This window comes from Asterias amurensis, chromosome 10, assembly GCF_032118995.1.
Source record: "Asterias amurensis chromosome 10, ASM3211899v1".
In the NCBI taxonomy this organism is placed as follows: Eukaryota; Metazoa; Echinodermata; class Asteroidea; order Forcipulatida; family Asteriidae; genus Asterias; species Asterias amurensis.
The window spans coordinates 16,191,847-16,263,935 of NC_092657.1; the positions used below are offsets into that span (position 1 = coordinate 16,191,847).

Below are 72,089 nucleotides of genomic sequence, written 5' to 3' on the forward strand. Positions count from 1 at the left end.
GTATTATGTAAAGTATACAAACTGACTTATTTGTAACCTAACAACTGTACACAAATAGTCATAAAAGTGTACATTTTGGAGAGTTGATTCATAAGCGGTTAAAGCAAGACTGCATAAGTTATAAAGGTAAACAGCTTCTCCATCTCAGCTTTGATGGACTCTCTAACGGGGATCATTAATAATCAACTGTTTCTTAGTGGATTCTGATAGAGGAAGACATGCTCTAGCAAGTGATTTTTATTTCGTTGATTTTTGGAATGATACATTATTAAAAACTGACCTACATTTCAGCAAATTTATTTTTGACGAAAGAACTGATTTGACCATGCAATTCTTATCATGTTGATACCAAATTTGCATATTATGTCTAGAGAATTGACCTGGTTATGACATATTTATACCAAAAAGATGGTATTTTACCCTAAGATTGTCAGATTTTAGTGGTTTCTGCCCTGACGACATGGTAAGTCCGATCGGGCTAAAAACTGGTGTGCATTCATTGCTCATGAGGACCTTTAATCACAGCAAAGCTCCATGGAAACCCCCATAGCGGCACACATTTTAATGGTTTTGTTTTTGTTCTTTTTTGTTTAAAAAAATAAAAAATATAAGGTAAGATGCAAGCCTCTCCTTATACATTATTCTTGGGACTGGTGTCCGTTCACTCTTAATTAAATACATTGCACAATGTTGACGTTATTACCACTCGCGCTACGCCTGTCCTTCAAACATGCCATGCCTTTTGTACACTACTCTGTCAACATCAACAGGTTCTCACTCCCTTTTACCGGGCTATCCATTCAACCAGCGGAAGCAGCAAGCGATCTTGAACTGAAATTTTTTATATCGTCAGAAGTCTATATGGTAGCGCTGATGAAATTTCCCAAAAGAATTGTTGATGTTTTGTTAAAAATTGACCCGGCAGTGCAAATAACTCACTGTTCCAATCCTTTGAGTTATTATGATAGCTCCAATTTTTCTCAGAGGTTGCCGCAGTTTGTGCATTTGGTTCGAAGGCGGGCTAATACATTTTTTCACTATCAAGCCCCTTAGCACTATAGGTATTTTCTGGGAAATTCCCAGGAACTTTTGGCCCATCTTTTCACTCCCCGAGAGTTGCCCGGATAATAGCTTTTTCTTGGGGACAAAATTAACCCTGCTCACGGGTAGGCAGTTAACCCCGGGCTGAAACGTTTTTCATGAAACGACCGTGCATATTCCCGGGAAAAGGTACTCCAACGAGTATTTGAATCCACAAACAGGACCCATGCATGGTAGGCTTCGCGTTGATTAGCTATTTTGTTAACTTTTTTCAATTTTCTTATTAATTTTGTGTTATTTAGTCAAGCATTTTACACAGGATTACACACTAGACTTTTCAAGGGATTGACGTAAAACAATTGATGGGTTACCAATCTTGTTTAGGCACCTTTATGTAAAAATACACTCATAACCTCCTCCTACGCCTTTCACGTCTTACTTCACCTTTAATAAAGACGTTCATAACCACAACACTAGATGTAGTAACAATTATGCATGTCCCTTTCGCACGCACATGATACACATCCATTACTCTCCGTGACTACGGTTCTCGTCTTTGGAATTCGGTTGACCAGACTATCAAAGCCTCATCCTCTGTGGCTAGGTTCAAAATACCTTATAAAAAGTATAGTATTTCATCGGATGTTCGAGGAGCGAAAGCACACCAACAGATTCTTTGCATTGAAAGCCTTAGTCTCAGTAAAAAGGGCATTTTCAAGGCATGATCTTTGAAAAAAAATAAATAAAAATAGACTTGTTGTGTATTCAAAGCAATTTGCCCAATGTGGCATAAATACAAACTAATTTGGACTATACCATGTTCAGATAGCAATTGATGTGTTACAGGCGCAAAAATGGAGAAAAAAAAAGATCTTTCAAAATCATGTGATGACGTCATCATGACGTCATTTTACAATTCACGAGAACTTGCCAATATCTAACAATCTACGAAGTTTCAACGTAATCGGGTCATTACTTCGAGTTATACGACTTTTTTGGCTGATTTGATATAGATTTTCAAAAATGTAACATAAAACACCTTTAAGATGACTTCACGTGACCGGAGATGACGTCATTATGACATCATTGTCTTAGGATCATTGTTGTACCATAACCTTCGACCCCTGAAACATTGCAATTGCTCTTCTTTGGGAACTATGCAAAAAATCGCGAGTTCATTATCGGGAAATAGGTCCCTCTTCTGGTCAGTCAAAGTCCCTCGGAGGAATAGATGTACACTAGTTACCTCATTGCCATTCAATATGTGTATATTGGTAACTCCCGGGAGTACTATTTCCCGGGAATATGCACGGTCGTTTCATGAAAAACGTTTCAGCCCGGGGTTAATTTCCTACCCCTGAGCAGGGTTATTTATTTTCCCCACGAAAACGCTATTTTCCGGCAACTCTCGGGGAGTGAGAAGAAGGGCCAAAAGTTCCCGGGAATTTCCCAGGAAATAAAAGGGGCTAAAAGGGGCTGATAGCAAAACAATTTATTAGCCCGCCTTCGAACCAAATACACAAACTGCGGCAACCTCTGAGAAAAATCGATATTGTATCATTGGAGCTGTCATTACAACTAAAACGATTGGAACAGTGAATTATTTACACTGCCGGGTCCATTTTTAACAAAACCTCAACAAATATTTGGGGAAATTCCATCAGCGCTACCATATAGACTTCTGACGATATTAAAAATGTCAGTTCAAGATCGCTTGCTGCTTCCGGTGGTTGAATGGATGACCCAGTAAAAGGGAGTGAGAACCTGTTGATGTTGATAGAGTAGTGTACAAAAGGCATGTCTTGTTTGAAGGACAGGCGTAGCGCGAGTACGTAAAACGTCAACATTGTGCAACGTATTTAATTAAGAGTGAACGGACACCAGTCGCAAGAATAATGTATAAGGAGAGGCTTGCATCTTACCTTATTTTTTGTGTAAAACAAAAAAGAACAAAAACAAAACCATTAAGATGTGTGTCGCTATAGGGCTTTCCATGGGTCTTTGATGTGATTAAAGGTCCTCATGAGCAATGAATGCACACCAATGTTTAGCCCGATCGGACATACTATGTGGTCAGCGCAGAAACCACTAACATCTGACAATTTTAGGGTAAAATACCATCTTGTTGGTATAAATATGTCATAACCGGGTAAATTCTCGTCAAATAATATGCAAATTTGGTATCAAAATGATTAGAATTGCATGATCAAATCAGTTCTTTTGTCAAAAATAAATTTCCTGAATTGTAGGTCACTGTAATACTTAATTATCGTTTTTAAAATAATGTATCATTCCAAAAATCAACGAAATAAAAATCACTTGCTAGAGCATGTCTTTCTCTATCAGAGTCCACTAAGAAACAGTTGGGCTCTTTGAAATCTACAACTTTATGACTATTTGTGTACAATTTACCATGAACTTTATTATGTTATCGTGACCTTTGACCCAATATTTGAAACAATGCATCATTCCGAAAATCAACAATAATAAAAATCAGTTGATAGAGCATGCTTTCTTCTATCAGAATCAACCAAAAAACAACTGGCTCTCCAAAATTTACACTTTTATGACTATTTGTGTACAATTGTTAGGTTACAAATAAGTCAATATATATACTTCACATAGTACATCCACCAACAAAACTCACTGTTCTGTTTCTAAAGTTACTAAAATTGTTCATGGTTTGCTATGTTTTTCTTGTTAAGGGCTGATGTGGCTTAACCGGAATGTAAAGTACCAGCAGAGACGCACCCAGGATTAATTGCTCTGGGGGATGGGCCATATTTTCCCCAAAAATTTATTTCAAAAAAATTCAAACAAATAAATCAAACAAACTAATTGAATACCTTCGAGGGGCTGAGATCAATCCCCTAGACCCATCGTCCCTACCCCCCCCCCCCCCCTTTCGGGCGCACCACTGTGCTAATTAGTGGTCCCAGTTAGAGATTCCATCAAAGCTTAGGTGGAGAAGCTGTCTATCTTTATAACTTATGCAGTCTTGCTTTAACCCCATGTGATGAATCTTGAACAACAAATTTTAAATGCATAATAACTCTCTGAGAAATCCTCAAGAAAAATGTGTTCACCATGCTGCAACTCTGACTTCAGGGCCAATTTTAATAGAGCTGCTGTGTTAACTGTGCGATTTCCCTTTCATATCGACGCTAACCGTATAGCACACGAAAAGGCATGCTAACCTTCAGATGAAGTCAGAGTTGCAGCATGGTGACATTTTTTGTTTACCATCTTGGAAATAATTTTGTTTGGGATATATGCCCCCGCCCCCCCCACCCCAAACCCACGACCCAAATTAAATCATGGGTGGATCACTGCTGGTATTTTAAAGTATGATTCTGGTTAGACCACATCAGCCCTCAAAATGAAAAAATCCCAAACCATTAACATGTTTAATAACTTTGGAAAAATTTTGGGGAGGATTTTTAAAGTAAAGTATATAAATTGACTAATTTGTAACCTACCAACTGTACAAAAATAGTCTTAAAGTTGTACATTTTTAAGAGCCCAGTTGTTTCTAAGTGGATTTTGACAGAGGATGACATGCTCTATCAAGTGATTTTCATTTCGTTCATTTTTTGAATGATGCGTTATTTCAAAAATTGGGTCAAAGGTCACGATAACACATTAAAGATCATAGTGAGTTGTACAAAAATAGTCATAAAGTTGTACATTTTCAAGAACCCAACTGTTTCTTAGTGGATTCTGATAGAGGTATTCGATCATGGGTAATTTTGTGCTATAGTTCCATTTCCATATAACCTATGTTTGATTTATTTATTTTTTTTTTTTTTCCACGGAGGAATTTTGTATTCACACTTAAGACCACTCCTCATATTACAGATACGCTGAAAATACGTAATATTGACTGCCAAGAAATAAACAAATTACAAAGTTAACCTTGAACCAATATTTTGAAAGAGTCCCATTTTTTTTGAAAATTAACAGTGGAATCGTTGGTGATGGAGATGTATTTATCAAAAGTATAATAAAGCTTTAAATCCAGTTTTAATAGTGCAAGGGAGGGTCTGTTCTCACTCATTTTCATTTTATAGATATGGACACTACACAAAAGAAGGATCAGATTAAGAGCACTCCAAGATTTTTTTTGTAATACCAAAAAGGATAGCCTTATTGTCCAAGCGAATGTTAATATTAAGAGTACTCCTTATCCAATCCCCAAATTGGGTCCAAAACATAGTTGAATACTTGCATCTACAAAATAAATGAACCAGCGTCTCACTCTCTACTTGGCGGAATGTACAAAGACCGTTATCCCTTTTACCGATTTTGGCTGAGAATGAGTTGACTCCAAGTATTCTGTGGACTAATCTGTATTGAAACCACCGTAGTCTGGCGTCGTTGGTAGCACAAAATGGAATGTTACAAAGGACCATCCACTTAGGTTTGGTAAGCTGAATACTCAATTTTGTTTCCCACTTAGCGATGAATTTATAGGCTACCTTTTTAGCAGATGTAAGACAGTTATAAATACGGTTAGAGCCTTTTTGATCTTGCAGGAGAAGCCTAAAGTTGAATGGAATAGAAGGGAAGCAAATACTCGCTCCATCCTTGCCCATCATCGCTGTACCAAAGGATTGTTTTATGGCCTTAATTATCCCACCGTACTCAAGGAAATTTGTCTTAACACCAAACTTAGCCATAAAGTCAACCATAGTAAGAAAAGAACCCCTTTCATCTAGAAGATCACATACATAAGAGACCCCCTTATTTATCCAATGTTTATAATGAACACTGTTGTAATTAACTCTAATCCTATGGTTGTACCATAAAACGCTGGTTAAGGAGTCAATCTGATTAATCGGCTGATGGCATTGTACGTAAGATCCCCAGGCAGTAAGAACATCTAACCAAAAACGGTTGGGGTGAACAGCCCTCTGTAAAATTTGAGCAATACTCGGGTGGCCGCCTTCGAGGAAAAGTGTATTCTTGAAATTAAATAATGTATAGAACAGGGAAGTCCAACCAGAGGCCTCTGCTTTTAGCAACCTGCGAATCCACGTACACTTGAGGGCACTAAAATATGAACGAGTATCCACCATTTTAACCCCACCTTGGCTATAATCTTGAATCATTTGATTCCTAGTAACTCTGTCAACCCCTTTCCAAATAAACTAATACATCATAGAATCAAGGTTCTTAATAAATAACTTAGAGGGATCAGGGAGAGTAAGGATTACAAATGTGAGCTTAGACAAAATGAGAGATTTCGCAACAGTAACTCTACCCAACACTGTAAGGTTGCGCTTAGACCATTGCCCAATTAAGTTGCTGATGGAATTTAAAACCCGGTTATAGTTGTTATCAATCATATTGTCCAAGTTGGTGGAAAAATCAATACCTAGAGCTCTAAAACTTTCTTGGGGACGGACCCAGTGGACATCAGTATCAGGACAAACACCTTTTTGACGGCCCTTATTACCACCAATCCAAACTGCATTGGTTTTACTAATGTTAACCTTAAGGCCCGACATACATGCAAAATTGTCTAGAAGCTTAAAGGCTCTGCTAAGTGAATTTTCAGATCCGTCTAGAATAAACACGGTGTCGTCTGCATATTGAGAAAGCCTGTATTCGGAGCCATCAACTGTAATACCTTTCAAAGTGTTGTCCCTGCGAACCATTTTGCCCAGAATTTCGGCACACAAAAGGAACAAATAAGGGCTTAAGCCGTCACCTTGCCGGCAACCCCGGTCAATTTGAAAAGATTCTGACAAGAAACCATTTATCAATACAGAGGCTTTTGCACCATTGTACAGCACTTGGAACCACTTTTGTATTGAAGGGCCAAAATTAAACAGCTCAAGAATCTGGAGAATAAAGTCATGGGAGACCGAATCAAAGGCTTTCTCAAAATCAACTAAAAGAAACATACCAGAAATGTTGTTGTTGTCTGTGTAGTTAAGCAAATCATACATTAAACGAATGTTTTCCCCTATATAACGACCTTGCAAAAAACCTTTTTGTTGTTCATGTATAATAGAAGGAAGGCATGTTTTAATTCTCTCTGCTATACAAGAAGAGGCCAGTTTGTACGTAATATTTAATAGGGAAATGGGTCTCCAGTTCTTCAAGAATTGGCGGGGTTTATCCCCTTTTGGTAACAGGGTGATAATCCCATATTGCTGGGTGACTGAAAAACTTCCTGTTTCGTAGCCAAAATTCAGAGACCGCAATAGAAACCATGCCAAATCTGAGAAAAAGAATTTAAAAAATTCAAAGCTAAAACCATCTGACCCCGGAGACTTTCCGTTTTTACTCCTTTTCAGGGCGTTCAAAACTTCTTGGTATGACAACGGACCCTCCAAACGACCCCGAGTCACATTAGAAAAAACTGGAGAATCATAATTACTAAACAAATGTTTCAAACTAGCCCTTTCATGTGTATCAGAGGAAGAGTACAGTTTTTTGTAAAAAAGCCTAGCTTCATCAAGGATACAACACGAGCTCGTCAGCACACTACTATTATCTGTAACAACACGACTAATGCTTCTATTTACACAATTACGTTTCTCCATATTAAGGAAACACTTGGAAGGCTTTTCCCCTTGTTCCATCCACCTGGTTTTTGACCGCATCAAAAACCAGAAATGTTTGATTTCTGTTATATGTCTTTATTATCAAAATATTAAATTTGTAAATATTATTATCTGTAATTTTGTTTTTCTTAATTCGGCCTCTGGCTGTGATGACTTTTTATAAATAAAGCATAACGATATAATTCAATTTTTCCGCGTTTCTCTGATCAATAGCCTTTAGTCAAGGCGCACGCGGCACACCGGATGACACGCAAAACCCCAAAAATGAAACGCACGAAAAAAGACTATCACCACGAGCGAAGCGCCTTTACCAACTCGTTTTGTGGCCTTATGTTTTTATTTACATTTGCCAACGATTTTGTTGGGAGAAAATGTAATGCATAATGCATTAGCGTGGTGAGTTGCTGGCCAATAAGAAGCCACAACTACTTGCATGACGTCACGAGAACGTTCGATGCAAATCGTTACATTTTCTCCCACCAAAATCGTTGGCAATTGAAATAAAAACATAAGGCCCCCAAAAACGAGTTGGTAAAGGCGCTTCGCGCCTTCGCCGCTCGCGGTGATAGTCTTTTTTCGTGCGTTACATTTTGGGGGCTGTGCGTGCTGTCCGGTGTGCCGCGTGCGCCTTGACTAAAGGCTATCTGATCAAGGGCCCCGGACAAAAAAACCTTGTAGGTTTTAATCTGTAACGATTTGTAAATTTTCGCCGCGATTTTTTTTTCCAATAAATGTATTAAAGACACTTGACACTATTGTTTTTTGTCAAAGACCAGTCTTCTCACTTGGTGTATCTCAATATATGTAAATAATAACAAACCTGTGAACATTTTAGCTTAATTGGTCGTCGAAGTTGCGAGATAACAACGAAAGAAAAAACACCCTTGTCACAAGAAGTTGTGTGCGTTTAGATGGTTGATTTCGAGACCTCAAGTTCTATAAACCTGAGGTCTCAAAATCAAATTCGTGGAAAATTACTTCTTTCTCGAAAACTATGTCACTTCAGAGGGAGCCGTTTCTCACAATGTTTTATACCATCAACCTCTCCCCATTAATCGTCACCAAGTAAGGTTTTATGCTAATAATTATTTTAAATAATTACCAATAGTGTCCACTTCCTTTAAAGGTTGAAAGGAAAAGAAAAAAACAAAACAAATCAGCTTGAAAAAGCTCCAATAAATGTCAATGTTGTAACAACGAGTATTTGTATCCACAAACAGGGCCCATGCATGGTAGGCTTCGTGTTGATTAGCTTTTTTGTTAACCTTTTTCAATTTTCTTATTAATTTTGTGTTATTTAGTCAATCATTTTACACAAGATGACACACTAGACTTTTCAAGGATTTAACGTAAAATAATTGATTGGTTACCAATCTTGTTTAGGCACCTTTATGTAAAATACACTCATAACCTCCTCCCTCGCCTTTCACGTCTTACTTCACCTTTATATTAATAAAGACGTTCATAACCACAACACTAGATGTAGTAACAATTATGCATGTCCCTTTCGCACGCACATGATACACATCCATTACTCTCCGTGACTACGGTTCTTGTCGTTGGAATTCGGTTGACCAGACTATCAAAGCCTCATCCTCTGTGGCTAGGTTCAAAATACCTTATAAAAAGTATAGTATATCATCGGATGTTCGAGGAGCGAAAGCACATCAAAATATTTTTTGCATTGAAAGCCTTAGTCTCAGTAAAAAGGGCATTTTCAAGGCATGATCTTTGAAAAAAGAAAAAAAAAAAAAATAGACTTGTTGTGTATTCAAAGCAATTTGCCCAATGTGGCATAAATACAAACTAATTTGGATTATACCATGTTCAGATAGCAATTGATGTGTTACAGGCGCAAAAATGGGGAAAAAAAGATCTTTCAAAATCATGTGATGACGTCATCATGACGTCATTTTACAATTCACGAGAACTTGCCAATATCTAACAATCTACGAAGTTTCAACGTAATCGCGTCATTACTTCGAGAGTTATACGACTTCAAAAAGTGCACCTTTAATGCCGCGTCAGTGACCCCGATGACGTCATTGATGTGAAACTTCACACTTACGATGCCTGCTGACAGTTAGCGTGTGTGTAAAATTAGAGTGATTACACAACAAATTCACCACATACATCTTCAAAAAGTCCATTTTGAAGAGTTTTCAACCTGCCGCTAGAGGGCTCTGTTGCAATTTGTGACGTCATGAATATTTGTTTTTGAACTGCCCACCCTTGCTTGCTAGACACTAGTCTTGGTGCAAGACGTTTCTCGTTTCCTTTTCACACACACCGCGGCCAATTCACCGACAGCGCGCGCAACGACTCACCTGACTTATAGTCCACTCGCCGCCGGAGAAACGTCTTGGTCCGTGTACAGATCGCTCGGGAAATTCCGAGCACATTCCAATCATGCCATGCTGCGCTAGGCCTGCATAACTCTGACGTAGCAGTATCAGCACAATTTCCCACAGTCTGGTATCTGTACGTCGTCGGTGCAACGCAACCAGAAACAGCCAGGCTTCCTCGTATGTTGGTGTGTAGGGCTTGTAAATTTACGTTCGTCTTTAAATTTTTGTAAACATGATTGCTGCTGAACGATGTGCGAATTTTAGTTTGCCCTAAAATTTGTTTTTAGGAGAGATTTTGAGAATTTTTGTAAGTGCTATTAATTGAGGGGAATGGAATCTTAAAATGTTATGAACGAGGATGTTTATTAGCAACAGAGCTAACAAAAATAGATCGATGTACACGAACATGGGATTTTCTGGCATTTTTAGTCTTAGTCCAAGAATGGTAACTTTGTAGGTACAAATAATTATAGGGTCACAGTGCCTGAAAGTACTTTCTATGCAGACAAAAAAATAAACACTACACCCGAAACTTCCGTATCATACTCACACAGCTTGGTCAAAATCAACTGGTGGTCGACCACCATTATATCTAAGCCTACGAGTAATTTGACACGTCTTCGCGCGAAGATAAGAAGCCCAGCCACAACACCACGTTGGCATTAGGTTGTGTACCGTGAGCATGTGTACAAGAAGGTACATGTACATGTCTGACATATCCTTTGCCAACACACTTGGCCACAATTAGACGTGACGTGAAATGAATAACAACTGTCGCCCAAAACTGTGCTTTATAGTAAAGTGCAGATAGCCATGCAGGATATCTTTCTTTATTTTCGAAAAAATGTGCAAATATACCCATACAAGTTACAAGTTCTCTCATCCGCAAATAAAACACTCGACTCCTCGAGTATTGCCGATGCGGTCAGCAATATTGTTATAGTATTTTTTCATTGACTGACAATTTCTTCCCTCTAACAATCGATCGCAACTTCTGATCTCTAATTAATAATAACATAAAGATCAGCGATCGCCTATAGCTTTGCATGCACAACAAAACGCACATGGTTTGTATATTCCCGGGTTCCCGCCGTAGCATGATAGAGCGAGGCTTTCACTCGACACGTCGAGTGTATGCAAGTTACCAGGATGGCCCGCTTGTCTGTTTCCAGTTGTGCGCGTGCGTAGTATTTTGTTGACCCACACGTTGAATATGTATGTAAGGTCACATAACTCAAACATGTACACGGACAAAGACGTTTCTCCGGCGGTGAGTGGACTTATAAGTCAGGTGAGTCGTTGCGCGCGGTGTCGGTGAATTGGCCGCGGTGTGCGTGATATAAGAAAACGAGAAACGTCTTGCACCAAGACTAGCTAGACACTTACGTCCTTGGAAAGCAACTTCATAACTTTTACCACTTTTGAGTTACAGGGCACACGAAACAAAATGAATACCTAATTTATCCCTACTCAATCCCGCAAACAAAAACCTACGGTCTCTTTTGGCTGATTTGATATAGATTTTCAAACATTTAACATAAAACACTTTTAAGATGACTTCACGTGACCGGAGATGACGTCATCATGACATCATTGTCTTAGGATCATTATTGCACCATAACCTTCGACCCCTGAAACATTGCAATTACTTTTCTTTTGGGAACTATGCAAAAAATCGCGAGTTCGGCATCGGGAAGTAGGTCCCTCTTCTGGTCAGTCAAAGTCCCTCGGAGGAATAGATGTACACAAGTTACCTCATTGCCATTCAATATGTGTGTATTGGTAACTCCCTGGAGTATTATTTCCCGGGAATATGCACGGTCGTTTCATGAAAAACGTTTCAGCCCGGGGTTAATTTCCTACCCCTGAGCAGGGTTATTTATTTTCCCAACGAAAACGCTATTTTCCGGCAACTCTCGGGGAGTGAGAAGATGGGCCAAAAGTTCCCAGGAATTCCCCAGGAATTAAAAGGGGCTAAAAGGGGCTTGATAGCAAAACAATTTATTAGCCCGCCTTCGAACCAAATACACAAACTGCGGCAACCTCTGAGAAAAATCGATATTGTACCGAGCTGTCATTACAACTAAAACGATTGGAACAGTGAGTTATTTACACTGCCGGGTCAATTTTTAACAAAACATCAACAATTATTTGGGGAAATGTCATCAGCGCTACCATATAGACTTCTGACGATATTAAAAATGTCAGTTCAAGATCGCTTGCTGCTTCCGCTGGTTGAATGGATGACCCAGTAAAAGGGAGTGAGAACCTGTTGATGTTGACAGAGTAGTGTACAAAAGGCATGGCATGTTTGAAGGACAGGCGTAGCGTGAGTACGTATAACGTCAACATTGTGCAACGTATTTAATTAAGAGTGAACGGACACCAGTCGCAAGAATAATGTATAAGGAGAGGCTTGCATCTTACCTTATTTTGTTTGTGTAAAACAAAAAAGAACAAAAACAAAACCATTAAGATGTGTGCCGCTAAAGGGCTTTCCATGGGGCTTTGCTGTGATTAAAGGTCCTTATGAGCAATGAATGCACACCAATTTTTAGCCCGATCGGACAAACCATGTGGTCAGGGCAGAAACCACTAAAATCTGACAATTTTAGGGTAAAACACCTTTTTTTTTGGTATAAATATTTCGTAACCAGGTCAATTCTCGTCACATAATATGCAAATTTGGTATCAAAATGTATAGAATTCCATGATCAAATCAGTTCTTTTGTCAAAAATAAATTTCCTGAAATGTAGGTCACTGTAATATTTAATTATCGTGACCTTTGACCCAGTTTTTTAAAATAATGTATCATTCCAAAAATCAACGAAATAAAAACCACTTGCTAGAGCATGTCTTCCTTTATCAGAATCCACTAAGAAACAGTTGGGCTCTTTAAAATCTACAACTTTATGACTATTTGTGTACAAGTCACCATGATCTTTATTATGTTATCGTGACCTTTGACCAATTTTTTGAAACAATATATCATTCCGAAAATCAACAATATAAAAATCACTTGATAGAACATGTCTTCTTCTATCAGAATCAACCAAAAAACAACTGGCTCTCCAAAATTTACACTTTTATGACTAATTGTGTACAGTTGTTAGGTTACAGATAAGTCAATTTATATACTTCTCATAGTACGTCCACCAACAAAACTCACTCTTATGTTTCTAAAGTTACTAAAATTGTTCATGGTTTGCTATTTTTTTCTTGTTAAGGGCTGATGTGGCTTAACCAGAATTTAACCCCCTGTGATGAATCTTAAACAACAAATTTTAAAATGCATAATAACTCTCTGAGAAATCCTCAAGAAAAATGTGTTCGCAATGCTGCAACTCTGACTTCAGGGCCAATTTTAATAGAGCTGCTGTGTTAACTGTGCGATTTCCCTTTCATATCGACGCTAACCGTATAGCACACGAAAAGGCATGCTAACCTTCAGATGAAGTCAGAGTTGCAGCATGGTGACATTTTTTGTTTACCATCTTGGAAAGAATTTTGATTGGGAAATATGCCCCCCCCCCCCCCCAAACCCACGACCCAAATTAAATCATGGGTGGGTCACTGCTGGTATTTTAAAGTATGATTTTGGTAAGACCACATCAGCCCTCAAAATGAAAAAAAATCCCAAACCATTAACATTTTTAATAACTTTGTAATTTTGTGGGGGGATTTATAAAGTAAAGTATATAAATTGACTAATTTGTAACCTACCAACTGTACAAAAATAGTCTTGAAGTTGTAAATTTTGAAGAGCCCAGTTGTTTCTAAGTGGATTTTCATAAAGGATGACATGCTCTATCAAGTGATTTTCATTTCGTAGATTTTAGGAATGATGCGTTATTTAAAAAATTGGGTCAAAGGTCACGATAACACATTAAAGATCATAGTGAGTTGTACACAAATAGTCATAAAGTTGTACATTTTCAAGAACCCAACTGTTTCTTAGTGGATTATGATAGAGGAAGACATGCTCTATCAAGTGATTTTCATTTCGTTGATTTTTGGCATGATACATTATTTTGACAAAAGAGTTGATTTGACATGCAATTCTCTTCATGTTGCTACCAAATTGGCATATATGTGAAAAAAATGTGTACATGGTTATGACATATTTTTACCAAAAAGGTGGTATTTTACCCTAAAAATGTCAGATTTTAGTGGTTTCTGCCCTGACCTCACGGTAGGTCGGATCGGGTTAAAAATTGGTGTGCATTCATTTCTCATTAGGACCTACAAGCACAGCAATTTTTATCAAAATCGGAAGACATGAGATAAAAAGGTGTTTTGGAAGCAAAACTCGGATGTAAAATCTCCTAGAAATTAAATATTTGAAGTTAAAATTTAAACATAATCTCCCCGAGAAAACAAAACAATGGTCACTATTAAGAGGTCACATGCACAACACGAAGACACATGGCTAAGAAGGGGGAAACAATATTTCCCTTCGCCATTTGTAAACGCGTGTATACCACCGGGATTAGGCTATTATTTAGAAAGAAAACCACATAGCGCAGCCCCCCCCCCCCCCCCATTTACCCGGATGGGCGGTATGTATAGTTCTGCGAGTGAATTATGTTATCCAGTGCACTGTTCATTGCCCATTATTTAGGACTGGGCGTACGCCAAATGGAATGATTAGGTACCCATGCGACGCGAACGAAATTGGTAGGTTTCCGTACGTCCTTTCGTTTACGTTCTGGTACATCCCAAGGAAGACGATAATCCAGAAAGACTGAATAGCCACCAGAAAGTATCTTAAAGGCAGTGTGCACTATTGGTATTTACTCAAAAAATATGCTGTTGATAGCATAAAACATTGTGAGAAACGACTCCCTCTGAAGTAGTTTACGAGAAAGAAGTAGTTTTCCACGAATTTGATTTCGAGACCTCAGAATACATTTTTAGATCTCAAGATCAAACATCTAAAAGCACACAACTTCGTGTGACAATTTTTTTTTTTCGTTAATTATTATAATATTATCTCGCAACTTCGACAACCAATTGAGTTTAAATTTTCACAGAATTGTAAATTTATGCATTTGTTGAGATACACCAAGTGAGAAGAATGGTCTTTGACAATTACCAATAGTGTCCAGTGTCTATAAGCCGCAATTTGTTGTAATCTTTTTATTAGCTTTTGGTGAACTAAACCTGTGGTATTCGATCATGGGTAATTCTGTGCTGTAGTTCCATTTTCATATTACCTATATTTTATTACTGTTTTATGTTGTGTGTATTTGAAATAATGTCTTTATTATCAAAATATTATATTTGTAAATATTCTTATCTGTAAAAAAAAATGTCTTAATTCGGCCTCTGGCTGTGATGACTTTTTATAAAAAAAGCATAACAATACAATTCAATTTTCCCGGGGTTCTCTGATCAAGGGCCCCGGACAAAAAGCCCTTGTAGGTTTTAAAATCTGTAACGATTCGTGAATTTTCGCCGCGATCTTTTTCCAAGAAATGAATTAAAGACACTGGACAATATTGGTTATTGTCAAAGACCAGTCTTCTCACTTGGTGTATCTCAACATATGTATAAAATAACAAACCTGTGAAAATTTGAGCTTAATTGGTCGTCGAAGTTGCGAGATAATAACGGAAGAAAAAACACCCTTGTCACAAGAAGTTGTGTGCGTTTAGATGGTTGATTTCAATACCTCGAGTTCTATAAACCTGAAAATTACTCCGTTCTCGAAAACTACGTCACTTCAGAGGGAGCCGTTTCTCACAATGTTTCATACCATAAACATCTCCCCATTACTCGTCACCAAGTAAGGTTTTATGTTAATAATTACTTTGAGTAATTACCAATAGTGTCCACTCTCTTTAAAGGTTGAAGGGAAAATAAAAAAAAAAGAAAACAAATCAGCTTGAAAAAGCTCCAATACATGTCAATGTTGTAACGAGTATTTGAATCCACAAACAGGACCCATGCATGGTAGGCTTCGCGTTGATTAGCTTTTTTGTTAATGTTGTTTTATTTTTTTAGTCAAGCATTGTACACAAAATTACACACTAGACTTTTCAAGGGATTGACGTAAAACAATTGATTGGTTACCAATCTTGTTTAGGCACCTTCGTGTAAAAATACACTCATAACCTCCTCCCTCGCCTTTTCACGTCTTACTTCACCTTTATATTAAAGGAACACGTTGCCTTGGATCGGTCGAGTTGGTCTTTGAAAAGCGTTTGTAACCGTTTTTTTATAAAATGCATATGGTAGAAAGATCTTGTAAAAGTAGAATACAATGATTCACACAAACATGCCTCTAAATTGCGTGGTTTTCCTTTTACCCCGTCGACTAACACGTCGGCCATTTATGGGGGTCAAAATTTTGACCCCCATAAATGGCCGACCATGTTAGTTCGCACAGTAGAAGGAAAACCACGCAATTTCGAGGCAAACTTGTGTGGATCATTGTATTCTACTTTTAAAACATCTTTCCAACCATATGCATTTTATAAAAAAACGGTTACAAACGCTTTTGTTTTGACCAACTCGTCCGATCCAAGGCTACGTGTTCCTTTAATAAAGAAGCTCAAAACCACAACACTAGATGTAGTAACAATTATGCATGTCACTTTCGCACGCATTTGATACACATCCATTACTCTCCGTGACTACGGTTCTTGTCTTTGGAATTTGGTTGACCATACTATCAAAGCCTTATCCTCTGTGGCTAGGTTCAAAATACCTTATAAAAAGTATAGTGTGCCATCGGATGTTCGGGACAACGGCGCACCCAATGGGGGGGGGGGGGGGGGGCATCGGGGGGCTTGAGCCCCCCCCCCCCCCCCCCCCCCCGGAGGGTAAAACAAACCCCAAAAAATAAATAACGGGGGAGGGGAGGAAGGGGAAAGGAACAAAGAGCCGAGGAGAAAAGTCGCAAATGCGTGTGTAGTTTTTGTTTTTTATTTCCGGTGGAAGTATTTTCTTTTCTTCCTTGCCATTCGCATTTTTTTCCCTGCCAAAATAACTCTTTTATCTGGGATTTTCGAGAACGCGAGGTGCGAAGTGCGAGGTGAAAAATATTGAACACATCTAATGCAATGATCTTATTACAACTCCCTTGTAATTGTGTAAACTTGCAACAATAATGTAGCGGCTAGGCTAATAGGAGAGCCGGTCCTCTAATGAATAAAGGACGAGCATTCGCCAAAATACAATAAATAAATAATAAATGCCAGTCAATGACAGCTAAAATATATCAATAGAACTTATCCTGCATAGGTTTAATTCATTTAACTCATAGCACACATACAAAAAGTTACAACACTACAGTATACAATACAATACATGTAGCCTACATTACACCTTTCCAATGCAGAGTAAAAGTTCACAAAAAGGTCAAACATGTGGCTTCCATGCTACACACACACGGACGGGCGCACTACACACGATCTACATGTATAAATAATGCGATCCAAACATGACCCTAAAAATCACAATTCAGGTATAAATGATAGCCAAAACACAGAATAATACTCACAGATAGCTCTATAAACTTATGCCTCCCAGATAAGTAGGTTTTTGGAGCATGGCCAGAGCCATGCTCCCTTTAAAAATAGAGAGAAGTCCAGACCAATTAAAATGTGCTCTTCCAAGAACGAAGCTATTGAAAAAGAGAGTGAGTGTCGTGTTACATCACCAAAAGTAAACTTTGTAGAAGTTCAACAATGAAGACGCACTTGGCGGATCGTTACAATAACATAAGCATTTGAAACCCGTTGTCCAGGATAAAATTTATCTCACGTCGTTCTTGGTCGCTCCGGCATTCAATGGTTTTCTAGTACTACACTTAAATTTGAGAAACGTCGGATAGTAATGTTTTTGTTTACCCGCGATGTTTTTACTGAATATGCATGAAACCAGATACCGACCGACCCGATCGAATGTTGATCACCAGGCGTTGCTTCTTTACCACATTTTTCATTTTAGTCGGCTATGTTCAGGGATTAAAAGGTCTGCAATCCTACCCTTAACAAATTACACATCACATTTATGCCCTGGTTAAAGTTATATAATTTCATTTTGAACAGTTATCTGATAAAAAAATAGTATTATGCGACACCACTTTCGCAAAACAAAGGTTTTTATGTAGGTTCTGGGTTTGCCGCCTCCGTATTCATTAAATTTGCCACCCAGTGATGTTAAGTAGGTAGCACCGCCTATACTGTTCTCTTTTCAACCACGTCCGCAGCATTACTATTTAAAACAAAAACCTTTGCTGACATATTGATTATGTATTAAGTGGGACATTTTTCATAAGTACATAGAACAATATAGTATATAGATATCGATGACGTCTTCAATCGCATGGCACTACAACATAGTTGGACTTTTCACCGTAATATTATTGCTTCACTAATTATTGAAAATTAAGATAAACATTTATTTATTTAATATATTTTCTTAACAACTATCCTATGGGTAAAAGCATAATTTAAGATTAAAAGCCAGCTTTTTTAAACCCTTATAAAAAACCTACATGTATTCCTCTACAGGAGCACCTTTTCTTTTAAACAACATTACTTTCAATCCCTCTGCTGGAACATTTGTACATGGCTAAAAAGTGCTGCCCCCTATAAGTACTAATGGCACCGTGGTCTCGGAATCCCAGGCTAAAACTGCTATTTTCACAATGCCTATACAAAGTATTGTCATCTGGTTACGAATCACAATTATTGACTGATTTTTGCAGTTTGTAATTATATAAGATACATTTATATGAATCAGAAGTGCTTAAAAAGTAGGTTTTTCTTCTAAATTTATGCTTAAAAAGACTTGATTTTCACCTCCAAAACCCCAGAAAGCTCAGAGCTCCAGGAGGCTTCGCCCCTGGACCCCACCAGGGGCCGTACCGCCGGCCCCTTGACCCCACCCAATAAATTGGTTAGAGCCCCCCTCTGTCAAAATCCACTAAGAAACAGTTGGGTTCTTCAAAATTTACAACTTTATGACTATTTTTGTACAACTCACTATGATCGTTAATGTGTTATCGTGACCTTTGACCCAATTTTTGAAATAACGCATCATTAAAAAAATCAACGAAATGAAAATCACTTGATAGAGCACGTCTTCCTCTGTCAAAATCCACTTATAAACAACTGGGCTCTTCAAAATTTACAACTTCAAGACTATTTTTGTACAGTTAGTAGGTAACAAATGAGTCAATTTTTATACTTTACTTTATAAATAAAAAAAAAAAACCTTCCAAAATAATTAAAATTGTTAATGGTTTGGTGTTTTTTTCATTTTGAGGGCTGATGTGGTCTTACCAGAATCATACTTTTAAAATACCAGCAGTGATCCACCCATGATTTAATTTGGGTTGTTGTTTTTTTTGTTTTTTTTTGTTTTTTTTTTTTTTTGGGGGGGGATATTTCCTAAACAAAATTATTTCCAAGATGGTAAACAAAAAAAATGACCATGCTACAACTCCGACTTCATCTGAAGGTTAGCATGCCTTTTCGTGTGCTATACGGTTAGCGTCGATATGAAAGGGAAATCGCACAGTAAGCACAGCAGCTCTATTAAAATTGGCCCTGAAGTCAGAGTTGCAGCATGGTGAACACATTTTTCTTGAGGATTTCTCAGAGAGTTATTATGCATTTAAAATTTGTTGTTCAAGATTCATCACAGGGGCTTAAATTCTGGTTAAGCCACATCAGCCCTTAACTAGAAAAAAATATCAAACCATGAAGACTTTAAGGAACTTTAGAAACAGAAGAGTGAGTTTTGTTGGTGGATGTATTATGTAAAGTATACAAACTGACTTATTTGTAACCTAACAACTGTACACAAATAGTCATAAAAGTGTACATTTTGGAGAGTTGATTCATAAGCGGTTAAAGCAAGACTGCATAAGTTATAAAGGTAAACAGCTTCTCCATCTCAGCTTTGATGGACCCTCTAACTGGGATCATTAATAATCAACTGTTTCTTAGTGGATTCTGAGAGAGGAAGACATGCTCTAGCAAGTGATTTTTATTTCGTTGATTTTTGGAATGATACATTATTACAAACTGACCTACATTTCAGGAAATTTATTTTTGACGAAAGAACTGATTTGACCATGCAATTCTTATCATGTTGATACCAAATTTGCATATTATGTCTAGAGAATTGACCTGGTTATGACATATTTATACCAAAAGATGGTATTTTACCCTAAGATTGTCAGATTTTAGTGGTTTCTGCCCTGACCACATGGTAAGTCCGATCGGGCTAAAAACTGGTGTGCATTCATTGCTCATGAGGACCTTTAATCACAGCAAAGCTCCATGGAAAGCCCCATAGCGGCACACATCTTAATGGTTTTGTTTTTGTTCTTTTTTGTTTAAAAAAATAAAAAATATAAGGTAAGATGCAAGCCTCTCCTTATACATTATTCTTGGGACTGGTGTCCGTTCACTCTTAATTAAATACATTGCACAATGTTGACGTTATTCCCACTCGCGCTACGCCTGTCCTTCAAACAAGCCATGCCTTTTGTACACTACTCTATCAACATCAACAGGTTCTCACTCCCTTTTACTGGGTTATCCATTCAACCAGCGGAAGCAGCAAGCGATCTTGAACTGAAATTTTTAATATCGTCAGAAGTCTATATGGTAGCGCTGATGAAATTTTCCCAAAGAATTGTTGATGTTTTGTTAAAATTGGACCCGGCAGTGTAAATAACTCACTGTTCCAATCGTTTGAGTTGTTATGATAGCTCCAATTTTTCTCAGAGGTTGCCGCAGTTTGTGCATTTGGTTCGAAGGCGGGCTAATACATTTTTTCACTATCAAGCCCCTTAGCACTATAGGTATTTTCTGGGAAATTCCCAGGAACTTTTGGCCCATCTTTTCAATCCCCGAGAGTTGCCCGGAAAATAGCTTTTTCTCGGGGACAAAATTAACCCTGCTCAGGGGTAGGCAGTTAACCCCGGGCTGAAACGTTTTTCATGAAACGATAGTGCATATTCCCGGGAAATAGTACTCCAGGGAGTTACCAATACACACATATTGAATGGCAATGAGGTAACTTGTGTACATCTATTCCTCCGAGGGACTTTGACTAACCAGAAGAGGGACCTATTTCCCGATGCCGAACTCGCGATTTTTTGCATAGTTCCCAAAGAAGAGCAATTGCAATGTTTCAGGGATCGAAGGTTATGGTGCAATAATGATCCGAAGGCAATGACGTCATCTCCGGTCACGTAAAGTCATCTTAAAGGTGTTTTATGTTAACATATGTTTGAAAATCTATATCAAATCAGCCAAAAGAGACCGTATGTTTCTGTTTGCGGGATTGGGTAAGGATAAATTAGGTATTCATTTTGTTTCGTGTGCTTGACCTAACATGAGCTCTACCGACTCGGAAACAGGTTCATCATCTTATCCCCTTAAGGTACGGAGTCACATTTACATGCTACCCATTGGTCAAGTCATTCGCAATCATGGTTTGACCAGTCACTTTTATGCAGATGATACTGTCCTGTATGTATCAGCTTCACCAACTTCAGATGGTGTAACAATGTGCACTTCATCACTTATTGAGAGATGTTGCACTGACATCAAACGTTGGATGAACTCAAACTACATGAAACTCAACACTAACAAGACCGAGCTGCTTGTTATAGGTACACCTGGACATTTAAATAAAGTTCCTGCCTTCAACTTAAACATTGGAGATGACTGTGTAGAAGTTTCAAAACAAATCAAGAACCTAGGGGTTGTATTTGACCGTAACATGAAAATGCAAACTCATATTCGTGAAGTAGCTCGTAATGCAATGTACCATCTACATAACATCAGTAAAATTAAAAAACATCTGACTTACTCGGTTACTGAACAGGTTATTACATCTCTAGTTATGTTCAGGGTTGATTATTGTAATGCTCTGCTTGCAGGTCTTCCTCAATCTACGATTGCACCTCTACAACGTGTCCAAAATTGTGCAGCTAGAATTCTTACAGGTACTAGAAAATTTGATCATGTTACCCCTGTTCTCATGAAATTGCACTGGCTTCCGGTAAAGTATCGTAATATTTATAAAATTTGTCTGCTAGTTTTTAAGTGTATAAACAGTCTAGCTCCAGGCTATCTTTGTGAACTATTGCTTACGGTTAACTCAACTTCACGTAGGACCACACGTTCATCCTCAGATAAAACTAGATTCCAACCTGTGAACACTAGATTATGTACTTACGGTGACAGAGCTTTCTCTGCAATAGCACCTCGTCTGTGGAACCAGCTAAATGTTTGTCTCAGGGAGGAAAACTCCCTCTGTAGCTTTAAATTTGGGCTTAAGACACATATTTTTAGGGAAGCATTTTTAACTTAAAGTATTTTTATATGTTCTTACTACCCTGCTGCTTCATATCATTGTTTGCGGTTTTTATAATTGTTACTATTGTAACTATTGTTTGTGTTTTTTACTGGATCAAACAATTTCGGTGGCCTCTACTCAATGTGTTTGATTGATTATATTCATCTTTTTACTTGTACATGTATCTTTATTGTTTTATTATAATACTTTATGGATTTTAATTTTGGACGTTTTAATTTTTTTGTTTTTGTGGTTAAAATTGTTGGTGTTGTAAAGCGCCTGGGAGCATTTTTAATGGATTTGGCGCTATATAAATGTTTATTATTATTATTATTACATCTGGTCGAACCGGGCCAAAAACGGAAGTGCCCTGTAACTCAAAAGTGGTAAAAGTTATGAAGTTGCTTTCCAAGGACGTAAGTGTCTAGCAAGCAAGGGTGGGCAGTTAAAAAAAAAAAATATATATTGATGACGTCGCAAATTGCAACAGCCCCTCTTTAGCGGCAGGTTGAAAACTCTTCAAAATGGACTTTTTGAAGATGTCTGTGGTGAATTTTTTTGTAGTCACTCTAAATTTTACACACACGCTAACTGTCAGCAGGCATCATAATTTTTGTGATGTGTGAAGTTTCACATCAATGACGTCATCGGGGTCACGTGACGCGATCTTAAAAGTGCACTTTTTAAAGTCGTATAACTCTCGAAGTAATTACGCGATTACGTTGAAACTTCGTAGATTGATAGATATTGGCAAGTTCTCGTGAATTGTAAAATGACGTTATGAAGACGTCATCAAATTATTTTTAAAGATTGTTTTACCATTTGTGCGCCTGTAACACATCAATTGCTATCTGAACATGGTATAATCCCAATTAGTTTTTATTTATGCCACATTGGGCAAATTGCTTTGAATACACAACAAGTCTACTTATTTTTTTTTTCAAAGATCATGCCTTTAAATGCCCTTTTTACTGAGACTAAGGCTTTCAATGCAAAGAGTCTTTTGATGTGCTTTCGCTCCTCGAACATCCGATGATATACTAACTTTTTTATAAGGTATTTTGAACCTAGCCACAGAGGATGAGGCTTTGATAGTCTGGTCAACCGAATTCCAAAGACGAGAAACCGTAGTCACGGAGAGTAATGGATGTGTATCATGTGCGTGCGAAAGGGACATGCATAATTGTTACTACATCTAGTGTTGTGGTTTATGAACGTCTTTATTAATATAAAGGTGAAGTAAGACGTGAAAAGGGCGTAGGAGGAGGTTATGAGTGGTATTTTTACATAAAGGTGCCTAAACAAGATTGGTAACCAATCAATTATTTTACGTTAAATCCTTGAAAAGTCTAGTGTGTAATCTTGTGTAAAATGATTGACTAAATAACACAAAATTAATAAGAAAATTGAAAAAGGTGAACAAAAAAGCTAATCAACGCGAAGCCTACCATTGCATGGGGCCCTGTTTGTGGATACAAATACTCGTTGTTTACAACATTGACATTTATTGGAGCTTTTTCAAGCTGATTTGTTTCTTTTTTTCTTTTCCTTTCAACCTTTAAAGGCAGTTGGACACTATTGGTAATTACTCAAAATAATTATTAGCATAAAACCTTACTTGGTGACGATTAATGGGGAGAGGTTTGATGGTATAAAAACATTGTGAGAAACGGCTTCCCTCTGAGGTGACAATAGTTTTCAAGAAAGAAGTTTATTTTCCACGAATTTGATTTTGAGACCTCAGAATAAATTTTTAGATCTCAAAATCAAAAATCTTAAAGCCACAACTTCTTGTGACAATGGTGTTTTTTTCGTTAATTCGTAAACGCGTCTATACCACCGGGATTAGGCTATTATTTAGAAAGAAAACCACATAAGCGCAGCCCCCCCCCCCCCACCCCCCCCCCCCCCCCCCATTTACCCAGATGGGCGGTATTTTATAATACTGCGAGTGAATTATGTTATCCAGTGCACTGTTCATTGCCCATTATTTAGGACTGGGCGTACGCCAAATGGAATAATTAGGTACCCATGTGACGCGAACGAAATTGGTAGGTTTCCGTACGTCCTTTCGTTTACGGTCTGGTACATCCCTAGGAAGACGATTAATCCAGAAAGACTGAATAGCCACCAGAAAGTATCTTAAAGGCAGTGGGCACTATTGGTATTTGCTCAAAAAAATATGCTGTTGATAGCATAAAACATTGTGAGAAACGACTCCCTCTGAAGTAGTTTACGAGAAAGAAGTAATTTTCCACGAATTTGATTTCGAGACCTCAGAATAAATTTTTAGATCTCAAGATCAAACATCTAAAAGCACACAACTTCGTGTGACAATGGTGTTTTTTCGTTAATCATTATATTATCTCGCAACTTCGACAACCAATTGAGTTTAAATTTTCACAGATTTGTAAATTTATGCATTTGTTGAGATACACCAAGTGAGAAGACTGGTCTTTGACAATTACAGTAGTGTCCAGTGTCTTTAAGCCGCAATTTTTTGTAATCTTTTTATTAGCTTTTGGTGAACTAAATCTGCGGTATTCGATCATGGGTAATTCTGTGCTATAGTTCCATTTTCATATTACCTATATTTTATTACTGTTTTCTGTTGTGTGTAATTGAAATAATGTATTTATTATCAAAATATTATATTTGTAAATATTTTTATATGTAAAAAATGTTTTTTTTCTTAATTCGGCCTCTGGCTGTGATGACTTTTTATAAATAAAGCATAACGATACAAATCAATTTTCCCGGGGTTCCTCTGATCAAGGGCCCTGGACAAAAAGCCCTAAGGCTTGTAGGTTTTAATCTGTAACGATTCGTGAATTTTCGCCGCGATTTTTTTCCAAGAACTGTATTAAAGACACTGGACAATATTGGTTATTGTCAAAGACCAGTCTTCTCACTTGGTGTATCTCAACATATGTATAAAATAACAAACCTGTGAAAATTTGAGCTTAATTGGTCGTCGAAGTTGCGAGATAATAACGGAAGACAAAACACCCTTGTCACAAGAAGTTGTGTGCGTTTAGATGGTTGATTTCAATACCTCAAGTTTCTATAAACCTGAAAATTACTTCTTTCTCGAAAACTATGTCACTTCAGAGGGAGCCGTTTCTCACAATGTTGTATACCATAAACGTCTCCCATTACTCGTCACCAAGTAAGGTTTTTATGTTAATAATTATTTTGAGTAATTACCAATAGTGTCCACTGCCTTTAAAGGTTGAAAGGAAAAGAAAAAAAAAGAAAACAAAATCAGCTTGAAAAAGCTCCAATAAATGTCAATGTTATAACGAGTATTTGAATCCACAAATAGGGGCCCATGCATGGTAAGGCTTCGCGTTGATTACCTTTTTTGTTAATGTTGTGTTATTTTTTTTAGTCAAGCATTTTACACAAGATTACACACTAGGCTTTTCAAGGGATTGACGTAAAACAATTGATTGTTTACCAATCTTGTTTAGGCACCTTCATGTAAAAATACACTCATAACTCCTCCTACGCCTTTTCACGTCCTTACTTCACCTTTAATAAAGACGTTCATAACCACAACACTAGATGTAGAAACAATTATGCATGTCCCTTTCGGCACGCACATGATACACATACATTACTCTCCGTGACTACGGTTCTCGTCTTTGGAATTCGGTTGACCAGGACTATAAAAACCTCATTCTCTGTGGCTAGGTTCAAATACCTTATAAAAAGTATAGTATGCCATCGGATGTTCGGGAAAACGGCGTACCCAAGAGGGTCAAAAATAAAAATAAAAAAAAGGGGGAGAAGGTGGGAAAGGAAAGAAAGAAGAAATGAAAACAATAATAATGGGGGAGGGGAGGAAGGGGAAAGGAACAAAGAGCCGAGGGAGAAAAGTCGCAAAATGCGTGTGTAGTTTTTGGTTTATTTTTCCGGTGGAAGTATTTTCTTTTCTTCCTTTGCCATTCGCATTTTTTCCCCTGCCAAAATAACTCTTTTATCTGGGATATTCGAGAACGCGAGGTGCGAGGTGCTAGGTGAAAGATATTGAACACATCTAATGCAATGATCTTAATACAACTCCCTTGTAATTGTGTAAACTTGCAACAATAATGTAGTGGCTAGGCTAATAGGAGAGCCGGTCCTCTATAAATGAATAAAGGACGAGCATTCGCCAAAATACAATAAATAAATAATAAATGCCAGTCAATGACAGCTAAAATATATCAATCGAACTTATTCTGCATAGGTTTAATTCATTTAACTCATAGCACACATACAAAAAGTTACAACACTACAGTATACAATACAATACATGTAGCCTACATTACACCTTACCAATGCAGAGTAAAAGTTCACAAAAAGGTCAAACATGTGGCTTCCATGCTACACACACACGGACGGGCGCACTACACACGATCTATAAATAATGCGATCCAAACATGACCCTAAAAATCACAACAATTCAGGTATAAATGATAGCCAAAACACAGAATAATACTCACAGATAGCTCTATAAACTTATGCCTCCCAGATAAGTAGGTTTTTGGAGCATGGCCAGAGCCATGCTCCCTTTAAAAATAGAGAGAAGTCCAGACCAATTAAAATGTGCTCTTCCAAGAACGAAGCTATTGAAAAAGAGAGTGAGTGTCGTGTTACATCACCAAAAGTAAACTTTGTAGAAGTTCAACAATGAAGGCGCACTTGGCGGATCATTACAATAACATAAGCATTTGAAACCCGTTGTCCAGGACAAAATTTATCTCACGTCATTCTTGGTCGCTCCGGCATTCAATGGTTTTCTAGTACTACACTTAAATTTGAGAAACGCCGGATAGTAATGTTTTTGTTTACCCGCGGTGTTTTTACTGAATATGCATGAAACCAGATACCGACCGACCCGATCGAATGTTGATCACCAGGCGTTGCTTCTTTACCACATTTTTCATTTTAGTCGGCTATGTTCAGGGATTAAAAGGTCTGCAATCCTACCCTTAACAAATTACACATCACATTTATTCCCTGGTTCAAGTTATATAATTTCATTTTGAACAGTAATCTGATAAAAAAATAGTACTATGCGACACCACTTTCGCAAAACAAAGGTTTATATGTAGGTTCTGGGTTTGCCGCCTCCGTATTCATTAAATTTGCCGCCCAGTGATGTTAAGTAGGTAGCACCGCCTATACTATTCTCTTTTCAACCACGTCCGCAGAATTACTATTTAAAACAAAAACCTTTGCTGACATATTGATTATGTATTAAGTGGGACATTTTTTCATAAATACAAAGATTAATATAGTATATAGATATCGATGACGTCTTCAGTCGCATGGCACTACAACATAGTTGGACTTTTCACCGTAATATTATTGCTTCACTAATTATTTAAAATTAAGATAGACATTTATTTATTTATTTAATATATTTTCTTAACAACTATCCTATGGGTAAAAGCATAACTTAAGAGTAAAAGCCAGCTTTTTTAAACCCTTATAAAAAACCTACATGTATTCCTCTACAGGACCAACTTTTCTTTTAAACAACATTACTTTCAATCCCTCTACTGGAACATTTGTACAAGGCTAAACAAGTGCTGCCCCCTATAAGTACTAATGGCACCGTGGTCTAGTGGTTGAAGAAGCTTGCAGTCACAAGGTTGTGAGCTCGGAATCCCAGGCTAAAACTGCTATCTTCACAATGCCTACATAAAGTATTGTCATCTAGTTACGAATCACAATTATTGACTGATTTTTGCAGTTTGTAATTATAGACGATACATTTATATGAATCAGAAGTGCTTAAAAAGTATGTTTTTCTTCTAAATGTATGCTTAAAAAGACTTGATTTTACACCCCCAGAACCCCAGAAAGCTCAGAGCTCGTACGGCCGGCCCCTGGACCCCACCCAATAAATTGGTTAGAGCCCTACACCCCCCCCCCCCCCCCACACACACACACACACACAAAAATAATAATAACCCTGGGTGCGCCGTTGGTTCGGGAGAATTCTTGGTTCTGAAAATAACTGTTCTGCTTTTTTGTTTAACTACTATACCTTCCTTCGGGTTACAAACTATAAAGAGCGATAGTATTACATTGTACGGGGCACATGTTGTCAATGGCCAATAGGGGTATTACCCTCCTCTAGTTAGACAGATGTTTTGAAAACTTTAGAAAATTTACTTAACATTCACAAATGTATGATATCAAAACGCACCCCGGATTTGTATTTAACAATCAAACAATTCTCCCAAAATTTACAGCTGACAAATTAAGATTTTAAGCCGGCATCTTTTAATTATCAAAGCACTTGACAGGTTTGGTTATTGTCAAGAGACCAGGGGCCGATTTCGCAAACCACAAAATCCATCGCAGTTGCGACGGGCTGCATTTTCGATTTTACTAAGGTATTTTTGCGACCGATTTTATTTACGACGGATTTATATAAAAACCTTTACCTTGAACGAGGCTGTCGCAGGATTGTTTGACCTTTGACCAATCACCCAACAGTTTTGCATGACAACTAAAAAAGTCGTCTGCCATTTTTTTCAAGAAAACATGTTAAAATCTGCCTCGGTGGTTGGGACGCAGAAAAGCGCTACTATAGCTATAGCAATTTGAAACCAGCCACACAGAATTAAAGATTATGTGCCACAAAAAACATCGAACAAAGTTTAGCAAAGAGAAAATACAGCTAACTTGTAACGTGTAGTAAGACAATCAAATGAAGAATCATAAATATAAAAGGAAAACTTACGACTATGCTGGGCTGTGAGTGATGTAAACACAATGGTAGAAATACGTAAGAAAAATAATAAAAAGGGCTGCTATCTTCCAGTTTATCACGACCTCACAGTCAGCATGCGATCAAATACTCAAAAACAATAGTGCTACAATAAGCTAACCACTAAAAGTCAATAATTAACTGTGCCAACATATTACAACCAAGTATCGGATGGGTTTGTTCTGTCACAGAAAATACGTTCTCTTTTGCATGCAGAGCACGAGCGTTATTCACGTACAGCAGAGATGCATTGCCGTTGAATGTTACGATGGATTTGAGTTTTGCGTCTACTCAAGAGTGCCAGCAAAAATCAATCGCAAGTTCGCCCATTTGCGATGGGCTTGCGATGGATTTCAAGTCGTCCGACTTTAGTGAAATCAGTTTTTAAAATCAGTGCAAACTTGCGACTGATTTCGCAATTTGCGATGATTATTGGCTGTTTGCGATTGATTTAAAGTTTAGTGAAATCGGCCCCAGTATGCTAACTCGTGTATTCCAACATTTGTTTAAAATAACAATTCTTTGAAAAAGTGGGTTTAAGGTCATCGAATAAAATAATAAACAGCCTTACTGCATTATTTTGCGTGCTGTGGGATCCATAAGAACACCTCAGAGGGAGCCGTTTCCCACAATGTTGTATACTACCAACAGCTTTTCGTTGCTCGTTACTACCATTTATTTTAGGTAATTTTCAGTAGTGTACAGTGCCGTTAAAGGAACACGTTGCCTTTGATCGGACGAGTTGGTCTATTAAAAGCGTTTGAAACCGTTTTTTTTTTATGAAATGCATATGGTTAGAAAGATGTTTTAAAAGTAGAATATAATGATCTACACGAGTATCACTCGAAATTGCACGGTTTTCCTTTTACGTCGCGAACTATCACGGTCGGTCATTTATGGGAGTCAAAATTTTGACTCCCATAAATGGCCGACCGTGTTAGTCGACAGGGTAAAAATAAACCACGTAATTTCGAGGCATATTTGTGTAGACCATTGTATTCTACTTTTACAATATCTTTCTAACCATATACATTTTACAACAAACGGTTACAGAACGCTTTTCAAAGACCAACTCGACCAAAGACCAACTTTAAAACAAAACTAATACGGCGAATTGTCATTTGTTATACAAATAAAGTAAAGAGTTGTGAGGCTCTTTCAGTCTAATTATCGATGTTTACATATATTTGCTACCCAAATGGTACCTATATAAGAACTGTTCACAAATGGACCAATCTTCTTGAGATGGGATGCTGTTTCCTAGTTTCCTTTCGTAACCCTTCGCAAACTTTTTACTATTGAAGGAATATGTTTCCTGCCGTGAAATATTCGGTATGAATGATAAATTCAATTTCAAATAAAATGACTCTCCTAAATTGACTTGAAAAAGAGTTTACTGTTAGTTGAACATAAAATCATAACACGGAACCCAAATTAGATGTTATACCATCTATACGTCATCGGAAAAGGCTACAAAGACTGTTAAAACATACACTCAGAAAAGTGACATAATCTGACATAAACTTCCTATCGGGATTTCCATCAACTGATTCAGTTCTTTGAGCACACACTCCTTACCCACTCCTTGCCAGTGGGTTTAGAGGTGGCCACTTGACAACATTATGATATGTTTTTGAGCAGGAGTTTCAATTTGTTAGGTGATTTCTACATTTATTTATATTTATGGTTTTAAAAGGATTCATCCGACAAAAATGACAATGCAGGGGGGGGGGTCACCTCAAAATTAACCAACGTTAATATCACGCTAGCTGTAGGCCTACGGCTTGCTCAGAGGTGCCCGGAAACTCATTAGTGACCTTATCTTCGCGAGACTCGCCAGTCTATTGAATGTGACCACAGGGTAAACCATACTCTTTTTAATTGCTCACCCAATCTTGGTCCGAAGGTCTGGAATGTTGTTTTTGTTTCCATCCGTGCCGCTTGAGTTTGCTGAATACATTCTTCCAAAAGACTCTTTAAAGGCAGTGGACGCTATTGGTAATTCTCAAGAAAATTATTATCATAAAACCTTTCTTGATTACGAGTAATATGGAGAGGTTGATAGTATAAAACATTGTGAGAAACAGCTCCCTCTGAAGTGACGTAGTTTTCGAGAAAGAAGTAATTTTCCACGAATTTGATTTCGAGACCTCAAGTTTAAAATTTGAGGTCTCGAAATCAAGCATCTGAAAGCACACAACTGTGACAAGGGTGTTTTTTTTTGTCATTAATATCTCGCAACTTCGACAACCGACAGAGCTCAAATTTTCACGGGTTTGTTGTATCATTTATAGAATCGTGGTTTTAAACGCCAACAAGTACCACGACTTGACATTGCGTACTACAAGTGATGTCGATTTGATTAATGATTTCATTGAATAACAGATATGCTCAAGCTGCTGAGTAATAATGTGTGCAGAATACAACAAGCGCCTCGCGTTAACATATAGGGTGAATTTACATGGTGAATAGAAGTGGATGATTATTAATTTCCCCTTCATAGTTGACTTGTTGATGGTGGTTGAAATATTTAGTTTTACTGTTTCGTTTCTTCATCATCATGATACTGTCAAAAACCGATGACTTGTCAATTAATCAGTTTGATCATTTTGATGCTCGCTAAAAGCGTTTTACAATTTCATGTTGTGGGTTGGTACATTTCCGATGGTAGGTTATTTCTGAAACATTCGTTTATGTAGGAGTTGTTCCTTTTGTTTCCTGTGTTGTTCGTACATTTTCCAGCTGGTTGTTTATTTCGCTATGGTGTTGCATGTTGCACGCTGTTTGTTTCTCGCTAAAGGGGTGTACGCGTTAAAAAAAGGTTGCCTCGTAAAATAACCTGTTTGTATTCATATTTACAAGGAGAAATTCGTACGCAGTAATATTTTCTTTTCATGGCAAATTTCGGTTTTGTAGTTACCTCTGTAGGATGTTGCATCTAAATCCACTTACATATAAAATGTTGATCACTGTTTTTCTCTTGACTGAAGTTCGTCTGGTATTTATTTTGTTTGCAATACTCGTGTAACTGTTTTTCTTTGTATGTATGTAATAATTATAATTTGTCCCTTGCAATTTTGGTCTGTGTTGTCTGATGGTTTTACATCACGTAAAAAGCGAATTTGCGAGTCAAAGGTTAGGGTATATGCTCGTTTAGCCACTGTAACTGACAAGTTTAGGTGACAATGTCGCGAAATGATGTAAGTAGACACGTGCACAGTTTATAATCAGGAAATAAAAGGGTAGCGACGACTTTTTAAACGGACGTTTAAGAACGAATCGGTACTCTGGTATTCCCATTCATAAGATGCCCTTTTGTTAAAAAACGTAACAATTTACCATTATAGACACTCTGATAAATTCGAGGTTTGAAATATGTTTTTCAAAAACTTTGCAAAGAATCTGTTTGATGCGCGTGGGTTGTGTGTACGCGCGCGCGCTTAGAAATAGATTACGCGCTGTTACTAAAAGCTATGAATTGCGTTCCGCGTGATAATATTGGCGTACATGAGCTTGCGCGCCCGACACGCGGAAGCCAGCCGGTTATAAACAGCTCCAGCTGGTCATCATCAACCGTTTAAACACCCCCACGTGACGCGCTCTCCACCAAAAGGAGTAGCAGAATTGTCTGGGGTATTTATGAATAATGTTTCACTATGAAACGGCAAGAATATCAATGCAACATATCCATGTGTTGAAACAACCTTTCAATGTTCAAATTTCAAGCAAATCAATCGACATCGAACGATCACCCCAAATCGACCCTAAAATAAACACGCCTGACATCCTCGAAGTGTATCCGAAGTTGACTGATAAACGTACCGCTATTATACTAATAGGTGTCTTTATATCAAATTATACCTTATACAAGGAGAGCAATGGTATTTCACACTGGAAGCTTACATCGGATCCAAACATTGTTGCTGTACGATACATCATCGGTATAAAAAGCAACTAAAAAAAACTTTCACCCCTGAAAGTGTAAAGAATGTTGTCTTGATCATTTTGTACAACAGTGTGTAAAGCTCTTTTCACATTGATCTCTCTTTTGAAAGTGTAAAGACGGTTGTCTTGAACATTGTGTACAAAGTGTCATGTTTTTGTCACAATCTGATAATTATTTTCACCAATCGCGTGACTATCAATACAATTGAATGTTGAACCAAGAACATGAATTGATTTTTGGTTTGTAAACTTGGATGTGATTAATTTTTAAAATGTATGCTTATGAAAGTCAAAAACATATAAAGACGAAGGCCACAATCGTTATGGTCAGATAGTGAAGATGTTAGAGCACCGACAGTTAAACTTGAAGTAAAACTCTTATCACAATATATCACAATATACTGTTTTTCTTTGCTTGATTAATTCCCAAATACGGAAACGGTCTGCATAAAGCAAGACTGCTTTAACATCACTGCGTATAAGTAGAATATATTCGTACAAACAACAATAAGATAAACCAAATCCAACTGCGTGGTATTATCTGTTTCTGTTGTTAGTTTATTTGCTGAGTGCCAGTGACGTAGCTGCTACTAAAGTTTGCTACTTAACCCAAGAACCTGACCCAGATGAAGGAAACCGACTACGATGGATCCAACCATTTGAGGATATGTGTTCATGTACCTCAATCCGACCAGGAGGGCTGTTTAAAGTAGCTCCAAATAGAAAGACTAAACCCAGCTACACTGATGAACCGATCTTCACTGATGACCAAGAAGATATACATGACCATTATGGTTGCCATATGAAGGGTAAGAGGATTTGGAGATTTGGGCAAAAGACTCAGGTGGGATTATAATCAAAGACTTTTGCATGGCTAGAGTGTGGTACTACCACTATGGTATCGAGCTAGCCCTTGTCTTAGGAAAAGGCGCTTAGGAAAAGGCGCTATATAAATGGTATTATTATTATTGTAACACAAATTACCCCTAGCACAATAGTTGTTCGGTACTTCTCCGAGTTTCCAACAAAAATTGCATCTGCATTGCTACAGAAGAAGTATCACTAATATAATGCCAAGCTAGCTCGATTGCTTGAGGCACGTAACGAGTTTTTAGCAGTCAGCACCGCATCGAATCAACAAATGCTATGTTTTGCATCGGGTGAACACAATATTGTTACCCTAACACCGATGTGAAGAACCACTTTTTGCAGGATATCAGCTAACGCATTGAGCTTAATACTTGTTTAAAAATCGAAGTTAAGCATACTTAACATTTAAATAGAGGAAACGGCTGTGTATATGAATTTTTTGTTCATACTCTGTTTCCAGGGGAAACATGTTTTCTAAATAAATTTAGATGGGAGACAAAAGTGTAGCAACGCCGAATACTGTGATCTGAATTATCAATTTATAGACAAAAATGTATCGATTATATTAAAATAAATATTTTCGTTTTGATTATTCCTTCAGACTGTCAGGATTTGTTGGATGCTGGTCGTAAGGAGGATGGTATCTACACAATCCATCCCATCCAGAATGATAATGGAATACAGGTGTTCTGTGATATGACAAAACATACAGGCTGGATTGTAAGTACATCACTAAAGTGGTGTTTTATTTAAGGGATTCAAAGGGTAGCGACGAGTCTTAAACGGCCGTTTAAAACCGGCTGGGTCATGGTCGTGTGATCGCACGGCCACGATCTGCAAGGTTTTAAACGGCGGTTTAGGAACGAGTGGCTACCCTTTTATTTCCATTTATAAATGCCTTCTGGGTTAACAGGCGTAATAAAGTAGGAAACTTTGTAAATCTTAGCCGTTGTCCGATGTACTTGAGCTCTGTACGTGTGTTGCCTATTCATAAACGTTCGTGCGCGTAGTAGTTTGGGTGCAAGACGTTTCCCGTTTTCCTTTCACACGCAGCCCGCCTAACTCACCAACAGCGCCCGCATCGTCCGTAAAACGTTTTGCACCAAGACGCGTAGTATATGAAAACAACCGGTTATAAACAGAGCTCCAGCTGGTCACTATCAACCGTTTACACACCACCGGATGAAGCGCTCTCACCAACATGAATAGCGAAACTGTCTGAGGTGAATATACGTCAACTTCAAACCAACACCTTTTTTTTAATGAAAAAAGATGATGCACAAGGTTGTTGGTCCGAATTCCCACCTAACCGCTGATTTCACAATGACTATAATAAATATTGTCGTTGAGTTACTTAATCACATGTTGTTGATTTGTGTAATTCGCAGTCATAGACGTCAAACCAATGTGTGTATGAGAGAGACTGGCTGTTGCCAGCTTGGTGTGTATATCCCTTTTGTGGGAGTTTGCTTAGTTCCCTTACGGGAAGATCATTCGGATGGACGGACGGACGGACGGACGGACGGACGGCCGGACGAACGAACAAACAAACAAACAAACAAATTACTCTTCGTACGGTTAAGCCGTTTTGAATGACCTTCCACTGAACCTCAGACTAGTAGACGTCCTCTCCAGCCTTAAAACCAACCACAAAACTCACTTGTTTAGATTTATATTGATTTTGTACTGTCTTTTGACAGATATGGTGGTTTAAAATGTGTCTTTTGTCTAAACATTTAATGCATTATTTCATTTTGTCCATTACACCTTTTAAGGACGAACCTGGTCCACTGTTTAACTCACAGTTTGCAACGTCTTCCATTTTTGTTTTCATGAAAAAATACTTTAGAATAACAGCCAATGCAATAACTGTTGTTTAAATGTATTAAAATTGAGTCATTACTACACGAAACTGAGAAGTTTGCAATGAATACACAAATTATTGCAAATATTTTCCAAAGTTTTCAAAACCTCATTGTTTGCCTTAAAATTTTAGCGTGATTTGCATAGATGAATATTTATAACAACAGTGACGTTATTCTACATGTACGAATTTAGTTTTAGAGGGTGTATTATTCATACCGGTTATCTATGTTTAAAAATAAATTGAGATAAATCTGACGGCCAGGTCAAAATATTATCATATAAATAATTGCTTTGAAGGTGTTCCAGCGGCGCGTTAATGGGTCAGTCAATTTCGACCGCAGTTGGGCAGAATACAAGAAAGGCTTTGGGTCAATGGATGGTGAGTTCTGGCTTGGCAATGAGATTCTACATAATCTGACTGATGCTGAAGGGAACTGGGCAATCCGTCTGGACCTAACTAATGAAGAAAATAAAACGGGTCATTTGCTGAAGAAACAGTTCCGCGTCGGACCTGACGATTACACCCTGTTTCTGGAGAACTCCGAGATACCACCAACTGGTATGTCTACTTTTAGTTTGTTCTCGCCATTACCAGGGCTCCACTGATTATATTGATAGTCTATCAAGGTTGTTTTAAAGGCTCCATTTATTGTAATGTTTTTGAAAGAATCACAAACTATGTTTGACGGGCCTGTTCTCAATTACTATGTTGCTTTATGTTAAGAGTTCAAAACCGCCATTCAATTTAACATTAAATTTCACACAATTAAATATGTTAGTTGACTCCGGGCACGATCTAGACGAAGCTATTTTTAATTCAACAGTTACTTTAAATAATTAAAGGTTTAATTGTTTTTGTTTCTTTCCAGTTGGTAGATATTGTGGACACAAACTAGGAATGGAAGACGGGAGTATTCCTGATGATAGGATCACAGCATCTAGTCAGTGGGATAAACGGTTTCCGCCAAGTAATGCACGACTGAATCTGAACGGTTTTTGGGGACCAGCTGAAAATCAACTCGATCATTCATGGCTCCAAATATTTACTGGTTCAGAGCCAGTGCAGATTGAGGGCGTCATCACACAGGGCTATCCATACGACTATTACTGGGTGACACAGTACCAGGTACAATACAGCAATGATAGCACTGCATGGCTGTATGTCAATGGGGACTCTACTCCACAGGTAAGAGTACTCAGCAAAAACACACTCCATCTCGACACACCAATCAAGCTCTACAACCATTATTCATGACCAAAGGCTTAATTACATATTGTATTTCTTAATTTTTTCCACCCCTGTTTTTTAACAGACATTCGTTGGCAACACTGATAGAAACACCCCAGTTACCAATATATTCCAGCAACCTATTCAAGCACGGTACATCCGCATCAGACCAACAGCCTGGATTGGCTGGCCAGACCTACGTATTGAGCTCATTGGATGCAGAGGTATTGTTTCAATCAATCACCACTTTTTCAAACGTCAGGCTTATTGTACATAATCTCACTATAAGGATTTGGGTACTTTGTGTAACACAAAACACAAAGTCTACCGATTTACCTTTACATTTAACTTACACAGATTGATGATAATGTCAGTAAAAAGCTTATATAAAAAAATATTGCTTGCTGATGTGATTTAATTTTTGAGAAATGTGTAAAACAATATCACGAAAATTTACTTGTTTTACTAATTTCTCAAAAACTACAGCACTAAGGGACGCAATTTTTATTTTCAAACTGTGTAAATCTGATGATATTTTGTGGTGTCATTAAAAAAGTACACAGACCCTTAAAACGAGACACGCCTAACTGATTTCGAACGTAAGTCTATGAATCTCATCTAAAAAGTAACTAGAAAACAATTTATTGCCAGACTTGCACAGAACACTGCACATAACAAATTCGGTGCATCAAGTGCAAACCAACAGCCTGGAACACATAAGGTATTGAGCTCAGTGGATGCAGAGGTAAAGGATTTAAGTTAATGATGTATGCTGTTGACCACAGTACAAATAAAGTCACTGCAACATATAGAAATGGGAAAAAAAAAGTCGTAAAGTCAGAATATGTTTGCACTCAACCTCACTCCCCTTCAAATAATTATTAGACTACACATTAGCTACTATTATGAAAATGTACTATAAAGCCAAATTAAAACGTGTTTCTAAGGTAAACCAAGGTCTCAATAAGAATTAATTAAAATTAAACAATTCTGAAATTAACAAGACCAACTTCAAAATTCGCAAAAACTGAATGTTTTCACCAAAGGGTGGTTTGATAAAACACTATGAATTTATTTATTTTCTCAGCTCATAAAGTTTGTCAGCAGAAGCTTGGAATGGGAGATGGTACCATCCCTGATGAAAGCATAACGACATCGTCTACTGATGACTGGTCCTGCAGCAGGAACCCTTTTGGACGGCTAGATGTGCGTGGTGGCTGGTGTCCCACATTGAATGACATATACAGTGCTTGGTTCCAAGTGGATCTAAAGCATCCGGTATTGATTCAAGGTGTTGTTATACAGGGTAACAACCACAACGAGAACTGGGTTAAAGAGTTCATCGTATCTTACGGTGACAACGAGAAAGACCAGCGCTTCATAGGAGGGACAGATGAGGACAATGCACAGGTAGGACTTCATACCTAAATGACATAAAACCTTTAAATGTAGAATATTGTATAAATCAACAACACCACAAGCAATTTATTAGGCAGATTATATTTTGTCTTAATGAATTCACTGAAACTGGCAAGTTCACTATTCCTTCAAAGTCAATCATTCTTTTGTACAGTGTTTCCAGATGTCTACAGCGTTTTACAAATATGAACAAAAGGAACGTTTAAACCAGACTCTGCATGACATTTTGGATAACAGAGTGTTCCTCAGAACAACGAGCGGCAGCACGCTTTACACAAATAAACTGCAGTAATAAGCGTCTGCATTTATTTAGGAATCCCAACTCTCCAGAAGACGATCAATGCATTCTGAGCGAAAAGTCTCGTTGAAACCAACGGTTCTTTTCAGAACAACCCCAACTCATTTATAGATATTCGTTACATGGTGTGACCGCAAATCTTTCCATACCGTAATCAACCTTGCAAAATTTCTACTAATCTAAACTGTAAACAAAAACATATAGGGCCTATATCGTGTACGGATCGATTCTTGAGACCTGGGCGGAATCAAGATGTTTTTTTAGTTCTAAGATAGCTGCTATTATTGAGCATCACATTTGTTTTCAACAGAGATTCCCTGGAAATACAGATTGGTATACCAGAGTAACCAACATGTTCATTGAGGAAATCAGAGCACGCTACATCCGCATCACACCAACTGGGTATTATCAGCGTCCTGGGATGCGTATTGAACTCCTTGGATGTAATGGTAAAGTCATAAAAAAAACAATTATTTATCCCGTTGATTTCTGTAACAACTGACAACAACATAACCATAAATTCTGCTTTTTTTTGGTTTGTTGAAACTTTGTTTTATAATGTTAATGGGCTACGTCTCATATTTTATGCAAACACTTACTGAATTCAAATTGATCTCATTTGACAGAATTTTAACGTTATCATAGACAATCGCTGCAAATACTTTTGCTTTTTATCCAAACATGTATCATTTAAACATGTATTACATAGAAATGATAATCCTTATTTATACTTTATTTTGATTAAGCAAATAACCATTAGTGGCGAAATTTAAGGGCTAAATACAACCGCTGTAGGGGTGTACCTCTTTCCCCTTTATAAAAGTGTATTTATTTCCTCCTGGCTTAACTGTTGGAATATGTATATATTATTGCCTGTTTAACAACGTTACTGTGGAAACAATAAACCTTTAACCTTAAACCCTACTAATAATAATAAATAACAACCCGTTTTTTATAGCGCTTTTCACACCCGGAGGCCGCCCCAAAGCGCTTCACATTATTATCCCTGGTCACTAGGCCTTAATTTACTCCTTAAATTATTTCAGCTCCCTAGTGGGGAGTATGCAGCCTGTTCAACGTTATTATGCACTATTCGGCTATTAAAACCAATCACAAGAACCATCTCTGCCCTCATCCACATGTACCCATTTACCCCTGGGTGGAGAGTGGCAACTACAATTAAGTGTATTGGTCAGGGACACAAGTGTAACGACCGGGATTCTAACCCACACTCTGCTGAACAGAAGTACCAGAGCTTGAGTTCGATGCTCTATCCGCTCGGGAATAACACCCCACAACGATTCATTTTCAATTTCAATTTGAGAAAACATTGTTTTGTCAGTGGCGGTAAAGCCACTTGCTTGTTTTTTCCGAAAAATACCACACTGTGATCGGAATTCGAACAATACATTATAAAAAAAAATGCACTCCGATTAACCTATTATTGCGTTGCCTTTTATTTTTAACTGATACAGAACGTTTATTTTGTTTGGATCGTCTCGGAATGGGAGATGGCAGCATTCCAGACTACAGAATCACAGCATCAAGTACACAGCAGAGGGAAGATGGTACCTGTCAACCAAGCAAGTCGCGACTCACTCAATCAACAAACAGTCAGACTATTGGCTGGTGCCCTGATCATAATGACAACAACCCATGGTTACAGATTGATCTAGGATCTAAAGTCATAGTAGAGGGAATTATGATGCTGCAGATATCTGATCAGGGAACCAGTGAAGATGTGAGTCATGGGTACAGGCTGGAGTACAGTGATGACCAGAGCACTTGGCATACTATGGGTTCAGCACAGGTAAGAACATACATGTTTAATGTAAACTGATTAGGTTATTGGAACCTAATTATGTCAACCTGTCAAGCTTCTTCAGTCTGCTTCAATTCGCACCTTATCGCATTTTGCTCCCCATACCCGGAATGCACTCACCATCTCAATCAGACAGGGAGTCAGACTTTCAATGCAAATTCGAGAAGTGTATCAAACATTATTTTTACCTACTATAACACCCTGTGTTCTTGATGAGTTGGGGCTTTATAATGGTTTCACAAATTCATTAAGTCCGACTCTACGAACTGACAAGCAAAACTATTCAAACGGATTTGATTGATCTTGTTCAACTTGTTTGTAAACAACCACAATGTCCCTGTGCCAACGATAGTTTAGTTTAAGCTTCTATGGCTACTTTTTAACGACACATTTTGTATTTTGTTTAAATCAGACTTATGGTCTCGAAATAAATTCAACTGTTGTGATATGCACAGTTGAATTGATTTCGAGACCATAAGTCTGATTTAAACAAAATTCAAAATGTGTATTGATAATTCTGCTTTGCTAAGTTAAATGGTTTTTGTTTTACTAGTGAGTGACATGCTATTTAATGGAGATAGCATGATAATTTGTAGTTTTTGTTTCTTAACAGATTATCCGAAGAAACACCGCAGCAGACTCGGTAGCTACCAGCATGTTCAATCCACCAATCACTGCTCGTTATATCCGCATCTCACTAAACCAGACTGATGGCTCTCTGTGGATACGTGTTGAACTACTAGGGTGCAAAGGTTAGTTCTAACGAGATGTCTGAGACACATTGTCTTTAAAAAAGTTATATTCGTCTAAATATAATAGTGAACTGATCGTGAAAACTGTGTATATACATTTAAAAAAAATCCAACACAGCAATATTTTAAACATTAAAAGAGTGATTGACAAAGTTACAATTTATATTTTTAAAGTGTACATATTTGAATGAGGTTTGCTCAGCTTTTTGAAGCACCTTACAACTCTAAAACCAAGATTGTTCTATAATAGTTAAGGTAAATTCACGTTTTGTAATCTTTCTTTAAAGTAATGGCAATAACAACTTATTTGATTGATAAACGGAATTGTTTTCCCCCACAGACTTTCGTTCTGAGAATTGGTTCTTACAAAAATGTCTCTCCGTTTTGTTCTCTTAGAATGGACAAGTGTTTTTGCTTTAATTGCTCTGGATGATCAGAAATCTATCAAAAGCTTGGTGACCTTTTAAATTTTAATGTTCACATTTTTTTTTTTTTTATGAAGTAAGTATTTCTGAACTCAATTGATCAACCAAAATGTTTTTGTTTATTTAACTCACGAACCAGAGCCCAGTTTGAGCCTATCGTGTTATAGAGAAGCCTTTTACAAAGACAGTCCAGAACTTTACAGAACTGGAGAACAACGCATTAAATTCAAATATTCAATCAATCAAATGTTTGTATTTACAGTACGCTGGGTATGTAGACAACGCCTTCTTAAGCAAGCCCATATCATTCCAGACGAATCACCACGGCTTCAGATTGACCTGCTGTTATTAACTCTAGTTGAGGGAGTCATAGCACAAGGGAAAAATGAAACGTCATTTCAAGTAGAATACAGCCTTGATAACGTTACTTGGGTTTATGTTAGCCACCAGGTAGCACCTGAAGGAAAACCTCAGGTAAATGGTTCTGTCATTGCACAAACAAAATTGGTTTTGTAAAGGGGCATACCGGCTGAATTGGGCTATTTGGGCTACAACATAGACTAAGATAATGACTTCAAAGGTCTGCCAGGAATGGCGAAGAGCAGTCACTATCAAAATATGTTTTATGATCCTACACCACTAAATTGCATATACGGTGAGCCGGTGTGCCTCTTTAAATTGACGAGTTTGGTTTCTCGTGGACTTGTTACTCAACTTTAGCTTTAAACAAAGACAACTTGGTAATCCCAAAAACTCGTACGCACAAGGAACATTGCAACATTATGAACAATGTTTTACTTTGTGACTAAATAAAAGTAAAGGTATAAACCAAATTTGCCTTAATCATGTTGTTCTATCTCCTGTGCTACAGACATTCCATGGTAATACTCTGCAATCCGCACCGCTAACCAACGTGTTTAAGCAGCCGATCCGGGCACGCTTCATCCGTGTCACTCAAACAGACGTCGGACATCCAGCCGTAAGCATTGAACTCGTTGGATGCAGAAGTAAGTTCCTTGAAAGTAATAACCCAACTGAATTGTAATTCCAACTGCTGGTGTTGTTTTACTTGTTGGTTTGGCTTTAATCTTAATATAAAGAAATAAAAACGATCTGAAACGTGTGTAAAGCAAGCCTTGTATTAAAGTGTTTTGAAACAGTATAGCCTGCTAATTTACACCTTTCAGTATAGCCTGCTAATTTACACCTTTCAGTATAGCCTGCTAATTTACACCTTTCAGTATAGCCTGCTAATTTACACCTTTCAGTATAGCCTGCTAATTTACACCTTTCAGTATAGCCTGCTAATTTACACCTTTCAGTGTAGCCTGCTAATTTACACCTTTGATATAACATATATTCTAGAACACGCGTGCAGTAACTTTTCTTAAAAAAAAAACTTACCAGACATTAAAAATTGCTTACTTAATTTTTGAAAAAGTACCTGAATCCTTTAAAAGAGCATCAAATGATATTTGTATTTTATTTTGTTTTTCCAGATGATATTCTTGAGACTGCCAACAATCAAGCCTTCAGCATTCACCATCATACAGATAATAACCAAAACGACACAAACTGCCCAGGTCTGAATAGTGAAGGAGGATGGTGGTTTAATAGATGCTCTGGTATACCTGGTGTAGACAATAACCTTAATGCTGAATATATCCAACCTGGAGATACTATGGGTCCATACAAACGAGTTATTAGAGCTACTGAATGGAATGGGTCTCGTATTGTAAAAACTGAAATCAAAATACGCCGCCAATCTCCACCTCGTGGCTAACAATATTTCAGGATGAAAATGTTCTAAGCCCATTGACAGTCAAATGAATAGGAAACGCACAATCGCATGTTGGTGTGTTTATTTGTCAAATTGAAAAGCTGTTCAGCCGAGTATTAAACATGTGTTACAAAAATCCATTTAAAATTTGGTCTTTCACCGTCAAAAGATCAAGAAACGCAGACTAGTATGTTTGTGCATTATTTATCATACTCACATACGGTTTGCCATACAAGATGGCGACTTTTCATGGCAAAAAGGGTTATTCAATACGGCCGTCAGCTAAAACAAAACGAATGCAGCATGACTGGTAACCTGGTATTTTACTTGGCTAAAAATTGTTAGGCACTATTTTTTTTCTCAACGTTTACTCACCCTCAAGTACACTCATTTAAACAGAAGCAAGCTCACACACCAATGAGAGCGGACTACTTGCTCTAAGACTTGTTTGTTCTTTTAAGAGATGCAAAGCTTTACTACGATTGTAGAGTATATCAACCGCAGCCTGAAGTTAAATTGACATTCACATTGAGTAAGAACCGATTGGCGGTTAGGAATTATACTGCGTGTTCAGATCAAGCTCTTAGTGTGGTAACAAAAACGGCTTTCGGATGAAAATATTTTTTAGATTACGTAATTGAATTTGCCGGGTTTGCCCTAACATCTTTATTTATTCATATTGTGCACTTATTAAGCATTGTTTTAATCAAAGTAATTTTGAATTGTATTTCGTAGATAGATGCTGAAACCATCTTTAAAATTCAGAAGAAGTTATCACATCAATGTAAAGTTAAATAAACTTGTCGTACACAAGGGATACCTAAAAACAAACTGCTAAATAAGTTACAGTTACTCTACGGTTTAGGGGAAACACAGGTGGAAATGAATTTATGGGCAATGAGTGGGGTATAACTTAAGGAAAACAAAACCTTTGTAATTGATTTGAATTTTACAGAGTTCCAATTTTAAGAATGGTTTCTTGTAGAGGTTGATGTAAACAACACATTTAAAAAGGTTTTATGAATAAAGCGAACGGATTATTTAACTTTTCAGCACAATTCGGAAGGAAGAAGTATTAAGTAATTAGCATTGCCGCTTTAAAAAATTATGACTTTATCAAAATCACGCAAATGTAATACTTTGACTGCTATTTTCTACAAACAAAAGGTACAGCGTTTTGTCCCTTTTACCCAGCAATATAACTTGTCAAACAGCCATATCAAACAATGCGTACCATGGTAAAATGAAACAGTTGCCATGGTAATACGTTAACATTTTCAGTCTGTTCACCTGTATATGTTACATTAAAACAAGTCTCTTAAAACAAGTTACGAGCTTTGTGGTGATCAACATCCCCCTAACATACCATAACAACATTGAAGGAAAATTATTACATTATGTTCCCATGCCTAATTCTCGATGGTTTTAATGTCATTTCGTTAGAGATACTGTAAGGGCCTTGTCACACAAGGCCAATTTACATGGAGGCAAACCACTTGAAGCGAATGTTACAGGACTTCTTTTGTGGCAAATTTGTCAAACAATGCAGTTCCGTTCCCAGTTGGACAAACAACTTAGCCTTGCAAGGGAAAGATTTGTTCTTGAAATTTGAACAGAAACCTTCGAACATATCATTATGTATACAACTTTTAACAACGACTGCTGAATGATAAATGAACAGAGAAGTTGTACCTTTGCTTTGACATATGTGGTAATACTTTTACAAAACTTTTGTTTTCCAATCTTAAGTATTACATTTCAGCTTGATTCAGGAACTTCTGTCACATGCGATTTTCACTAAATTTTAACTTATTTTAATTAATATCTGCACCTATCAATATTTGTGTGTTAAGGTAGTATTATATTGGTGTTAATTTATTTGGTAAATTATTGGTAAAATTGTCATCTCAGAAACCATTTTTAAGACTAGGTTAAAGAAAAAAACAAATACATAATAGCTGCGATTGAGTTGAAGAATAAAAACAGTTTTATATTTGTCAAAAAAGCAAACATGGCAAAAAGCCTTAAAAGAATACATTACGTTTTACCAAAATGTGGGTAAACAAAAAAAACTTTGTTTTAAGAATGGTTTCTGATTTATAGTGTCATAATTCAATTGTAATTGTTTGAAAAGCTCCTAAATTTAGAGAAAAAAAGTGTTTATTTTAGTGGTGGTACTTGCCGTTAATTGTTTAACAAATTCAGTAACTAGGGCATTGGGTTGGATTCAAATCCCGGTCGCTGGGTATGTATGGCTAAATGGAAGATATATAGTTATTGTGAGTGTTTTGGATTAAGTTATAGTGACTTATAAGTGACAGCATGTCTGTCTACAGAGAGCTGAAATGGTTTAGGGGATAAAAGAATAATCCGCAAAACTAATGGAAATTGTAAACAGAACAACCAATGTTGGTGGTATGTGTCATGTAATCAAATAAGAATTACAAGCAAGCAAACTCAAGACGACACAAACACATGAACACATTTGATAGTTAACGGTAAAAATAGGTCACAGCTACTTGTTAAAAATCATTCAACTAAATTTTAAGTAAGAAGTAGATCATTATTGAGCTCTCCTACTGCCAGTTTTCAAAAATTTACAAAGTCTCTTGGTTTTAGTGGAGAAAAACATGATAAACTAGACTAAAATGGTACCAGAAAGATATCTGTTGAACAAAGAGAATATTATTATAATTAACATTTATTTCTGAACACTGACCTTTAAAAGTTAAAGGCAAACGATGGTAACGAGCATCAACTGGTACTTGTTTTATAGTTCGCTATTGTAAGCAACGGAGTTCATTTACATCTGGTGACCAAGCAGGTCTGTTACACTATCGCAGACGGTTTGTTAAAGCTTTGAATTCTGAACAAATCACAATCAAGTGAGAAATCAATAATCTTTATCTAGGTAACCTTATTATATAATCAGTCAAAAGAACTTTTAAACCTTTCAACATTTGTTGAGTTGTTATGTATTATTATATCGATGTATGTATTAATGGTAATAGTTGAAATCATTGTTAAATGCTAGAATTCTCTTTTGATGAATTAAACATCAAAATGCTAACGACCAGGAAAACGAGTTGGAAGACTTAGGGTTTTACTATTTTCTGAGTAAACAAATAATGTATTGAAAATAATGAAAAAAATAAAATAAAAAATATTTTGCAAAAAGCAAGGAACGTTTATTGATATTGATACTCAAGAATTCAAGCGTTAAGAATGGTTTCTTCTGATTAATAAGAATGTCTTATTTAAACGTAACTTTATTAAGCTAACAAAAAAATTAGACCTAGATTTTACTTCAATTGCATGTTTTAATTGAATGTTTTTATTGCACTGGAATCAAAGTAAAGTGGCAAAGATAATCGGTTTGTGGGTTCGAATCTTTGTCGATTCAAAAAGGTTTCAGGCCATCACATAATGCCTCGATAAATAGGGCTTTAAAATGATTAAGAATAACGGTAACACTTACCAATCAAAAAGGGGGTCAAACTGCTACGTTGTTGAATTATCAAAAACAAATCATTATCCTTGCCACTTTTAAAATTTTACATTTTGTTCCTCGATTGTGATTTGCTACGTAAAGTAAACTTGTTGGTAGTAACTAATAATATACCGTGTAAGTCCAACGACGACAAATCTCTCATTACTTTTTTTTAATGAAAGGTTTGCGGTAACAACATCTAACGATAATCTCTAAATGAGTTGTGGTGGTTCTGAAAAGAACCGTTGCAACGCGTTGGTTGCACTGTTTTTAAATACTCTAAAATATGTCGTGGACTTAATACTTTTAAACTTAGAACCAAACATTTAATGTTTTTTTTTCTTTTTTTTTCTTTTTTCAAATTACTATTATTTATTTATTTTATTTGTTACCTTTTTTTTTTTTTTACGCGATTCATTGGATGAATTTACTACATCATTACTACTATTTATTACATCACCATACAAGTGCACAAAACGTTAATAATACACGCTGTAAAGCTGCTTTTAAAAGTTACAGGAAGTCCTGATTGTATCAAGGTCGACTTACACAGTCTATTGATTTGTTGTGGAAATGTACGTACAGTATGTCTTGGCGTGCCTAGTATAGTGTTCAAATTTAAACTCAGCTATTGTCCACGCGCATTTACCGGGGTCCATCACACATTTGTATACAGGTTTTGTTAATATCCCCCGGTCCCACTGCAGCGATAACGAGAACGATAACGAGAACGATAACGAGAACGATAACGAGAACGATAACGAGAACGATAACGAGAACGATAACGAGAACGACGCAAAGAGAACGCATTCCATTGGTTGAATGAGCGTGTGCGTATTCTGCGTGGAGCAATTCAACCAATAGAATTCCGACTTTCAACAAAGGTTAAGTCATCAAGATAGTTATAGTAAGGGGTGTTGTCATCAATACAAGCATCGTTGATCATAATAAGAAACAATACTAGGTCTAATTTTGTTCCTTGGGGGACTCCAGTGTGAATTGTTTCCCAGGAGGAAAATGTTCCTTTATACTTGACACGCTGCTTACGACATTCAATAAAAATAATAACACAGGACACAATACATGGCCGTACTTGTAACTGAAACAGTTTTTGAACCAATATATTATGATCAATTTGGTCAAATGCTTTTGAGAAATTCGTTAAAACAATGGTGGAAATTGATTTAGGGTTGTCTGCATTTTCGTACAACTGATGCAAACTGATACAATTTTACCAAATAATGACAAGTGGATAATTTGCGTTGATTGCCAAATTGGTTATGCGTTCTCTCTGCGTCGTTCTCGTTATCGTTTTCGTTATCGCTTCAGTGTGACTCGGCCTTTAGTCACCAAAACTCGTTACTAAACTGTGCATTTTATTAATTATGAAGGAAATCCCTGTGTCAAAAACAAATGTGTACTCAGTAGAAAAATAAAGTTGACTTTAAAGGAAGAACAAAAGATGACTGACTGAAAAAAATGTTTCAGACAAACCCCAACCGTTATAGCTGTATTTTGTCACTGGCATATTCATGACCTACACAAGCTCACCAGTTAAAGGGGGAGGCACAAAGGGACCAGTCTAGATGACCTTAATCCCCGCTTATCTTGGACAATCTAACAAAATGCAATCAGAGGTTCACGGTTGTAATCCGATAATCCCTTAATCATATAATAGCGTTTGAAGGTAGACTGACACTCATTTCACCAAGATGTCTGTTGTGGGGCATCAGTCAATTTTAATGAGTCTCAGTTTCTCCTGCTTGACCTCTTGCCTACTGAGTATTCATGAACCACAGGATTTCCATTCCAAAAACCTAGATCGGCAATACCTTATTGTAACTTTGTTGTACCTCGCTACACAACAAGGCATTACAGCGTGTTTGATTATGATGCCCTCCCTTACCTCTCAAGTGCTTAACTGCGGTGTCAGGTACAATATTGTTAAACAAGGCAAATAATCGCATTGTTTTTGGCTGCCCTCAAATTTAAAATTGTTAATGGAAAGTTGTAACTGACTCTACAATTTTCCGAAAAACTGTTGTTTTTCGTACCACCAAAGTAAGTATATAAATTACAGCTAATAAGTCAATTTGCAGAAATGTATATAGATAAACCAACAGTAAAGTGCACATGTTGTGAACGTTGAAGGTTTGTGGATATTAATTTATTCTACAAGTTCGAAAACCTTAAATAATAGTTTGGTGCCCAATAAAGGTTTTCCATTACAGGGGTTACTTAAGACACAGAGCATGTCAGTGAAATGTAATAACATTATGTCATGAATGATTCTAACATTATAGTACTTGAACTATTGTTATGTTTTGTTGTAGAAAGAGGACGCTAATACAAAATATGGTGTAATACCTAAACGTTGCAGGTTGTACCTCTGTCTTGCCTAAACTTGCTCAAAGGTGAAGGATTATATTCTGCGGTTATAACCCAATGAACAATAATGCGGCAGCACACTCACAATGGAAATGTCCAATGTTTACGTCATTTTGATCGAAGAGACGTCATCGGCCGAATTGCTTGATGTGAAGAGCCACCATTGGCTGAGAGTCACGCGCATGCACTTTTCATTTGTTTGAAATCAGAAAGGGCGGTCAATAACGCGTATTGCAACCCATCTGTTCACATTTCCTTAAAGCCATTGGACCCTTTCGGTACAGACAAAAAATACTACAAGTTCACAGATTACAGAAGGTAGTGGTGAAAGATTTCTCTTGAAACTATTATTCCATGAAATGCTTTACTTTTGGAGAAAACAGTAAAACAATATCAATTCTCGATATCGAAAAATACAGATTTATTTTAAACACATGTCACGACACGGCGAAACGTGCGGATACAAGGGTGGGTTTTCCGTTATTTTCTCCCGACTCCGACGTCCGATTGAGCCTACATTTTCACAGGTTTGTTATTTTATATAGAAATTGTGATACACGAAGTGTGGGCCTTGGACAATACTGTTTACCGAAAGGGTCCAATGAATTTAAACAATGGGAGACTTTGGGGCGCTAGGTATCAGCAGACTTTCCATTGTTGACGTAGTTCTGAGTATGCACAAACAAACGAGAACAATGGATTTTGCCTGGTAAGTCTGCTGCCACCAAGCGTCACAAAAGTCCCCCATTGTTGTCTGATGGTTAGTCTGCTTCCACCTAGTGTCCCAGATAAGTGCCAAATGGATACCTTTTTCCAGGGGGTTGTCTAACTAAAACTTGAAAACAAGAAGCATAGCTATAATAAATGAATGTATCATGATTTATGAAATTAGATACAGACACTTATTATCCCGCCAACATAATGTTGGATTAATTGACAAATCACTACGGCCCGTTTTGGACAGCAATAACTTCACATTCTACAATCCCGGCCAAATGCTTGGGCCACCCATCCCCAATATTCCAATAAACATTACCTGTCCACTTCCCCCTGACAATAAAAATTCTGTCACCTTTACCCCGCCCCCTCCCCCACCCCAGACGTGCTCAGACATTGCGAGGAACAATTATGCAGAATACTTGGTTTCAGAATATATTTTTGTTTCTCTACCGGAGAGTGGAGTGTTTGACGGGTAATATCGGCACTGTATGGACCCTTATGTTCAACAACATCAAGCATCTTCTCAATCACTTGCAAGATCAGTGTGATGAACAAATAGATAGGGGCGTACAGTTTAATAAAAGTGTTGATGTTTCTACCGATGACCATTACATAAACGATTAATTGGTTAAAATGTGTATAAACTAAAGATTTAGGTTGTGTGGGTCGTCATACTTTGTATAAAGCAAAACCTACGGAAATAAGAACCAAACAATTAAACAACATTGTGCTTGCTTGTGTAGCTTTAATTTAAAACGCGAAAGCAGTGATAACATTTACCGATGCTATGTCAGATTTTTGGCCGATTTGACCAAAAAACCTTGATTGAAAATTCAATAGGTATTTTGATTGGGGTCGAGAAAGTTACAACCTTTCATTTGAGCCATTGCTCGCAAAAGTCCGCCAATTATTCAGTGAAATAAAGTGCTCAAAATTAGTTTTTGTCGGGATCCCGACAATATATCACGTGACCAATTCTTATGTGTTTTATAAGAAACGTTTTAAATTTTTGTCATGGTTCCTGACCATTAAAAATAAAAGTTAAACTTGTTTTCGCTAGAGCGGGTACTCTTTGAAATACCATTCACTCAACAAAAATATATTATTTAATGTTTTCGGCCCAAAATCTGACATAGCATCTTTAACTGACACAAGTAGTTTCTGTATAACATTTAAACGAGTCAATGTTTTTTAATGTAACCAAAAAGAAGACCCCACCGCAATTAAAAAAAAAAAAAATTACTTTACAATGTTTAGGTTTATAACAAATCAAATGAACTGTACTGTTTTGTCTATGCATTACATAATATTATTTACAAAACTAGTTAAGCAAAATAACTAATACAAAACAACACTTCAAATTAAAACCACCACAATTAATTACAACGCTGCCTTCGATATATTAAGACTAGGAGTTGATGGTGCGTTTTTGAAGTTTTATCTGGGATGTGTTTTGCTTTCATCAGCCCTTGGCCTCCTTTGATGGTTGGAATTGTGACGTACGTATAGGATAATGCCCGAGGGGCGCGCCTTTTGTACCCACGAATGGCGCGTTCACCGAGGGCATTATGCGACTTAACCCACACCTGTGACGTCATGCTATTGTAAAATCGCTCCACTAATTTGCACGAATGGCGCGATAGGTACAACCAAAGAGAACTATTCGCCCAGCAGTGCAGACGGGTCAAATTGTCCACACTACGCGATTCGCATGCAACACAATAGAATTATGCAATAAAGTAAATGACGTCAATGACCATATTTTTTTATTTTATTTTTTATTTTATTTTTTTAATACAGGTTAGAGCTACGCATAAATCATCCTTTAGGACTTTCCACAAGCGAACAGCTAAATTATTAAAACCAAAAAAGTGCAAAAATAATATGCCTTTTTTGCGTTTTCACGAAGTAGCACTCGCCTATGCTACAACACAGCATTTTGTATTACTTTTTGAAACGAGGTCAGCGCTCGCGCTCACACAACTGCTGTGCTACTTCGTGGAAACGTTTTTACCACACTTTGATTCGAGTGCGTATCCTAGCAGTACAACGGTAAACAGGAGTTCGGTGCTACTTCGTGAAACTAAAATTGGCGCGTTTGAGCAAAAAAAAAAAAAAAACACTAATGAGCTTAATTAAAAAAAGTAAAGCTGTCTGAGCTTTGAAACTTCATGGAATTGTAGGTCTTCATTTAAAAAAAAAAACAATGACAAAATAAAATCCTTAAGCACGTAGAGTGCTACTTCTTGAACAAGCTGACGAAATTAATAAAAGTTAAGTTTCAAACATGTATGTAACCTTCAACAATGATAAGAAGCTGAATACAAAGGCCATCGGAACATAATTTATTTTAACCCTCCCCGAATTGAACCTAATAAATCCCCGGGTGAAAGTTCTTGTTCGTTCATATTTTTTTTTTTGTCAGCGAATTGCGCAATCTTTCACAGACTAATGTCCATCACTCACGCCGTAACGCTCGTTGATACGCCATTAAGTCGGGTGGACACGACCGTTGACATGGCAATTTGCGCAGACACGTTGTGTCGGAATGCGCAGTGCAGCGCTGCGTTTAACCGTCGACCCGATATTGATGGTTTTTCTTGAAGCACCTTCTCTATAAATTTGCTTTGAGATTATTTGCGATAGTTCGTAATACAGAAACAAGTACATGGACAACCAGTTCAGAGTCTTATAGTTTAATTAATTTTCTGTCAAAGAGCCGTAATGACCTATACATATTTCATTTGGGAGCATTTCTAAAACTGGGCAAAAAAAACATTTTTATACACGTGAATTATTTATAAATGATACCATTGAAGGCTGACAAAATTCTACATCAGGTACTTTGGTTTATTGCATAATCTCGAGAAAGAGCACCTCATGTATTCTTTAAAATATCCTTCTTGTGGCGGTCGACAAAATGGACTTTAGAGATTTAGACGCGTCAATATCTGGTCCCGAAAACGCAAAAGTAATCTTAATTTTTTGGAAATATAAATATTTATGATTCTAGAAAACTGAATCCTTGTTTGATTTAGACAAGGTTAACAGCATCAAATAGTGAGTTATTCACAGCTACTTTCCACACACAAACAGATACGTTTTACAAAACTGCCATTTTGACAGAATTACCAAATGAGTCATTTACCTGACAAATGTGTCCCTGCATCTACAAAAGCGAGCATCCACCCAATTAACCAAGTTGAAGTGACGAACTGTTCTTGTAGTGTAGGTAACATCATACCTAGACCTTTTAACAAGACTATCCAAGCTACCTTGCTTGTAAATAAACCCAACACGGCAATCCAACCATGAAGACCACCATCTCAACAAGTATCAGTAAAATAGTTCCAAACGCGTTCAAACCAGCCAGGAACCATTTTATAATGACGGTGGATGATATGAGATTGAATAAAGCGGATACAGCAACGTTGGATCTGCTTGGTGCTGGGGCGCTCACCCCTTATTACATCAGCGCAGTCTAAGTCCAATATGAAAAAGTATACGGTGTACTATAAGCAGCCAACCATATAAAACGGCATTAAATACACAGAGATAACCGAGGAGCCCTTTCTAGTGCACGACTTCATGTGGGGTGTGCAATGATGCGGTGTCTGTCTTTATTGCTCTTTAATTCATTCTCAATGCCATATCATTCGTTTAGCCATGGATGAAGGAAGAGAACAAGCTCGGACGACCCACAAATCCGCAAAGTAACAAAAGAATACCCTGACAATGCCCCTGTCTGACCAGTGGAACAAGATAGGACACCTCCAGCTGGACGGCCGATTAATGAGCAGGATTGGATTTCTTTGTACAGAACGTGCGGTACCGCCTCTCTGCACCATTGCCTTCGTGTAAAGTTGAATCATTGGAGACAATAATTGTGAATAATATACATGCAGCATCAGAGTCCAGCATTCTCAAGAAGACGATCAGAGCATACTGACCGAAACGTCGAGTTAAACCAACGGTTCTTTTCAGAACCATCTCAACTCATTTAGAGATTATTACATGGTGTTACCGCAAACTCTTCCATATAATAATATACACGTTTTCATATACCGTTTGGTGGTGTTTCATTGAAACATCATGGCATATTTGTACATTTTGTGTGACTTTCCGGTCAATAGCGGTGGTTCAAAATGTGGGTATTAGCACACGAGGGTGGTTGGTATTCAATTGTGTTTTTCGATTTGGTGGGCACAAGTGCACACAATTTTTATCAGGTCTCAAAAAAGTTGATTTTTGTCTGTATTATATCCATACGACATACGACACCATGGTTGGGTGAAGAACCAAGTGCGCACGCACAAACTAACATACGCGAGGTCGCCCATTGTCTGTATAAGGTATGTGGGGGTATTATGAGGTGTCGTTAAACGACCGCGGTACCACGGGTTCGACTTTTGAAGTCCCTTCGTTGGGCTCCTTCTCTTCCTTCCTCCATGGTTTAGCTTCCCTGGGTCCCTTGGCCCAATTTCATAGAGCTGCTTAACGGTTAGCATTTTTTTTTTCCTTAACGTAGCAAAAATAATTGCTTAAACCATGGAAGAATGTACGCATATTTCACGAGGTTAAGCACATAAACAATCAGCGCGCACACGATTTTAGATCGTTTGCTTATTAAGCAAAAAAGAAGAAGGTAGCCCCCCCCCCCCTACTGAAAATGGCGGGCGATATAAACGAAGAGTGGCGATAAAGCAAAAATTATCGCCTTCTCAGTCTTACATGTACTATTTGTAATGCTTCAAAGCGCCCCTTAAAAGGTTTACACACTAAATTGAGAGTAAATCAGAAGATAATACATTGTACAAACATTTCTGAATGATTTTACACACTCGTTTGCTTCGCTACACCTACCTTTTAAACACGTACAATACACACCGCTGCGCCGGCACAATAACAACGTTTGAAATGATATTGCACTATGCGCTGTGTGAATGGGGTGTTTGAGCAAAATAGGGGGTTTGAGGACCCTTTTTGTTTGCTTACCGCTTGAAGCCAAAAAACCTTGCTCAAAGCAAGGCTATGAAATGAAAAATGTGCTAGGTGCGCCAAACTATTTGGCACAACAACGACCTGGTCAGCTCTATGAAATTTAGCTATATGCATAAATCAGTGCTTATAAGCAGAAATGGGGCTTTAAGGACCCTTTTTGCTTGCTTGCTTGCTTGCTTGCTTGCTTGCTTGCTTGCTTGCTTGCTTGTTTGCTTGCTTGCTTGTTTGCTTGCTTGCTTGTTTGCCGCTATTAGCAAATAACATTGCTTAATCAAGGCTATGAAATGACAAATGTGCTAGTTGCGCCCGATAAGCACAAAATCTACCATTAAGCAGCTGTATGAAATTGGGCCGTGTTGTGCTCCGGTGCGTTTAGTCTACCTGCAGTACACTCGTTTCCTTTGTGATTTATCTGCGCTGATAAGCATCGTTTTTCATGCGTGACCTCGATTTGAATATTAATTAGTCCAAAGGGCTTCTGAATGTCAGTCCTTTTTTTTGGCCTTATCTAAAAAGTATTGACAAAAATAATGTACCTGTTCATTGAAATGAAGACCATATCTGTCGTTTTGTACGAAACAAATCGGTGCAACTCAAATTTTAAAAAGAGAAATTTGTACGTAAAAAAAATGGCTTTAAAAGAAAGAAAACAAGTCATAAAAACACGACAAATTTTCCCGTTAGGAGTGTTGGCAAGAGTCCCCAATACATGGATAAATTATTGCATATTCTTTCAGGAAATGTTAAAAGCGAGACCGGATCTTACCTAGTCCAGTCAGGATACAGCGATTTCCACCGTCAATGCAAAACTCCCATTACGAAAAAATCGCTGTAGTTTTTGAGAAATGAGTAAAGCAAGTCACAAAAATAGTTTCCGACTCGGGAGACGAACACTATTTAAGCATGTAAAACGTATTTTCGTGACCCTTTTTTTTTTTTTTTTTTTTTTTACTTATTTCTCATAAAACTACAGCACCCAACCAAGTAACTATTTTTTTTAGTTTTCTACCATAGGTATTTTTCAATGGTGTAAGTTGACTGTACATATTATGTGGACATTGTGTTTTGTGTTTATTTATTATTTTTTTATTTTTAATATTTAGACATACACAAAAGTAACAAGTCAGACTGCGTCTGTCAAGGTTAAAACAAACGTATAAGAACTGTCATCAAATGATGTGTAAAACCAGGCACATGTCTTACACAAAGTACTGGCATTCCTTTAATTAGAAAGTCTTCAAAAGCTTCCACAAGGACTGTTTTTACTAAAACGCAGCTCAAGGCATTGTAATTTGTTTGTGCTTCCCAAGTTAATATCATCGTCTTGAAGGCCGTGTGATTGTTTGCCGCTTGAAAAAAAAAGTTAATTACGGACAGACTCCACGAAGCACTAACCAGAAAATAATATCGTTATACGTGTTGACAGGCATCTCATTTTAAAGGACTGGCCAATTTGGTGGTGAATACTCTGGCTAAGTATGGATATAATGAGTACCGACAAAGAGCCTTAATTACATAATCGCTGCTGCCAAGGCTTTTAAACATGCAAGCATAGTTATTGTTCACTATTTAAAGGCACTGGGCACCTTTGGGAAACGACTAAGACCAGTCTTCTCACATGACGTGTCTCAATAAATGCATAAAATAACAAACCTGTGAACAAACAAATGACTACCTTAATTTGTCGTCGAAGTTGCGCCCGAGAGAATAATGGAATAAAACAAAAACGCTGTGTGTTTTCAGATGCTTCAAGTAGACACCTTACCAGCTGAAGTCTCGAATTATACACAATTCAAATATTTTAGTGAGAAACTACTTCTTTCTCAACAACTACATACCTTCAGAGGGAGCCGTTTGTCACAATGTTTTATACTATCAACTGCTCTCAATTGCTAGCTCGTTACCAAGTAAATTATTATGCTAGTAATTACTTTGAGTGATTACCATTGGTGTCCAGTGCATTTTAACTGACCAAATGTTCATAAAACTCCAAGCCATCCCAACTTGAAGGTCTGGCCAACATGATGACGAAAATTTGGTTTAAAGAAGTACGTTGCCTTGGATCGATCGAGTTGGTCTTTGAAAAGCGTTGGTAACCGTTTGTTATAAAATGCCTATGGTTGAAAAGAGGTTTTAAAGGTAGAATACAATGATCTACATACATTTACGTGGTTTTCATTTTACTTTGTGAACTAACACAAATTTGACTCCCATAATTGGCCGACCATGTTTTTCGACGATGTATTAAAAGAACAATCACGCAATTTCGAGTGATACTTGTGTGGATCATTATATCTTTCTAATCATATGCATTTTTTTAACAAACGGTTACAAACGCTTTTCAAAGACCAACTCTGCCGATCCAAGGCAACATGTTCCTTTAAGTGTGGATAACGAGCATCGACCAAAAGCCCTAATTACAGAAACGGTACTGCCAAGGTATTGTTAATCAAGATTATTATTGGTATTCCAGTTAACTGTTCAAACGTGTATAAAACCCCAGGCCTTTCAAGTTTAAAGGTCTGGTCATTATGAGAGCGATTACTCTGTCTAAGTGGGGATATCGAACAACAGCCTTAATAATAGAATCGCTACTGCCAAGGTTTTTAATATGCGAAAGTTATATTGGTATTCAATTTACTACACACGTAGACTTGACTCAAGCCCCAAATCGTCTAATCGTCAGAAAACTTCCCCAACCGTGCCGCGACTCGGTACCGCAATAGCTGCATTTTGACGGTTGATACGCTTATGGATGTCTCTCATGAGAACGGGACTTGAATCAAGTCTACTGCCAACGTAACTATTAACGAACTTGACCGAGAATAACACAGCCAATCAAAACCCGCCACAGTTGCTGTGTGTGGGTTAATCTTCAAGCTGATACACGGTTCGGGCACTGTATCTATACCACTGCTGCGAATACGTTGAAGGGTGAAGTCGATAAGTCGAGCTTACTGCAATACAATTTTCAGATAATACCACAGAGTAAGTTGATTTTATTGATACTAACTGTTAACAGTGACTTTCCCTGCTGCAATAAATACCGCTTTAGAGTATCCATCAACGTTTGTTCGATTTGTTTGATTGATTACTTTGATTGAATCAAAGACTACTGCCAGTGGCTTTTTCAACTAAAAGTTTGAACAGTTTAGAATATCTACAAATGATCAACATGGAATTCATTATCACAGTCTTGTTTCTGATTTTGCAAACCTGCCAGTGTGCAAACCAGCAACGGTTCATCGAAACATTCTACTTCGCTGGAAACCGAGCCTTACAGAGTTATGTGTTTCAGCGCAAGACTGTATCCTCTCCAGTGATATGTGGGCGAGACTGCTCTATGGATCCACAGTGTGCATCATTCAACTACCAAATAGATGACCGTGTTTGTGAGTTAAACAATATCACCAGAGCAAACAGCCCCGATGACTTTATCGAATCGCAAGGAAGTGTGTACTATGATGAAACAGTGACCACTCTTTCATTCGACATTCCTATAAAGAAATGTACTAGCTGTCTGGAGTTGTATCAAATCGGTTACCGCAGCAATGGTTTGTACACAGTCTTTCCCATAAGTCTTACTGATGGGTTACAGGTTTTCTGTGATATGGAGACAGATGGAGGGGGCTGGATCGTAATCCAGAGAAGACAAGATGGAACTGTTGACTTTTTTCGTACATGGGCTGATTACCAATCTGGGTTTGGTGATCTGCAGAATGAGTTCTGGTTGGGGAATGACATCCTGCGTGACCTTACTGGGTCAGGTCAATGGGAGCTCAGAGTAGATATGGAAGATTGGCAGTCCGACACATCATGGGCTTCTTATGGTGAGTTTGCTGTTACAGGTGACAACTACGCTGTACAAGTTGGTTCATATGATGCTCAGAGTACAGCAGGTGATTCAATGACATTTCACAATGGTCTTTCCTTTGCAACGAAAGATCGGGAAAATGGTGAACATAACGCGCCTTGTGCCAAGGATTTTGAAGGTGCCTGGTGGTTTAAAGACTGCTTTCGGGCTCATCTGAATGGGAAATACTACCCACAGCAAGATGTTCCGTTTTCACATGGAATACAATGGGCCATTAAGAATGGATTTGAATTTTCCCTCCAAAAATGCAGCATGAAAATCCGGCAAGTTTTGTAATTATCAACTCAATCATCTAACTTGCTTTCCATTGAGAAAACAAATTCACAAGGAAAATAAAGCTTTTTTTCTGACTATTTCTTAAAACATTTGATAACGAAAACTTGTTTAAACATTTCTAAATACAGCCACCCAAGTTGAAAAGTTTACACTAATAAGTTAGCGGTCGCTTTTGTTTACAGCTTACGAATCAAGTTTGGAAAAACAAAAGTCAACAATCAATTGAAATATTTGAGTGTGAGTGTGTATACGAACATATAAATAGATACATACATATATAATTTTTTTTTCGTTTTAATAAACAACCTTACGATATTATGAGATGAAACTATTTTGGACATCTAAGTTGTTTGTTTCAACACTTCAGATTGCTTGTTGGATAGGCCTACATGTTACACTCTAACTATCAAAGTCAAAAATAAACTACTTTGGCATCGGAATCGACTTTTTTTTGATGAACCGAAAATGGTGCAGTTGCAGAAGTCCAGTCTAAATAAAAATCACTTTCAAATAATTCTGTTATCGAATCTGAAACGTCCGTTCGACTGAATTGTTCGTAAAGATCAGTAAAATTACTTGATGTCATAAACATGTTTTCATCCAAGAAAAAGCAATTGATAAGAAGAATTTATTGCAAAGATTAGTACAACAGCAATTTCTTTTTTAGTAATAATCAGTTTGTTTTTCAAATTTGATGAAGTGGACATGTCATTCGTTTATTAGCTGCTAATTTAAACAGAGTTTGCAGAGTGCTTAGGAAATTACTTTTTGAATCTTATCTTTATATTAATTATATTGAATTACTTAATATAATAATATTAGCCGTATGACAAAAAAAAATAGTTTAAAAACAGTTCTTTGATTATTATGAGCCTTCACTCATCCAAGGAAACAGAAAGATGGATCAGAAGAAATAATTGCAAAGGTCAGTACAACAGCAACATTACTTCTGGATTAGTAAGTCAGATAACTATATCATTAAAAGCAGTGCACTGAGTGGACACTATTGGTAATTGTCAAAGAATACCCTTCACAGTTGGTGTATCTCAACGAATGAATAAACTAATTAACCTGTGAAAATTTGAGCTCAATCGGCCATCGAAATTGCGAGATAATAATGAAATAAAAAAAACACCCTTGTCACACAAAGTTGTGTGCGTTAAGATGGTTGATTTCGAGACCTCAAGTTCTAAATCTGAGGTCTTGAAATCAAATTCGCGGAAAATTACTTTTTTGTTTTTACTATGGCACTTCAGATGGAGCCGTTTCTCACAATGTTTTATACCATCAACCTCTCCCCATTACTCGTCACAAAGAAAGGTTTATGATATTAATAATTATTTTTAGTAATAACCAACAGTGTCCACTGCCTTTAACTGCAAACTGCTAATTCAAACGGTTGTTGTTGTTGTTGTTGAGTGTTGTAGAAAGTCCGATTTGAAGAAGGCTACACTCGTTTAGTATACCATAATTGTTTTAATCTGTTTTAGTTGTTATGTGTAGACCTTGTTTAGAAACAAAACTATTGGATAGCTTAAATTATGTCACATCAAAGAACAGAAAAATATGGACCTGATGAAATGATTGTAAAGAACACGGCCCAATGTCATGGCTCTGCTTACCGTAAGCACAGAATCGGCGCCTATGGAAGCAGGGAATTGTGTGCTTACGGCAAGCGTATGTCACGGGTAAGCGGCGAATTTTGGCTTGTGCGCGTGCGTACTCAACGTATTATATATATGACTCCACGTTACAAGGCATTCTACGTTTACTAGTGCAGAAAATCGGCGCTAGCATGTCAAGCGAAGAATCGCGATCGTAAGCGCAGAATTTGGCGGTAAGCAGAGCAATGGAATTGGGCCCAGTACAACAGCAACATTCCCTTTGTGGAAACTTGAAGTGTGCTTCAAATTTGCTGGCGCGAATATCGCACTATTGTGAACTGCTAATTCAAACAGTTGTTGTTGTCAGAGTGTTTTAGAAAGTACATTTTGAAGAAGGCTTTTCTTTTTAGTGTAAATAATTATAAAAATCTTATTGATATATTCGTCTGAAAAGTAGATCAGAAAGAACAATCTTGATGACTGTACATTTTTTCTGTGTTAACCTTAGGATTAGACAAAAGCTTATTGGATGTATATAAACATTTATTTGTATTATTTGTATTACATTTACACAAATCTTATTGTTATATTCGTCTAAAAAGTAGATTAGAAAGAACAATCTGGATGACTGTATATTTGTTTCTGTGTTAACCATAGATTAGACAAAAGCTGATTGGATGTTTATAAACATTTACTCATCCAATGAAACAAAAATTGTGATCAGAAGAAATGATTGCAAAGATCGGTACAACAGCAACAATTCCTTTCTAGAATCGTAAATGTTTGGTTTTAAGTTGTTTTAATGAAGCATTTGTTGTTGTCGGAGTTTTTAAGACAGTACATTTTAAAGAAGGTTGTTTTTATTTTAATAATATTAGTTGCCATAAGCTTGAACTGTTATCTCTGTGGGAGTTAGAGTAATTTTATTTATTTATTTATTTTTTTTTTTTTTCGGGGGGGGGGGATGACTGGACTCATCTGAAAAAAAAAAAAACATATGGATCCGAAGAAATTACTGCAAAGATCAGGACAACAAATGTTTGGTTTGAGTTTGATGACGCAGATTATTTTGAACTGATAAATCAAACATTTGTAGTTGTTAGGCCATAGAGTGTTTAAGGAAGTACAATTTGAAGGAGGTTGTTTATATATTAATAATCTTATTTGTCGAAGCTTTAACTTTTATATGTTGTGTGAAAATTTGATTTGAAAAAATAAAAAATATATATACATATATATATATCAAATAATAAACCACAAGGGAAACTGAATGGGTACATTTTTTTAAAATGATTTAGGATTGAACAAAGACAAATTGACTAGAGCGGGATTTGAACCAACGACCTCCGGTTTAACGTGCCGGCGCTCTACCAACTGAGCTATCTAGCCCTATGTTGGTAGTCTCCCAGTTTTCTCAATATCCTTGTTCGAGGTGCCTGTCAGAAGCCATTAAACCGCAAACTGCCATGTAGCCAGGGATCACACCCGGGTAACGATAGAACCTGGGAAGCGGCAGACAGGGGATCGCCTTAAGGGGGTGCGACTTTGTGTATCAGATATCAAATAATAAACCATTTTTTGTTTAATGATTTAGGATTGAACAAAGAAATATTGACTAGAGCGGGATTTGAACCAACGACCTCCGGTTTAAAGTTGTGTTATCAATCAAGTCTGAAGCTTGGGAAGTTGTAGAGCTATCGTTAGAATTAAATCGCTGCTATAGAATTGCTTCAAACGAACCAACCATAAAGATAAAATTAACTCAGACGAAGACGTGCTTACTTAGGAAAGACCATCAGGGATAATGCATTGATAAGTAAATAAAGGCTCCGGCCTTCTGTATCGCATGGCCACGACCATGCAATGTTTTAATCGGCAGTTAATATACAGCTAATTCCACCAAAGATTCAACTGGCGACACCATTTTTTTTGTTTTTGTTTTTTTTGCCACGTGGTTGCTGGACTACAATTTGTCTCCAAACACAGCACAACCCTATGGGCAGACTACTCTAGCACCCCCCCCCCCTCCGCCCCCGTATTCGCCCATGCGTTTCTTGTACACAAAATTGCTTTTAATATTGCAAGTTGTCGAAACTCTCCCAATGAGTGCGTTCGATCTTCCCTGTGTCGACCCACGCGGGTGCTCACCCGGGTGTGCCCCTGACAAGCACTTGTCGAACGACCACACTCGCCCTCTCGTGGTGACGTCATGCACCTCGGGACAGCCCTAGGTGACCCGTTTCACAAGCAGGGGATTTGGGGCTGACCCAGGTCAGGCCCTGGAATGACATCAAAGCTATTGGAACGTACCGTGTGAGATCGGCGACGACCCAGGGAAGCTTATCGATCACTGCACCCAACGGCTCGGGCTTTCCTGCTGCATGCCCGCCCTCTATTGGTCGAGCCAAACCTAAACTAAACTCCTAAACTAAACTAGCGGTGATCAAGCATATAGTTATAATATTGATATCAGAAGACTTTCTCCTTTAATTTGCTGAGATGAAGAGCAAGGAGCCATTCCAACTGCTTTTCTCCACATGATTCAAGCTTCCCTACCATACATAATTCAAATCAATAACAGTTTAATTCAATTTCATTCAATAAATTAAATTAAATTAAATTCATTCAGTAACATTAACATTTCAAAGTAGTCTTTGTTGGGGACGTTCGCTGTGTTATTATCGTAGTCGCCGATATCGCAACATTACCTGAAGCTAGGTATAGACGATGTGACCTATGTTTACATTTAAACTGCCCTCTGTTTACAAAACACTATACGTCATGTTTCGCCGGGCAAAGAGTTGCGTAGTCAATGGACCCAATCCACAAGTGGGGCTCTTGGGGCTGGCTCACGTGGCGACGTGTCTGGGTTTTTTCCCTGGTTCGAGGACGAACGTGGGGTAATTGTGTGCCCACGTTCGTCCTGGAAAAAATTAAAATACGTAACATCGGGGGTCGACCCAGGGAAGCTAAACGAACGTACCCATTGTAAGATTGCCCGGTGGTATGCGCGCGAATCATGTTATGGTTTTCGTGTGACGTCAAGGTCACATCGTCTATATGTAGAGTACCACACGATCACGCATCCAAGGCAGGCTATGTAGCGCCCTCTACCGGTGACTAACAAAAACAAAAGCCTCGCCAAACAAAACTTTATACGACGTCGTTTCAATACTCTTTTTTCGAGTTCCTCGACCACGCAATACTTCCCTACTCTGTTGAATTGGATTAGGCCTTTTTATAGTCGGTTAGCTTGTCTATCACGCTTTAAAGGGAAAGTACACCTTTGGTAATTGTCAAAGACCAGTCTTCTCACTTGGTATATCTCATCATTTGCATAAAATAACAAGCTTGTGAAAATTTGGGCTCAATCGGTCATCGAAGGTACAAGAATAATGATGAAATAAAAAACACCCTTGTTTGACGAATTTGTGTGCTTTCAGATAGGAATAAAATACTTCTAGCTAGAAGTACTTTACTATTTTAGTGAGAAATTAGCTCTTTAAAAAAGCTCGTTACCAAGTTAGTTTTTAAGGTTATATTTGTTTTGAGTAATTACCAAACATGTACCTTCCCGTTAAATAGGAGGACTTTAAATGTTTGAACATTATCCCCAAAAGTGTAAGTACGAACAAACATGTTGTTTGTAAGCTGTCCCGACATACCTCCCATGGGAAATCTTTCATATAGAACATTGCTTTTTACAGGTGCCCAGCTTTATCATTGTGTTGCCGTTTTGTCTGAATAATTGTAATGCTTGATCGCATGATTGAACTAAACAAAACTAAGCAATATTTAAACAATAATTTGAAACGTATACATTTTGTGTAACTGCCGCTTTGCATGGATGCTTGCTAATTATTATGTTTCGCCTGATAGAACTCAAAGACAAAGTTTCATTTAAGTAATGGTTTAAAAACTTTTCATTTTTTATATTTTGTTTGCCGTTTTGCACGATTGCTTGTGACGATTTATTTGCATGATTGAACTCAAAAACAGTACATTCAAATAAAGATTTTGAAAAGTAGTAATTTGTTTTGCCGTGTTGCATTGAATCCTTGGTATGCTTAATCGCATGATTGAACCTATCTAAAAAGTTACATTTTCTGTTTAAGAAATTGTTTTGAACAGTAAACCTTTGTGTTACCGCGTTGCATTGAAAGCTTGTAATGGTATATTTCATGAATTAACTCGAAAAAAAAAACCACATTTATAATAATGGTTTTAAAAAAGTAAACATGTTTCTTGACGTGTTGCATTGAATGCTCGCAATGGTCTATTGCCTGATGGGGAAAAACAAGTGTTTTAAAGGTAAACGTATATGTTTTGCCATACTGAACGAATGCTTGCAATGACGTATTGATCGATGGAACTCAAAAACAAAGTAATTATATAAATAATAGTTTTGAAACGTATACGATTGTGTTGCCGTGTAGCAGTGAATGCTTGCAATGGATTATTGCCCGATGGAACTCAAAAACAAAGTTATTATTTTTAAATAATGGTTTTGAAAAGTAAACATTTGTGTTGCCGCGTTGCAGTGAGTGCTTGCAATGGTTAATTGCATAATTGAACTAAAACACAAAGTTATTATTTAAATGAGAAGTAAATAAATGTTGATTGATTTGAGAAAAAAAAATAAAAAATAAAATAAATAAAAAAATGTCCTGCCGCGTTGAATGGATGCATGCTTATATTTTTAACTCCATTAACATAGTTACATTTCAATAGCGGTTTTGAAAAAAAAAGTAAGCACTTATTTCGTTTTGCCGTGTCGCAGTGAATGCTCGCAATGGTAATCGCCCGAGGGAAAACAATGTTTAACACTAAACAAAAAATGTTGTCTAAACAGTATTGTTCAAATGAACCAGAACGCGCTTATGGCTACAACATCGGTATTATCACTAAACCTGGTTCAGTTTGTGCTGTCTGATACCTTTAAAGTCACAACTTCTATATCAAATAACAAACCTGTGAAAATTTGGGCTTAATCGGTCATCGGAGTCGGGAGAAAATAACGGGAAAACCCATAATCAGCGCGTTTCGCCGTATCATGACATGTGTTTAAAATAAATCCGTAATTCTCGTTAACGAGAATTGATATTGTTTTACTGTTTTCTCAAAAAGTAAAGCATTTCATTGAATAATATTTCAAGAGAAGTATTTCACCACTATTTTCTGTAAACCCTGTAAGTTATTTGTAAATCTGTGAACCTTTTTTTTTTTTTTTTTTTCTGTACCGAAAGGGTCCAATGGCTTTAAGGCATAGATTTCCGTATGGGTTCGTTGTGCAGAGATTGTTGAATCGCTGTACAAAAGGGGATTAGTTGTGGCGACAACATAGGCATACTTGGATCTTTTCAACTTATTATGCCATGGCCAGTACCTTGTAAAACAGTACATGGTTCTACCTAACAGAATAAAGGCCCAATTTCATAGAGCTGCTAAGCACACAAACTTGCTAAGCATGAAATTTCTTCCTCGATAAAAACAGGATTACCAGTCAAATTTCCATTTGTTGCATAGTACTTGTTACTGGTATTCAGCTTTTGTTTGCTTATCCTGAAAATCACATGGAAATGTTAGTAATCCTGTTTTTTTATCACGGACGACAGTTCATGCTAAGCAAATATGTGTGCTTAGCAGCTCTATGAAATTGGGGCCAGAGCTTTAGTTGAGCGGTAGACTGCTGTGTTTGACTCCTCACTACACCCTATGGTGTTTCAAATATAGCTGAATCACAAAGTATTGTAACGGCTCAAAACGAACTGAGAAAGCTTTATGTTTGTTAAAGGCACCGGACACTTAGACCAGCCGTCGATTTCACAAAGAGTTAACTCGTCTTATCTCGAGTTAGGACGTTACTCGTCCTAACTTAGGATTAATCTTAAGGTTTGCATGTTACAGAGCAGAGTTGGGACGCATCCTAAGTCCTAAGATTAGTCTTAAGTTAGGAAGAGTTTTGTGAAATCAACGGCAGTATTATTACTTGGTGTATCCACACATAATGCAAAATGTAACAAGTCTATACAAACTTGGACTCAGTCATCGACGTTGAAAGAAAACAATACCATCAAAAATACCTCTAACTCAATTGTGTGTTTGAAATGTTAATATTTTAATATTATTTTGAGTGATCAATTACCCCTCTCTCCAAAACTATGTTACGTCAGAAACTGTCATTGGCTCTCAAATTGCTCGTTACCGAGCAAGTTGTTATGCTAACAGTTATTTTGAGTAATACCAATAGGGTGAGTTTTGGGTGAAAAAAAAACGTCAGGCCACACTTATTAGTTTGTCCACAAAGTAAAGTCATTTTGGATGGTAGGGATTTAGCAACTGCTAATTATTATCCCACACTTTGATTTAGGCTTTAAGACCACATAACAAAAAAACAATCATAATAATTAATCGGTTTTTTTTTAAGGATGGGAGAGGGAGGGATTATTGTTATTTATTTGTTTTCATAAATGTTTTGTTGACAAGCCGAAATATGAAATCAAGAATAAAGAAATCATCACAATCACTATAAAACAGAGGGTTTGTGTGTTTTTATGTTTTCAATATAGTTTTGTATTACAAATGTAATGACATCTTCTGTAACGTTTTCAAACCACTAAGCACAGTGTAGCCCAACTAAATATTTAAAGAATTGTTCTTGCCTTGCCAACATGAATAAAAACCTTCTTTGAACATATTTTCAAACCTGTACATTGTGGAAACAAATATCAGAAGAAAGGCTTGTTTTTTTTTTATGTAGTGGATGAGCCTTCATACAAAACCAAGTCGGACAATAAAACTAAACAGAAAGGTACATGAAGAAAACTGGCATGCAACTTCATAGTATAACAATAATCTGTAACAGTTTTTAAACTGTTACAAATTATTAAAATTCCCTTTTGGTGAAAAATCCATTTTGAATGGTTAGGGGGTTTGCAACTGCTAATTTTTTTTTCCCATACTTTGATCTAGGCGTTTAAGTGGATGAGCCTGCTGTAGTATTTCTGTGAAGCCAAATTGAACTCAATAAAGAACGATTTGAATACCAAGTGAATATGTCTCATGAGCGTTTTATTCTCCGGTTCTCGACCATGCTGCTATCCCATAATATGTCTCCCAACTTCTAGAGGGCGCTCTAATTTGCACAGGTCTCAAATGCGTAGCACAGTAAACAATGCGTGTAATGCATACATGTACATGTAATATCAGGACACTACACATACATACATAAACCAAGTCGGACAATAAAACTAAATAGAAAGGTACAAGGAGAAAACTGGCATGCAACTTCATAGTATAACAATAATTTGTAACAGTTTTTAAACTGTTACAAATTATTAAAATTCCCTTTTGATGAAAAATCCATTTTGAATGGTAAGAGTAATTATTTTCCATACTTTGATCTAGGCGTTTAAGTGGATAAGCCTGCTGTAGTATTTCTGTGAAGCCAAATTGAACTCAATAAAGAACGATTTGAATACCAAGTGAATATGTCTCATGAGCGTTTTATTCTCCTGTTCTCGACCATGCTGCTATCCCATAATATGTCTCCAAACTTCTAGAGGTCGCTCTAATTTGCATAGGTCTCAATTGCGTAGCACAGTAAACAATGCGTGTAATGCATACATGTACATGTAATATCAGGACACTACACATACATACATAAACCAAGTCGGACAATAAAACTAAATAGAAAGGTACAAGGAGACAACTGGCATGCCACTTCAGTATAACAATAATCTGTAAGAGTAAACATTCCCTTTTGATGACAAATCCATTTTGGATGGTAGGGAGTTTGCAACTGCTAATTATTTTCCCATACTTTGATGTAGACGTTTGAGTGGAGTGATTAAACCTAAAATACACAAATCTGGTCTGACAATGAAACTGAATAAAAAGGTACAACGAGAAAGCTTGAATTCAACTTCAGTAACAATGGACTGTAATAGTTAAATTCATTTTGGATGAAAAGTCCTATTGGATGGTAGGGAGTTTGCAACTGCTAATTATTTTCCCATACTTTGATGTAGACGTTTGAGTGGAGTGATTAAACCTAAAATACACAAATCTGGTCTGACAATGAAACTAAATAAAAAGGTACAGCAAGAAAGCTTGAATTCAACATCAGTAACAATGGATTGTAATTATAGTTAAATTCATTTTGGATGAAAAGTCCTTTTGGATGGTAGGGAGTTTGCAACTGCTAATTATTTTCCCATACTTTCATGTGGGCGTTTGAGTGGGTGAACTTACATACACAAATCTGGTCGGACAATGAAACTGTACACAAAGGTACAATAAGAAAACTTCCGTAGCAATAATCTGTAAGAGTTAAATTCCGACGACAAAAGGCAAAACTTTGTAGCCCATCGGCAAAACGACTGACCGAGTTCAAGTGGATATGATGGGTTTTATATTGCAAGGGGTTGTCGCGCTATAGGTAATTGATGTACCATGGTCTACCAACCAACCGAAAATAACTTGTTTTCTTTCTTTTCTAAAAGGCTCGGTGAGGGGGCTGAGATTGTTATTGGCTGAGTTGTGGAATTTATTTTAGAGTTTTGTTGTGTAGAAGTATTCTTGTAAAGGGACTATTTCTTGTTAAAAAGGGTAATTTATTTCCATCACGCAGCTTTCATCAAACCTGCCAACAAATGGAATGCATACATTGCAGCCATTTCTATGACGTCAGCCTCCAGACCTGATTAAAGTGAAAGTTATCATACGAATCTACACTTAATTGTATTTTCTCCTTTACCATCCGATACTTAAAGGGAAGGTACACGCGTGTGGAAATTACTCAACATGAATATTAACTTAAAAACTGGCTTGGTAACGAGCATTTGGGAGCTGTTGATAGTATTAAACATTGTTGGAAACGACTCCCTCTGAAGTAACGTAATTTGTGAGCAAGTGGTAATTTCTCACTAAAATATTAAAAGACTTCGAGCTAGAATTCTGTTATTCCTATCTGAAAGCACACAAGTTAGTTCAAAACAAGGGTGCTTTTTCTTACATAGTTTTCGATGACCAATTGAGCCCAAATGTTCACAGGCTAGTTATTTTATGCTTATGATGGGAAAACACCAAGTGACAACACTGGTCTTTGACAATAACCAAATGTATACAGTGTCTTTAAATAACTGTTTTAAGGAGCACGATTCAATGTCTATGCGTATTTATGTAGATTGTAATATTCTACTTTTAAAATATCGTTTAATTACTCAAAATAATTGTTAGCATATCAACATGGTAACAAGCTAGCAATGTAGAGCTGTTATGGTAGTATACAACACCGTGTGAAACGGCTCCCTCTAAAGTGATGTAGTTTTTGAAAAAGAAGTAATTACTCACTAAAATATTGTAAATTATTTCGAGACGTCAGCTGAGATCACGAAGTCAAGCATCTGAAAGCACACAACTTGTGCGAGCAAGGGTGATTTTTCGTCCATTGTTCTCTTGGAACTTTAACGACCAATAAAGCTCAAATTTGCACAGGTTTCTTAAGTTGGCATAGTTTGAGATACACTAAGTGAGAGAACTGATCTCTGACAATTCCCCGAACAGTTTCCAGTGCCGTTAACAACAAAATAATGATGAAGGCCTACACAAAATATTTCGGGATCGTGTATGTGGTTTTCCCCTTATTTCGTTTCGCAAACTAAACGCTGCGGAAACTTGGGTCAATGTTGATGGCCCAGTTTGCAGGAGAGGTGGTGAATAATGGATGGTAGTGCTTACGGCTGTGTAAGCCAAGCTTCTGTTGAAACTAAGCCTAATCTATATGGACTGTGAAGAGGGGGGGGGGGGGGGGGGGTAACCGTGATTCGGCCAAATGAATATGAGGCAACGACCCCCTAACGACAAAGTAAATTGCAGCGCCCACACCTTGAAGTGACCCTCAGGCATTGTAAGTCTGGCAACTTGGATAACAAATTTTGCTTTTTAAAGTGCAAACACGCTGTGAAGAGCTTCATTTTTAATTATTGATTCATACACCGAAAGCGGTTCCATATGGATTCAAAAATTATGAGTGTTCCAATAAAATTTGTCACAACTTAATAAGAGTGCACTTATTTTGGGGCATTAGGTGACTTGTGACTTGACTTAACTTGAGAAAAAAACTACTTGCGACTTGACTTGACTTGAGGAAAAATGACTTGGTTACAACACTGTTATAATACTGCTCGTTTCTGCTTGTAACAAACAGAAGATTGCATAAAGCAAATAGTTCTGCTACAGCAGCCCTACTCTCTTAATGTAAAAAAGTGAAAAGGCACTTTTTGAAGAGCCATATGAAGGACAACTCTTTTTCGAGTGGTCTTCCACTCTTCTCTTTTAGATTGAAGTTCGCATCTTATTGAGTGATTTTGCACTCTGTCCTGAAGTGAAACCCCTCTAAAAGAGTGAAATAACTACCACTCTTTTTAAAGAGCCATACGAGGGACAGCTCGAAATGTAGAGTGGTGTTTTTCACTCTTTTACATTTAGAGAGTACGAAATTGGGTCCAGTGCCTTAAAGTATCATCTTTTTGTTTGTATGTGCCATGCTTTTATCCACCATTAGCTATTACTAGTTGATATTTGTTGTTTTTTCCTTAAGTTTCTCACATCAAAATAATTTCGATAACTTCACATATTCAAGCAAAATAAACATATCTAAATATTCAAATACCTGCTTTTTCTTGACCGATGATTGACAACAAGAATTGTGCTTTCAGATGCTTGATTTCGATCATGAGGTCTCGAAATCAGATTCAAATATTTAAGTGGAAAATTACCTAGTTCTCATAAACTACGCTTAGCTTCAGAGGAAGCCGTTTCTCACAATCTTTTAGACTATCGACAGCTCTCCGTTGCTCGCAACCAAGTACTGTTTATGCTAACAATTATTTTGAGTAAATACCGATAGTGTCCGGTACCTTTAACTACCAGTAAAGATTAGTATTTCAGTGTCTCAATCAGATCAACTGGTATAAATTCACAAACTTAAAAACAAAAAATCCATAACAATTTCAAACCATTTTTGTTTGCATCGATACTATACAAGAATGAGGCATGCGTCAATAATGCTATAACATGATTTGCTTAATTGCCCTTTAACGTTTGTTGTTGACTGGAATTTGAAGCTTTGAAGGTGAATTTGGTTCCCATTTTCAAACCATTCAAAGCCATAAAAGTTGACAACTTCGCCTTGTCAAGCAAAATTCCACGCTCGGTTCTTTTGTTGACTTTTTGCCTACGTGGGCTTTCTGTATGTA

The 72,089-nt window shown here is 37.3% G+C and overlaps 2 protein-coding genes across 2 annotated transcripts; both read left to right on the forward strand.

Moving 5' to 3' along the window:
* Positions 1 to 21,329: 21,329 nt before the first annotated feature.
* LOC139942740 (uncharacterized) lies at positions 21,330 to 43,478 on the forward strand. Its single transcript, XM_071939534.1, has 13 exons — positions 21,330 to 21,783; positions 33,573 to 33,824; positions 34,487 to 34,605; positions 36,049 to 36,310; positions 36,621 to 36,937; positions 37,065 to 37,203; positions 38,067 to 38,389; positions 39,007 to 39,145; positions 40,172 to 40,506; positions 41,132 to 41,270; positions 41,958 to 42,169; positions 42,567 to 42,702; positions 43,195 to 43,478. The coding sequence occupies exons 1-13, from the start codon at positions 21,330 to 21,332 to the stop codon at positions 43,476 to 43,478; spliced, it is 3,111 nt and encodes a 1,036-aa protein (XP_071795635.1).
* A 14,771-nt stretch (positions 43,479 to 58,249) lies between these two features.
* Positions 58,250 to 59,224, forward strand: LOC139942741 (ficolin-3-like). The gene has a single exon (XM_071939535.1). The coding sequence runs from the start codon at positions 58,250 to 58,252 to the stop codon at positions 59,222 to 59,224; it is 975 nt and encodes a 324-aa protein (XP_071795636.1).
* Positions 59,225 to 72,089: the final 12,865 nt, after the last annotated feature.

Bases quoted from the DNA above. Each gene is read 5' to 3' on its own strand.
- LOC139942740 (XM_071939534.1), top strand. From the start codon at position 21,330: ATGAGCTCTACCGACTCGGAAACAGGTTCATCATCTTATCCCCTTAAG. The intron at 36,311-36,620 runs GTATGTCTACTT...GTTTCTTTCCAG, and splicing joins CTCCGAGATACCACCAACTG to TTGGTAGATATTGTGGACAC. The intron at 42,170-42,566 runs GTAAATGGTTCT...CCTGTGCTACAG, and splicing joins CACCTGAAGGAAAACCTCAG to ACATTCCATGGTAATACTCT.
- LOC139942741 (XM_071939535.1), top strand. From the start codon at position 58,250: ATGGAATTCATTATCACAGTCTTGTTTCTGATTTTGCAAACCTGCCAG.